Raw genomic sequence first — 72,089 nt, 5'->3', positions numbered from 1 at the left:
TTCCTCTACGGCAGGACCCAGAGCATCCACCACCCGCCCTTCCAATCCAAGGACACCAACATCATCTGTGACACCCCCAGGGCTCATCCCTCAGCCCGACGCTGGTCAACGTCTACATGGCCCCACACGAACAAGTGGCCCGCCAACACAACCTCAAATTCATCTCCTACGCTGATGACACCCAGCTCATCCTCTCCCTCACCAAGGACCCGCACCCCGACAAAACCTACCTGCATGAGAGAATGTAGGCCATCGCCGACTGGATGAGGAACACCCGTCTGTAGCTGAACTCGGACAAGACACAGGTACTCATCCTCAGAGCCACCCCATCAGCCTGGGACAACTCCTGGTGTCCGACCACACTGGGAACAGCAACGACACCCAACAACCATGCACGCAACCTAGGATTCATCCTCAACTCCTCCCTCTCCATGTCTACACAGGTCAACGCCATCTCCTCCTCATGCTCAACACCCTCCGCATGCTCCTCAAAATCTACAAGTGTATCCCGAGCTAAACAAGTAGAACGGTGACACAGACACTCGTCAGCAGCAGACTGGACTACGGCAACGCCCTCTAGGCAGGAATCCCAGACATACACCTATGGCATCTACAACACATACAAATTGCCTCCGCAGGACAGATCGTCCACATCACCACCCACCTGAGAGACCTACACTGGCTCCCCGTCGACAAGAGGATCACCTTGGGGCTCCTCACACACACACATAAAACACTCCACAACACCAGACCTGCCTACCTGAACAGCCGAATCAGCGTCTACACCCTCACCCGCCAGCTCTGCTCCACCAGTCTCCCCCTCGCCGCTGACCCCCCGCATCCAAATGACAACCTCAGGCAGCAGAAGCTTCTCCTACGTCACTGCCATGACCTGGAACACCCTCCCTACCCACCTATGGCAGACCCAAGACCTACTTGCCTTCAGGAGACTCCTCAAGGCCTGGCTCTTTGGCAGTAGTGGCACCCCCTCCCCTCAGCACCCTGAGACCCTCACGGGTAAGTAGTGCGCTTTACAAGTACTCTGATTGATTGATTGATTGGGGTGCTCTGGCATTGTGATTTGACTATGTTTGCCTAGCTTTTTGGTGCACATTTGGGGTTCTGTCTGGCTTGCACAATGGTCCATGATATGACATGTGTTCACTGACATTGAAGTAGCTTTTTCATGAGGGAGATGCTGCTTCTACAACACAACAGTGCTTGCTGATATGCACTATTGTGTTCAAGTAGCAAAAGAGGCTTCTGGTGTGCACCTGGCCTACTATTTACATTCAATTATTCATATTGGCATGCCCCTCCTCAGTGCTTTGTGAGCTGTTACTTCCGCTAATGCATCAAATACACTGCCGTCATTCCTGTTACTGTGGCCCTATGGGGAATATTATCAACAAAGTGGGGAAGTAAGGCGGTAGCCATCTTCGCTTGACGGCTCTCTTCGCAAATTCGGAAACGCTAGCCTGCGGCATATTACCAAGGATATGGTGCAGCCTAGCATTTCCCCCGGCCATGGTGGTAATTTTTGCTACATGTCGCCAGCACAGGCAGCCTTGCACCAGAGTGCAAGGGTGTCTGTGAGCAGGGAGGATTGTTTATGTTCAGGCAGGAGTTCCTTCATGCACATAATCAAAGAGTAAATGCCATTTTGTAACTTACATGTGTGATGCTTAATACAGCACACATGTAACTAACAAAATTGCTATTTTCTAATGTTGTTTGTTAATGTACAGGAAGGGACACCTTCCAGGACATGAACAGGCTGTGGCATTTTTTTTCCATGTGTGCTGCACGAGGCAGCACACATGGTAGAAATAAAAACTAGGAAATATGAAGCATTTCTCCTCGATTCATCACCTTCAGGACAGGACTTGCCACCTGTCGTCACCAAGCTTGATAATAGTTGGCAGCGTCAAAGTGAATGGGTGTTGCAGTGGAACGCAGAACACAACACCCACTGCACAGCCCCTTTCAGGATGAGTTTATTGTGATAGTGGCCCTATCACAAAGGCAGCGTTAAAAAAACTTAACATGGCTTTGAGCACAGTTAATTGACTTAATGCTGCCTTGATAATAGTGTGATGCACATATTTCCACGTTATCGGCAGAAAAGTGCCAATGACGCAGCAATGAGGGGCTTGATAATATGCCCCTGTGTGTTGTGTGAGTTGCTGTTTGCAATTGGTGATATGTCCCTATGCCAACATGCACAGGGGTAGCCAGGACTGATTGTACAGTTCATGAGGGTAGGCAATACGATGACTTTCAGAGTACATGTGGGCCACTGTACCCATCCAGCCCCTTCCCCCGTCCCTGGTTGCCGCTCACCCTGGTGTTGTTGTGTGCGTTCCAAATCAACACTATCCTGGCCTGCGACTCCAACTACAGTCTCCTCGCTGATGACATGCGACACCTGCTCCTCCAGCTCATCCAGCTCCTCCTGTGGAGCTGGTCCGCCACCTCCGGTCTCCCTCGCTGCCCTAAGGTTGGCTCCCAGTTTCTTCTTTGTCTTGCTCTAAGTATCGTGCCACCGCTTCTTGCACTCGTCCACTGTCCTCCTTCTCTCCCCCACCGCATTGACTTTGGTCATGATGTCCTGCAGTATCTCCTTCTTCCTTGCCATGGTGACGGTGGAACTCACAAAGAGTTCCTGCTGGTGTTGCGTCACCTCTTCAACCAGTACCTGGTTCTCCATTGGACTGAACTTGGGGTTCCTCTTCCGCTTGGCCTTTCCTTGGGTCTCTGCCTGGCTTTCCTGGGTGTTGTTTCTGCCCTCTGCACTTGTCCCTGCTTGATCACCATCATCTACAATGTTAGGCATTTTGCTTGGTAAATTTTTGGGCTTAGCGGGTGTTTTTCGGGTCGTTAACGCGTTTTATGTAAGCCTGGGGCCTATTGGTTTGTGATATTTATCGCTGATTGGCCCAAAGTCCTTTTTTTCACGCTAGCATGCATCGCGTTAGCGACGTCATGCTAAATCTATCACCTTCTTTTATCGCATTGGATGGGAAATATCGTCGGCTAGCGACGTATTGATAATACGTCGCTGCAGCGGCGATAAATACAGGCGATGCGCGGTGATAAAAAAAATGCGCTAAGTGAGTTTAGCGATAATTTTCGCCTCTTGTTGGTAATATCCCCCAAAGTCCCTCACCCTCAAAATTTAATTTAATCAAGCTTCAAAGGCTAGAAGCATCAGTGTTGAGGTCATTTTGATCTCTTTATTCAATACTTGGAGCCAGAATTTCTCAATACCCTCTATTAACAGATTCAGCTTTTCACATGAAAAAAATGTGTGTATGCTATCTGCTGGGCCCATCTGGTAACTTGGGCATTTTTCAGTTTGTTTCTCCCCCCACCCAAATAATTTGGCCGGCATATAATAAAGGTCATATACAGTTTTATATTGCTGAGCTGTGAGGTTGGCTGCCATAAGAACTTTGGTCCCGATCTCTAATACCATATCTATATCTATTTCCTCATCCTCAAGCTTACAAGCCCACTTAGATTCTATTTTACCTATGTCATCCGGTATCTTTGCCATTAGTTCTTGGTAAAAAGTACTTTATTTTACTATGTGGGTTTTTCATAATTTTTAATATAGGGAGTGGATCCATATTGATGAGGCCTATAGAAAGCCTTTTAATTCAATTTTGAAATTGTAAATATTTAAAGCATGAATTTTCATGTATGCCAAATCCTTGAACTAATTCTAAAAAGGACTTTCTTTCTGCATTAGAATATAGATCTGCCAATAGTGTGATCCCCACCTGTTCCCATTTCCTGGCCATTCCATCATACAATGCTGGTGTCGAGAAATCATAATGCCAGAGTGAAGTATATTTATTGCACCAACTAATTTGGCAGCTTTTTTCTACTTTTCTCGAACACTTTAGCATGATCTGAACGCATTTATATCAAGGATTTATATGTCCTGGGTCTGTTAGTCGCTGCAGCTGTTTTTTATTCCATTGGCGCCAAAACACGGATGTCAAGCTGGGCATTCCGAAAACAGCAAAGCACCAGTATCCATTTCTACAGAGATCGGCTTGCAGTACCTTACATCTATATGGCGCACATGTCGCATACTAATTGATAAGACTTTAACCACTATACAATTTACCGATAAGGTGGACTACACCTTCGAAGAGAATTTACCATATGGGAAGGGTATTCTTAGGAAGAGACTTCTTCCAAGAGGTTATATCTGGATCCCCAGCACTTTGATCTTCCTTCTGGAGTTTAATCTCGTCACCCTTAAGAACTTCATCTGTTATTTTAAACAGTTGCCAAATTGAAATTATACAGAATTTCCTGAGGAAGGCAATGCTGAAACGCGTTGATTTGGAAATATTTGGTTCTGTATATAATCATGTTCATTCATCAATTTTGTAGACTGTATTTTCATTTGGGTGTTGAATAGGAAGATTTATGTGAAGAAATTTGTACAAATATTATTGTGTTGAATGTACAACTTTTGATTGTTTCTGACAAAAGTATCATAAGAAAAAGTATTGATAATATATTTAAAAAAATGAACTAATAAAAAATTATATCAATCACATGAACCACTACTAGACAAATTATTTAAATTGGATTAACTGTTAGCTTTATGATAAAAATATGCGTATAACCCGGTGCTCATTCTGTTTTTTCTAAAAGTCCCAGGGCATCATCACCCAGAGCCAGTTGGTATATAGTGGGTACTTAAGATCCCTCCATCTCATCCGTTGGAAGATGATAAAGGGTTCCATATTGTTACAGGGCTGTAGCCCAATAATACATCTATACACTAGGGGCTCCCCACCCTCCCCGGTCGCTGGGTAATGTCAGATATTTACAGGCTCGACGTACCTTTTGGTACCCCCAGATAAATTTAGAGAACATTGCCTTAGTTCTGTGTATTTTAGTAGCAATGAGCTCTAGTGATATTGCCCGTATTATATACAGAGTTTCAGGGAAAGTCTTTATCTTGATTACATTTATTCTGTCGATTATTGTAAGATGTAGATTGTTAATACATCTCAAATTGTTATTTATTAGTTACAGTATTGGGTCAATATTAATTGCCCAAAGTTTGTTAATCTCTGCTGTTATTTTGACCCCTCAATCACTTTCCTATGTGTGTCTAGGGTGTGTGAGTGTATATAGCCAAGAATCCCCCCATGGGATGATCCAACCCCATTACCTGGCGGGACAGAATGTAGGACCTGGTCTTAGTCATGAACTACACACGTCCATCAGCCATCTCTATTGCTTCCAGGAACTGGGAGAAATGCAGGTTAAATTGATGTCACTTCCAATGAGGAGTAGGCCTCCTGCAGCCCCACTATCCAGCCCCTTAGTTTGTCCAGCCCAACCAACTACAAAGCCGGGGGAGGGGAAAATAACACTTCATGAACACCAGAGCCTCCTAGATAGAATTTGCACTTGTTAGGTTTTATTGGCTAAGTGCAGGGGAGGGGGAAATAACACTTCATGAACACCAGAGCCTCCTTGTTCCACTGCCCCTGCGTTACAAATAACATCCTAGTACATCGACCCACAATTGGATGACTTGCAAAGGCCCGGATTTCCACTCCTCTGGACTCTCTAGCAAACAATGCATGAGCCAACAGTTTATACATGCCACGGTTCAAGTACCCACAGCAGGTACCCACCAGAAGGGATTCATGAAGCAGGACAATATCTGGATCTGGCCTAGATCAGTATTTCCACACAATCACCTTCTTAAGGTTTCTACTCAGGCCGGTATTTTCAGGCTTAGCACCAGAATTACCTAATACGGTTTTTTTCCTGCCATCCCTGAGGTTTTCTGGACCCAAGCTGTGTCTGTCAGACCAAACAGATTTGTTTCCTAAACCAGTATACCTTAGCCAACCTCCCAAACCCCCTGACCCACCACCCCACTATCTTGGGCTGCTGTGCTGATTCAGAACTACACATACCTTGATGCCCCTAGGAGTCTGTTGCCCAAACATTATGAACCTATGCATCTAAATAGCATATTTGTGATACACAGAAGTATCCCCCATCAGTAGAGGGGGTGTGGTGTCATGGAGTAGTAACAATCATCTGTAGCAGATATCCTGTCACTATAAACTCGGGTGTGACCCTTGGCCTCAGTGCAGTAAGAGCCCTTCCATAGGTTTTCAACCCTTCAACCCAACATGTACACCGTCATTGGAGTGACAACCAGGAGTGCCACCTCTTCCAAGTCCCCATTAGAGTCCTGGGATTCTCCCAGGACATTCAAGAGTCTGGCCACTACTGTTCAGGGCGGCACCCCAGGTATTGATAGTTCACCTGGTTTCCCATGGGCACTTTCAGCAACATCTCCATTCTTGGGCTCTCATCGTGTTACAGAAGCATTTATTGCACCGGGACAGTCTTCGGCATCAGTTGCATGATCTAGGACTGGTAAACAGTGTTTTGCATAGCGGCTAGCTTGGCATTGGTTTCTGAGATCACGGGGTCAGTTGGGCTAGTGAGGACTCTTCTGCTCATTGCACTAGTTTTTTGTGATCCTCCTTTAGGAGCCCTAAATCGAGGCCAACATTTTAATTCTGCTTTCCAGTACCTATGAGCACCGGACTCATTGCAGAATGGGCCACCATCCCCTTGTTATTCTCTACCTGGACATGTGATTCTACTCAAGGAAGATGAACTGCAAGACCCATTTTCTGAGTCTTCAACCGCACTATTGCAGCCTGGGTTCGAGTAACCACTTGCTACCTTCTTGCTTCACTCTAGGGACTATCTGTGTACCTTTCTCAAAGTAGTTCACTAAGGCAGTTTCTCTGTCACCCCTCAAACGCTGTGTGGGCTACCTTACCTGCGGTTTTCCACTGTCCCCCCCCTGGGAGCCAATAACTGGTGCCTCACATTTGTGTTACCTGCTCCATTTGAAGCTATCCAGGCCCCTACAGGTGTATAACTCTTGAGGTTGCAATCCTGAAAGACTAGGCATTTGGCACAGTAATTTCTGGTAGCACTTTGGCAATTTTAGGCATTCAGGGAATCACCGGGGGTAAAGAATAGAAAGACAATCCCTTCAAATTTACATTTAATAGAAGTATGTTTAGATCGGGAATTGAAGACCCTTGATCTAGATAGAATTTGCACTTGTTAAGTTTTATTGGCTAAATGCTGGACTTGATTACATTTTTTATTTTATTTTTTTCTTGAAAAGGCAACAGAATATCCCCCCCAAAAAATGTAGTCTCACCAGCCATCCTCAACCCAGATTTTGAGAACATCTTCACGTATCTTGATTTCCTCTAAATGCCACATACTTAGGAATAGTTTACCTCTCCAACTCATTGTAGTGTTAGGCAATGGCAGAAAGGTGAGTTACCAAAATACCGTTACCTAAATTTTGTTTCCAAAATACATCACCTCATTGGAGTTAATAGAAGGTCTGCATCAACTGAAGTGATATTTAAGTATGCAACATGTAGGCCACAGAATTCATGTAAAAAACACTTGTTACGAATGTTCTGATGTACAACTTCGAGAAAACACATTTTCATTCTTACATCCCGCCATTCAGGGTTCACACAAGCCATCCAAAACAGCACTGTATTTTAAACAATGCTCTCTAAAAGAAGGCACACCTCAACAAATCTCTGCCCAGCAGCATGTACTCCTGGTCTTCAAGAAGCCTAGCAATGAACAATACAATGAATGAAATTCTACATTATTCCTACATACCAAACATGAACATTTGGTAAACACCACATTTAAAATGCCGCAATCAGCATTATTTGTATACACGACAAGTCCCGAATGTGACTGTTTGCGGGAAGTTTGAGATAAGCTTGGAAGCAGCTACAGGAATTGTGTTCTTCTCTCTGGTGGTTTCTAATTGTGTTGCTCATGATAACCATTAAAGTTGTTTTTAATCTATACTATAGATGTATTTATCAACCTCCTTACGCAGTAAGCTGCATAACATCTGTGCAAAGACAAAACAGGTTGAAAAAAACCATCACCAACAGGCACCCATTGTCCCATCCTATTTCAAATGTTACTAACAAATGATAAATATGTACCATAGATTGTATGAAATGTAAAAAACCCATTATAAATCATTTTGGGAACTACTTAGGTACTCAAATAAAGCTTTGGGTACCTACATCAAGGATTATGGAGTAGCGAATTAATCACTGGTGGAATGTGCCCTGCTCCTGTCATTCCTGATACTACATAACTTGGCATCAATCGACAGTTCTAATCATGAGTGTGTGAACTGCTGCAGAGCAAAGGTATGCACCTGATTTTCAGACATCTAAACTGTGAGCACTTAACTTGGAAATTTTTTAAAGTTAAAAATGGGAAGGGGAGACCATTGATTTCTGTTCAAACAAGCACTTTTTGAAACGATAATCTGAGTGATACTCCCACTGATGCATAATTTCAATTCATAGTCATGTGTTATTCTGTAGCTGATTGTATAGAGTACATGCAGATCAGTGCTAATGTAGTATTGTACAACCTGCTACCAATATGGGGTAGTATTGGTTGTAACTCAGATTAGGTGTTAATCAAAACAATTAACACACAATGATACCAGAGCACAAATCAAACAGGCAACATAGTGAATATAAATTGTTAGGACAGATTAACAAAATCTTCTGCCTGCGGAGTGCTTAAAAATACTTCCAAACCCTTACGGAGTTAGTTCAGAGACCCATCCAACTTAGGGTGGAAACCCTGGTATTCCTGATAGGGAGAAGCTCTGCTGATTCTGAAGCTCCCCCACACTTTTACTGCATTTTGGTGGTGAACCCATTCTCCTATCAACAGGGTGAAATATCAATTTCAACTGATAGAAAATGCCAATTTTGCAGACATCAACTGTAAAACAACAGCTAATTCTGTTGTTTGGATTCTGTTTATGTTTGCAGATATTACAGCCACAAACTTTGCTTTAATACTTACTCAGAAATAAGAAAAATCCTGTTGGAGAAATACTTGCTTTCTATTTGAGTGATGAGTATCAAGCAAGATGAGCATCAAACATTCATATGCTTTTGTGGATTAAAGAAGATGCACCTAAGGTTTGGATAAGACTCTGAAGAACCTGCTCTAGATTTTATTTAACGTTATTTTACTTGCAACATCCCTAATAAAGAACAAAGCAATAATCTATTTGAGCAAGTTTTATACCTTCAATCAAATAAATGTGGTAAATGTTTCTTCAAAAATATCAGAAAACATCAAAACATTGCTATAAATGTAGTGTTGGATTTTCAGGACTAATTTTACAGAAAAGAAGTCAAAAATGTAATCTCATCTGTAAGACATGTACTTACCAGACAATACAGTGGCTTGATTTAGGATTTTTATCAGCACAGAGAAGAGTTCTCAAAAATCTACCTGCATTTGAATAGCTTGCACACTTTGGTCCAACTAACAAAGACATTTTGAAAAACAATTATTGGACTCATATTACTCTAAGAGAAGTCCTTTGTTAGAAAACCTATCTCTCTATGAAACTGCTCAGTTCAACACATATCAAAATAATGTAGCAGAAGATTTGAACACTGGAATATATTCAGTTCAACGCACGTATGGATGTTTGATATGTGATTACAAACTCACTCTTCTTAATCATCAAAAACTCAGTTGTAGCACAAGAGGAAACTTCCACTATTCATCACTTCTACAAATATTTAAAGCACTGCAGAGAGAAGAAGATATTATAGGACATTATTAATCCTATGAAAATGCATTTTATGTATACCATAATGATATTGCACCTCAATCACAGACACACTTAGAATTTTTGGATCAAGAAATAACTGAAGAGAATAACATTAATGCCAAAATACAACACAATACTGCAGCGACTACTAACACTTCCATTTCTAAGATTGCAGATCCACTTGGACAACCAATAATTGATAATGAAGCCATGGTTGCAATGGACAAGTTTCAACATGCACTGCACTTACATAAAGAGGGTAAAAGGAAGGATCCAATAAACTATAGATTAATCAATCTGCTGGACATTGGAGAAAAGTTATTTTCAAAAATAATCCTTGGTAAATTAAAGGAATGGGTGGAGCTGCGGTCGATAGTCCCATTAGAACAGGGTGGTTTTAAGGAAGGACATTCTAATATTGACCACTGCTTTGCCTTGTGGGCTGTGGCGCGGAAGTCCATAGAGCTGCAGGGTAAGTTGTACTGTTGCTTTGTGGACTTTCGAGCAGCTTTTGATTTGGTAGACAGGGACTGTCTGTGGGAGACCATGATAAAGTATGAGATTCCCGACAATCTATTGTTGGTAATCCAGGAGTTGCACAGGTAAAACTGGGTGCAGGTAATCAAAGATACATCAGGCGGGCTAACACCAGAAATAGCAATAAACAATGGACTCAGGCACGGGTGTGTTCTGGCCCCGCTTCTTTTTGCAATATTCCTTGCTGATCTGCCCCTTACTTTGGGGTCAGCTAGAGGCGCAAGCCCAAAATTAAATGGAAGGCATCTGTCCTGTTTACTGTGTGCCGATGACCTAGTAATCCTGGATCAAACCGAGGTGGGTCTTCAAAGAAATCTGAACATATTTAATGCATACTGCTCAGCAAAACGACTAACAGTAGACATGGACAAAATAAAAATCTTGTGCTTCAGGAAAAGGAATACGAAGTTTAACTGGTACTTGCACCAAACAAAACTTGATATAGTAAATGAATACAAATACCTTGGAATATGGTTCACACACTCTTTGAAGTGGGGGTTGCATTTGGAGGCACAGAAAATAAAAGCCCATATGGCGGTATGTGGGCTGAAAAGATTTAACCAAAGTTATGGTGATATGTCCCATAAACCATTATTGACAGCCTATAAAGCAATGATCCCCCCCCGCAACTCCAATATGGGTCAGAAAGTTTTTGCATCGATGGTAAAGACTCCAGGGATAGGGAGGAAGGGAAATGTTTTAAATCTTTACTGTCCCTCCCTAGCTCGGCAAAGGTCCAGGCAATTAGATTGGAGCTAGGACTGACTGCGTGAAATGTTCAGGTGCAATTAAGTCTTCTCAGATTTTGGAATCGCTTGGGCCTTGAGGAGGTCCCAAAGGTGTCGCAATGGTGTATGAAAGAAATTCAAGCTAGTGAGTTAAAATGGGCGAAAGCCACAAGGAGTAAAATTCAGCCCATTTGCAACCACATAAATGTGAAAATAGAATCGAAGACATTGCAATTTAAAATAACAAAGAGTGTTCTTAAAAGGCAGGGAAAAGAGTTGTCTACAGCATTAGACCAGGAGTATTTAAGTAAAAAAGATTCTGTAAAATGGATGTGCAGTAGCTGGGAGAAAGATATAAGTTACCCTTACCTAGACACATTAGAGAATCGTTGGCTAAGAATGGAAGTGCTTAGGATAAGAATTGGTATTAACCCGGCTGTGATAAATAGTGCTATAAACTCTGGATTATTGCATCAAGATGATAAATGTATATGTAAGATAGGGATGAAATGCAATATTTTACACATTTTATTGGATTGGGGACCTTTTTTAGAGTTACGTAAATTTATCCTTCGTACGATCTTTTAAAAGTATTATGTAAGGGCACCTCTAGAAGTATGGGAGCTTCTTGCGGAAATGGAAAATTTAGACATTGTGATAGCCATTGGGACACTTATGCAGGGTGTATATAAGTTCCCTGCTGCATTAGAGGTTTAAGTGCAGAAAGGTGTGTCATAATCTAAAACAACATTTTATTAATGTTTAAATTGTTAGGAATGAATTTTTAATGTTAACATGATTTTATGACTATAATGTTTTATGTGTAGATTCTTTTAAATATTAATGTATGAGCTGTTGTTTAAAGACCGAATGGTCTAAATAAACTTATTTTTTAACTGAACTGAGTTAAATTGGATGTTGGGAATTTGGATTACTTTGCATCACAATTAAATCCCAAACAATTGCAAATATACAATTACCTTAAGAACTCAGTTCGTCATGGACTTAAACATGAACATGGATTATGTCATTGTAGTAAATTTGATCCTATATTACAATTTGTTAATGACCAAGCAACAATGGTAAAAGACTTCCGTTACAAAGTATCTACTGTGCATGTGCATAAAGCTGCAAATTCAAATGTATGTTGTGTAGTTACTGCTCCTGCTGGATGAGCACCACATAACATAAAATAAATTAAATTACATTACATCATCTACTGTCATTGCCTCTGGAACATGATAACAAATTGGAATACTTGAGATTAAATACTGATATATGTCAAGAATTTAGGAGAGTTCTAAAAATATTAAATATTTTGTTCATAGATGAAGTCAGCAATGTTTACCATTTAGAGCCCGATTCCGATGTCATTCGGAAAGCCTCTGAATTGGATTTGGCTTCACCGAATCCAATTGGTAGCCGTTGTTTATGACTGAATCATACACAGGACCAAACGACCAAGTATGATGGAAAGATCGCGTACGCACCGAACAAATTGTTTCCGAACGCGATCATGCCCGTACGAATTTTTGTAGCCAAATCGTGCCATGCAATGGAGCCGGATTCCAACCCAGCGAGTACGATGCACGATTCAGACAGCCACTTCACCTTGGTCTCAGCAAAATGAAACAGCTGTCGGAAGCATATTTCGAGAGGCATAGCAGGCCCACCTTCACCCGGGGCCCTTCTAATCTGTCACGGGGTGCCCATGGGTCCCCCGGATCCAAGCATGCCCAGTGTGGTGGTCACCATGGGGTGTCTGCCACAGGGTGTATGCTTTTTGACACCCACCCCTTTTTTGCTATGGAAGCCTGTGTACGCGTCTGTACGCGGGGTCCAATTGACTTCAACGGAAATCCAAGCAAATTGTGTCTGTATGCATACGGAAGCATTGTACTCGCTCGCTCGGACTACCAGAGCACGTTTCATCTAGAAAGACCGCTGGATCCGAGCTGTATGGAGGGCTTTCCGAACAACATCGGAATCTGGCCCTTAATGTTTGTTTTTTGTTCATTTGTGGATGAAATAAGTATTGAGAACAACTTATGAAATCCTGTTTGGAGGGAAACATGCCATTATTTTTAGAGACTAATTCCAACCTACACCAGTAAAAGGGTAACCGATTAAAAAAACTTTTGCTAGAAAAGCCTCGGAATTCATTGGGAGGTATAGAGAATGTCAACATTTGCTTGAAGTTTGCATACAGACAACTAACATAGAGTAGGAGACAAACTAAGGATGAAGAATTTACTGAAATATTACAAGACATTCACCTTGGCATTCTCACAGAAGGTTATCCTAAAACAGAGAAGTATAAATACATTGGTTTCAGACATCCATTCACTTGCTAAAGTAAATCATTATCTTTTTTTACAGTAACAACATGAGGTTTGTTTAATGTCACTTCTTGAAGAATATGTTTAAATGAATAACAAAATGCTCATCTGGAAATACAAGAAATTTTACTTACCCTTGTAAAGACAAAGTTAAGAATCATGGCGTAAAAATACATATTAGCAAAACATAAACTACAAAAAATTGAATAATTTGTCTCCCGTACTGCAGGATTGAGAAACATTTTCATCTTACATCTGTATAAGAAGTTTCTTGTAATTTTAATTTACATGTAGAAGAAGGCCTTGTAAATGGAGCTGTGGGATTTTTTGTAGACTTTTTGACATCTGCAGGAAATGAAGAGATTCGATGTTGTCAAATTTGACTACATTAAACAGACAAAAAAGCTTGCAGTTTACAGAAAGAATCTTACTGATCAAAGATTCATATATTCAAAGGCTCACGTGGTTTCAATACACAAATCTAAAGGCCAGAGCTTAGAATATGCAATAAATACCATTGGGTCTACAGTAATCAAGGAGGGAATGGCACATGTTTCTCAGTTTCATGTTAAAAACAATAACAACACTATATAATATTGATTTGGGTGACTCAGAGATTAATGCGGACAGTAACTGTGTCCATGAATATAATTGTTTGCACGAGACTTATGCTTCTCATATGGGTGAACTTTCCAACTTTGAGTAAAACTAAAATACAGTACAAAAGCAAAACTATATGTGACTTCAATTACAAAGAAGATGTGGAAAAACCTAAAAAGAGAAAAAGTTAACACCCAAATTACAGGATATCGATTTACTAATCATACTGGCATGAGTTGCTATAGCGATGTCATTGTTATTCTACTTTTATGCGTAACAAACTAATACAGCAACATCAACAGCAACAGTTCTGCCAGGCCTCCACAAATCTTCATGAGAAATTTGTGTCTGACAACCACATATGCCCCTCTACAGGTGGAATTAGAGATATAGTAGATATGTGTAAAGACTCTGTTCATTTTTCTATCAATGAACAGCAAGATGCTCAATGATTCTGTGTGGTTGTTGTACAAATAATAGTGAATGAGACTCAGCCTATTTCTGACCTCTTCACTGATAGCTACTTTTGGGAACATGAATGTGTGTATTGTTCACATTCAAGATCCGCTGTTACTGATTTTGAAAGATTGTATTTTTATTTATACCAATACCACATTGCAAACAAATTTAATTTAAAAATGTAATATATAAGTTAGTGCATTCAAGCTTCGGTCCACACTGTAATCCGAAACATGTGTCAAGCCTTTGGTTAAAAATAGTAATGAAATTGTCAGATCCCGTTTTTACCCTCACAAGATTCCATTCGAGCATTATAAATGTACCACCCCCTCTCTGTCTAGCTGGAGCTGGCGGGAGAGAGTTGCTCAACAGAGATCAATAGGGGTGTAGAGAGTTCCTGGTTGTGCCACCTGAGTTCGTTGGTCAGCGTTCTAGCGTTCAGCTGACAGTCCGCCATTTCGTGCGCGAGAGCCCTCCGCTCTGCGCACTTCAACTGTAATTTTGAAACGGAAGGTCGCGTCTCTTCAGCGCTTCCGTATCTTGAGTTTAAATCAGCGTTTTGAAGCCTAACTTCTGTTCAGGGCTTTCTAGTTTGTTGGGACCTTTCCCTAGCACCCTCGGCAAGTTTGTAGTTAATTCTGTTGCCGTTGGGTAAGTTCGTCACAGTCCGTTCCTGGAGGCTTCTTCCCTGCCTCGCCTCTACCTTAAGGCTGTTTCCTATCTGACTCCGTGTACATTCAGCAATTCTTGTTCTGGACATTCAAGGGCGTCTGGCCCCTGGCAGCAACCCCGTCGTCAGAGGAATTCATGGGCATGAGGTTCCTGACAGCAGTCCTGAATAACCGGCAATGCAGTAGGATTGCTCCTTGTTATTTCATTTTTTGATAGAACTGTTCTGTGATATTCTGCCTGCATTTGCCTCTGTGAATTCTGCTTTTTGCATCGTTCTGTGGGCTTTCCAGTATATCATTGAACTTTGAAGAGAATCATCTTCTGGAACATTATTCAGTATTCTTCACAGTGTTCAGCATTCTCCAGTCATCTTAGTGGTTGAAAACTGTAAATGGGGGTATTAATTGTATGCATATGATTTATACTACTGTCTACCTACATTTCATAATCCAACAACTGTCAACCACAGAACTCAAATCTGAATGCATGGATTATAAGAAGAAGCTAATTCTATTAAATGAAGAATCATAGAGAGGGGCAAACTCCACACACAAGCAAGGTAAAGATAGAAGTCAGTGGACAACTAGTAGTGTAGGAAGGCAATCTCTGTGGGAACTGTATTAATGATGTTCTTAATATTTTAGGTGCAGTTGGGCCAGAGTAGAAGAGTCCTTAGGCACCCGTGTGGCAGTCTCTCTTGTCTTTCCACTTCCCCTTTCCCTTCCGTTCCTGGCCTTGGAGAAATCCGGGTCCAGGGAGGTGAGGGAATTAGGAAATATTCAGCAGGGCACCTCCCTCAAGACATCTGCTTCCACGGAAAAGCCAAGAATTCAGGTACACTTCTGACAGATTGAAGTGCCTAAATTTTCTTCCGTCTGAGCGAGATGGCTGAGGGGTTAGATGTAAAAGCGCTAGCCTCTATTTTGGAAGGGTTGCAGAAACAACTTAGCGAGACTAGAGAAGAGGTTAGAAAATCAAATCAAGAGGCGAGTTTTCTTCGGCAAAGAATAGATCAGATGTCCACAAGTCCTAGTCCGAATTTTGGGGGTTTAAGGGCCCAAAGTTTTGATCCTTCCCCTACTGCTTCATCGTCCCTTACCACTCAAGTAGTGCATGCCATGTCCCCCACCATTCCTTTGGCAGCCCCAGAGAGGTTTCAGGGGGACCCCAATAAGGCGCAGATATTCATGACTCAGTGTTCGCTTCATTTTTTATGTAAGCCCATTCTGTTTAAGGAGGATCAATCCAAAGTGGCTTTCGTGCTCTCTTACCTGAGTGGTGACGCAGCTTCGTGGTCCATGCCATTGGTCACCTCTAATGATCCGGTCCTGTACAAGTTTGAAGAATTTAAGAAGGAGTTCTTAAGAATTTTTGATCGAAGAGCCATCTCCCAGGCTACAGATAATGAACTCTTGGATTTGAAACAGGGCAATCGTGAACTGGTGGCATACCTTGCTCAGTTCAACAAATTAATTGTGGAAACAAATTGGCCTAATGAAAAGAGAGCTGCAATATTTTATAGAGGCCTCAAGGATGAGTTGAAGGATGGGTTGTCCCAAATTCCTCAGAGACCTACAAATGTTTCATAGCTCATCGATCTTGTGCTTCAAATTGATCAGCGTCAGTCAGAACGTCGAAGTGAAAAGAGAAAGGACTTCAAGCTAGTTCCCCCTAGGTTTGATCGTGCTAGAGCGGAACCGGTTAAGAACTCAGAAGTCGTCGTCCCGGAAGAACCCATGCAAATTGGCACAGTTCGTGGTCCGTTGACTAAGGAAGAAAGGGAGAAACGTCAAATGGGAAGACTCTGTATGTATTGTGGACAATCTGGTCACTTTGTTCGTGAGTGTCCCAAGAAACCAAAATCTAAGCAATGGGTAAAAGACAGGCTCCACCAGTAGACGGAGTTGCTCTGGTGGGAGCTCCTTTAGAGTCAACTCCCAAACCTCAATCCTTAGCGAATACTCTTCAGTCGGCCGCCCCACATCTGATCTTGTTTTGCAAAATTCGCTTTGGGGAAAAAAGAGAAGAAGAGGTCGACATCATGTTGGATTCAGGTGCCACGGGAAATTTCTGCGATATCCAGTTTGCAAAAACTATGGGCATAAAATTTGAGCGGAAAATTAGGCCGGAGCCTGTTAGAGCTGTGGATGGTACCAATTTATCGTCTGGTTCTATAATCTTTGACACTGAAGCTATTGTGGTACTTGGTCCTGGTGAACATCGAAGCAATATTAGCTTTAACTTAATTGATGCGCCACAATTTCAGATGATTTTGGGATTGCCTTGGCTCACGGAACACAATCCACTGATCGATTGGTCAAGGCGTACTGTGGAAATGAATTCAACCTTCTGTCATGAGCATTGTTTCAGTGAGCAAATTAAAGAAGTACAGACCTCGTTGTCATCCAGTTTGGCTGATCAAGCACAGATGATCTGTGCGGTGGAAATTCCTGAGATTCCTCCGGAATACCAAGACTTGGCAGAGGTGTTTAATGAACAAGAAGCCAGAAAATTACCACCTCATCGGGATTACGATTGTCGTATTGAGCTGGAGCCCGGAGCAACCTTGCCCTGCAGTCGTATTTATGCGTTGTCTGAGCCCGAGAATTTGCACTTGAAAGAATATATTGAGCAAAGTCTTGAGTGTGGATTTATACGACCCTCCCAGTCTCCAGTGTCTTCGCCTCTTTTCTTCATTCCCAAGAAGGATGGTTCCTTGAGAACCTGTATAGACTACAGAGCCTTAAATCTAGTGACAAAAAAAAATCGCTATCCTTTACCACTCATTTCAGAACTCCTAGATCAGGTCAAGGATGCGAGCATCTATACCAAGTTGGACCTTCGAGGAGCGTATCATCTGGTTCGAATGGCCGAAGGAGAGGAATGGAAGACAGCCTTTCGAACGCGGTTGGGGTTGTTTGAATACCAAGTTATGCCCTTTGGGCTTTGTAACGCCCCAGCTGCCTTCCAGCATTTTGTGAATGATGTGCTTCGAGAATTTTTGGATAGATTTGCTGTGGTCTACATCGATGATATCCTCATTTTTTCGAATAATTTGGAGGAGCACATCGGACATGTTAGAGTGATTCTGGAGCGTTTATTGGAGCATCACCTGTTCGTGAAATTGGAGAAGTGTGTCTTCCATTCTTCTAAGGTGGAGTTTTTAGGATTTATCCTGTCTCCTAGGGGGGTTTATATGGATGACTCCAAACTTCAGGCAATCAAAGACTGGCCAGCTCCCCGATCTGTGAAAGAGATACAAAGTTTTTTGGGATTTGCCAATTTCTATCGGAGGTTCATCCAAAATTTTTCGGAAAAAGTGGGCCCCATTACCCGCCTTTTGAAGAAGGACGTGCGATTTGTTTGGGGTCAAGATTCAGAAGACTCTTTTCAATTGCTAAAGGAAGCGTTTGTCTCAGCCCCAGTGTTACAACACCCGGATTTAAAAGAACCCTTTTTCATTGAAGCAGATGCCTCTAATCTGGCCATCGGAGGAATCCTTTCCCAACGTCATAAACAGACAGGCCAGTTACATCCAGTGGCGTATCATTCGCGGAAATTATCTCCTGCGGAAATCAACTACTCCATTGCGGACAAGGAACTATTGGCCGTTAAGGATGCTTTCCAGGTTTGGAGGCATTATTTGCTTGGGGCAAGACATGTGATAACTGTTTTTACAGATCACCGCAATTTGCAATTTTTGAAATCTGCTCGCACCCTCACCCCTCGTCAACTGCGATGGTCGCTCTTCTTTGCGGATTATGACTTTGTGTTAACCTACAAGCCTGGATCTGCCAATGGAAAGGCAGACGCTTTATCCCGCCTCAGTTCGGAAGGACAGAGTGAAAAGGTTCCTGAAGGGCATATCATTCCTCAAGATAGAGTCATTGCAACGGTGGCTGAAGATGATCTGGGAAATCTTATCAGAGAAGAATTTCAAAAAGAGAAATTTCACAATTGGCTGACAGAAGGAGAGGATCGTGAAGTTCGAGAAGGAGAACCTTATATCCAAGGAAAGATGTTTGTGCCTAGTGAAGAACTTCAAGAAAAGGTCATTCGGCTCTTACATGATCATCCACTTGCGGGACACAAGGGAGACGTCAAAACTTTGGAATTGGTGAAGAGGACCTTTTACTGGCCTGGAATGGAAGCTCAGGTGAGACAGCATGTAGCCACTTGCGAGCAGTGTGTCAAGGGGAAAAGTTCTAGGCAGGCCCCACAGGGTTTACTCATGCCTTTGCCATCAGCCCCGTCCCCGTGGCATACTATCCTAATGGATTTTATAGTGGATTTGCCCTCCAGTCAGGGATTTTCTGTGATTTGGGTGGTGGTTGACCAATTCTCTAAAATGAGTCATTTTATTTCACTAAAGACCTTACCTACAGCACCACAACTAGCCTCTTTATTCATTCAACACATTGTCAGATTGCATGGGATCCCCAAGGTTGTCATTTCTGACCGGGGACCCCAGTTTGTTTCTAGATTTTGGAGGTCCTTCTTAAAGGGGCTGGGGGTGGATTCTCGTTTGTCCACCAGTTTTCATCCAGAAACGGATGGACAGACGGAACGAGTAAATCAAGATTTGGAGCAATATCTTCGTCTGTATTTGATGGATCAGGAAGGAGAGTGGCCTTCTTTATTAAGTACAGCGGATTTCGTATGCCGACCCGGAGTGAAGGGGATTTCGTTGCCGACCTGGAGTGAAGCTCCTTTTACCCGCGTGTGGAAACCAGTGACTTTACTGCAGCCGCCACGCATCGCGGCGTGCGGCACTTTCTTCATCTGCTAAGGGGCATTGTTTCTGACCAACCGGCAGGGCTGCGAGCACAGCGGTGGACTCCGAGGACCAGGAGTCCCCGCGAGCCCCCACTCCAGCTGGGCTGCTCTCCCTGCCGGACACGCCCCCACCTTCCAACGGTTTAAATCGCTGTCTCACCTGGTCCTCTGTGGATTTCGTTGCCGACCCGGAGTGAAGGGGATTTCGTTGCCGACCTGGAGTGAAGCTCCTTTTACCCGCGTGTGGAAACCAGTGACTTTACTGCAGCCGCCACGCCTCGCCGGACCCGCTGCGCGGGTCCCGCATCGCGGCGTGCGGCACTTTCTTCATCTGCTAAGGGGCATTGTTTCTGACCAACCGGCAGGGCTGCGAGCACAGCGGTGGACTCCGAGGACCAGGAGTCCCCGCGAGCCCCCACTCCAGCTGGGCTGCTCTCCCTGCCGGCCCCGCCCCCACCTTCCAACGGTTTAAATCGCTGTCTCACCTGGTCCTCTGTGGATTTCGTTGCCGACCCGGAGTGAAGGGGATTTCGTTGCCGACCTGGAGTGAAGCTCCTTTTACCCGCGTGTGGAAACCAGTGACTTTACTGCAGCCGCCACGCCTCGCCGGACCCGCTGCGCGGGTCCCGCATCGCGGCGTGCGGCACTTTCTTCATCTGCTAAGGGGCATTGTTTCTGACCAACCGGCAGGGCTGCGAGCACAGCGGTGGACTCCGAGGACCAGGAGTCCCCGCGAGCCCCCACTCCAGCTGGGCTGCTCTCCCTGCCGGCCACGCCCTCCTGGTAGCCAATTGGTCGGCTATATTAAGGGTCCATCACTCCCGCGGCGCGGGAGCGCGCGGGAGGGCGCCGGGAGAAGCCCGGGACAAGGGCGGGACCGTCTGTGGCCGTCCGTGGTCGGACAAGGTTGGGTTGGGCCAGGGGTCCTGGTTTGTTTTATATCCTTCATATCCCTTCCCCACCTAGTTTCACCTAGAGGTCCATTCTTTAGTATTAACTTCATCCCTTTTTTAAATATGCCTTTAAGATCGGGGAAACAGCGCCTTGTGCACATACAAACTTCTAAGGGTGTTGTTTCAGGTCCCCTAGATGCATTTATTTCTAGAGCGACGGGAATTTTAGAAAAGGAAATTGAACAGGTAGAACACAGACTGTCCCTGGACTTAGTTACAGGGAAACGCTCCTCTATAGGCGCCCTGGCCCATGTAAAAAGCCCCATAACGAACGCAGCGTTCAACTGTATTACAACTTTAGAAACAGAAGCAATTGTACATGCAGACGGGGATGGTGTCAGAACACATACGGCTAATGTAACTGTGGACTCGAACACTGATTCTATCCTGTCTAGCCTTGAAGTTGATAGTAATGACTCCGAGGACGACGTGAGTAGCACGGGCGGTTCTCCCCCACCAAAGGCCCCTATTTCAATCATTGTGCCAGCCCCGCAACCAGTCATTATTAAACAGACCTCTCGGAAAAGAAAACACGCCTCAAGCCCACAGAGTGTCAAGGAACAAAAACATCTTAAAATAGATCTTGCGAATAGCGCTAGTCCTTCCCCCTCACAGACCACCCCCGAACCACCCTTAGTATACTGCCCCTCACTGGTTCACCCCGGGTCCTCTAATTCATGTCCTACATGCCTTAGCAGTGACGAGGTCCTGCTAGCCAAATTGGAAACTATGTTTCAATCTTTATTGCTCCCGGTCTTAGATTTAACAAGGATATTGTCCGCTAAAATTGATGTCCTGGAAGCGGCAGCTAACATTAATATGGACCTTCTGAATAAACTTACATCTTCTAGTTCTAGGATGGGGGGTCCCAATACCGGAGGGAGGGCAAACCAAAAAGGTGGGACAGACACTATACCAACCGTAGGGTCACCAAATAATCATATCAACAAGAAGTCAAACCCGGGGGTAAAGCCTGCAGCTTCGACATTGCTTACTACAAGTAGAGCTAGCGGTCAAGCAATGTCGAAAGCCAACCACCTTCTGGTACCCAACAACGCGCCGGTAAAACAACATATAGCGAATGGTCAGTTACAACAAACCAATAACATCACAGCGCCAACCCCTTTATTAGGTAAAAAGAAGAAAACCCCCGACCCTAACAGACATTATAGGCCAGTTAACAAGAAAACACTACACCCTCCGAGAGCTAACTTACCCCCAGAAGCGGCACAATACACCATCGTCCTAACCGGGGTAACACCGCTAAGAGAGGGCACTAAAGAGTCACATGAGGAACTACGGAACAAGGTCACCTTTTGGCTAAATAAACATCGCCCACTCCCCCCATCCTCTCCCACCGAAATCCTCTACGTAAGGAGAGTTGATTGGGTAGGAAAGGGGGATAAAGATCTAGAAGGGGATTGTATTCTGATCTCTTTTAGAGACCCATGGGTGGTGGAAAAAATCCAGAGGAAAGTTAGATTTGCCCGTGTAGGTGACATTCAGACCTTGAATTTAGATTATTTCTACCCTCACTCACGTCATAATTATCCAATGGATTCCAATCATTGGAACCTTCGTGGGGGGAGGCCACGAGAGCACCTAATCCCTCACCGCCCGTATTACCCCCCACTCTCTAACCATTTCGAGGCACTGTCAGACTTGGAATGGGTTGACTGACTACATACACCGCCATTGTCGCCAACCGTAGCTAGAAGGAACGGGGAAGTAATGCCCATTACACCTAGCCCCACCCTGGATATCTTAAGAGAGCGGGAGTCTTCGCCACAGGGGGAACAAATGGGGGAGAAGATCCCCGCTCCTATCGAAGAAGAAACCAGGCTAGAAAGGGATATTCCATCGAGTCCCCTTCCCACCCCGACAGTTAGTGATGTCCCAGAGGTCCGGGACATGTTAACTTCTCGTATGGTGTCCTGGAATGTAGCTGGAGTCAAGACACGTCTGGTATCCGAGGACTGGCTGGAGTTCATAGGCAACTATCAGGTCGTCCTCCTGCAAGAAACATGGGCTACTGCCCCGTTTTTTAAGGTTGGCTTCGTAAACTTTTTTAAACCTGCTATTAAAGGTCCTAAAGGACGGGCGTCAGGGGGGTTATCAATATGGGTTAAACAGGCCTGGTCATATTTCGTCTCTGAAATTTCAGTGGACAATCCAGACATACTGGCCATACGGTTGAGTAAAGCAGGGGGGCAGGATATGCTGATTATCAATATATATTCTAGAGGTCTTCCAGGTGGCCGTCGTCCCAAGCTGATAGGGGCTTTAGATACTTTACTTTCGGGTTGGAACAAAGGGTCTTTTATAATGTTAGCAGGAGACATTAATTGTACCTTTGAGCCACTGTATCAGCCTGAGGATAACTGGGGGTCCGCAGAAGATGCGACCTGGAAAATTCCGGATCTCTCAAATAAAAATCTAGCCAAAGCAACGGAGGCCGCCTTGAATTGGTCCGCTTTTTGCCTCTCTTGGGGTTTAAGGGCGGTAAATGGTCGCACCAAATCAGACCAAGGAGCCAATTTCACCTTTGATAATGGCGTTAGAAAGAGTCGTATCGACTATATTTTCCTAAATCTGGAACACTGGTGTCTAATCCTTGATTTGGAAATTGTTACGCGTCCTGAAAGTGACCACAACCCACTGTCCCTAACAATTAAAATGCAGGACTTATTAAGCCCAGCGGAACTTGTTCCAAGGGGCCAGGGGGTCGTAACCATTTCTAATGACCGGAGGAGACTGAAATGGACATCTATAACCAATGATGTATTATTACAGGCTAAATTAGAAAAGGTGGTGTTGAACGCACTTAATAACCTGAGGTCCCTTGATGGTGACATGGGTAACACTCACTTAGATATGACTATGGACATACACGATAAATGCTTCGTAGAGCTCAACACTCTCCTCTCTAAACCTTGTAAGTCAAACGCTGTGATCCAACCTGCTCCTAGAGCCAAGTGGTATAATAGAGAGTGTAGAGAGGCCCACGGCCATTTAATTAAGACAGTCAAATCTAGAGATCTGAGTGCAGTAAAGGCGGCCAGGCAAAGGTACAAAAGAGTCCAATGGGAAGCGAAGAGAGAATGGGAGGATGATTTCTGGGCGGACCTCTTGGCCGCCAGTAAATCAAACAACCAGACCAAATTCTGGGACATCATTAGATGTGGAAAGGATGGTGACTTCCGCATACCATCTAATCATGTACCCCCCGAAGTTTGGATAAATCACTACTCCACTCAATTTTGCCAAGATGTGGCTGATCCAACGGATTCATTTAACCTGCAACAAACCATTTTTTCTAGCAATCTGATTATGACCTTTTCCGAAAGGGAAACTGAGATTGCATTAGGGTTAACGAAGCGGGGGAAGGCCCCAGGACTGGATGAAATTCCAGCAGACCTTTTTAAAGCAAATATAGGCCTTTGGGTACCCTACTTAACCCGCATTGCAAATGCTATAGCCAGAGGTGCACGCATCCCACAGACTTGGAAGGGGGCGGAGATCCTCCCAATACATAAAAAGGGTGATAAATCTAACCCAGGGAACTACCGCCCGATCAGCTTAATTGATTGTTTCCAGAAGGTATTTGCTCGCATTCTTCTGGCAAGGGTACATGGGTGGATGGAATCGGAGGGAATACTGTCTCCACTACAGGCGGGATTCAGATATGGCACAAGTACTATTGACCAGGTTTTACGGCTTTGCATGATTTTCTGGAAAGTCGTCTTACTTGGTGGGGGCACCATCTATGCCGCTTTCATAGATTTGAAATCGGCTTTTGATCTAGTGCCAAGGGGGAAACTATGGCAGGTATTGAGGGACCTTGGTATGCCGGGGGACTTGGTCGAAATGATCATCAGACTACACCAAGACAATTTTGCGAGGGTGAGATGGGGGGCCAAGGGGCAAACCACAGATGCATTTCCGGTTTCACGAGGAGTGCGCCAGGGGTGTGTTCTTGCCCCTACCCTTTTCCTACTCTATATAGACCAGGTAGTCAAATTTTTTAAGTTGATCAACACCGATGCACCATCCCTGGCGGGAACGAAATTCCCAATGTTGATTTTCGCCGATGATACCCTCCTCTTGTCTAAGACCAGGGGAGGGTTACAGCATGCCTTAAATCATTTTGAGGAATTTTGTAATAAAAATGGTCTCCAAATCAATGTGGGGAAAACCAAGTTCATGGTTTTTTCCAGGAAAAAACCTATACGTAGTAGTGTTCAACTAAACGGGGCCAACCTGGAACAAGTCGACAAAATGACGTACTTGGGGGTCACCTTGGATTCTCGCCTGTCTTGGGACCCACAAATAGAGACCCAACAATTAAAACTCGCCCAAATGACTGGCTGCCTTTTGCGCGAGCAAAAGAAAACCATCACAAAAAGGGTAGCCCCTGCCCTTCAAATTTATGATGTCAAAATCAACACAGCTACACTTTACGGGGCAGAGCTCTGGGGCCACAAGGACCTCACTAGTCTATACAGAATACAGTGTAGGTTCCTACGTAATCTGGTGGGGCTGCCCCAATCAACCCCACTGATCCCACTCTGTCACGACATGGGCTGTCCACCAATAACTGACACGGCCAGATTCAGAGTAGTGTCACTGTGGAGGCGCCTATGGACATCCGAGGATTTGGAGTTTTTCGCAAAGGAGCTAGCCGAGGTGAAAGCTATGGGGGGCTCGGAACGCATTCCTTGGCTTCGCTCAGTGAAAACTAGTCTGTGTGAAATGGGGCTTAGTCATTTATGGGTTTCCCCAGGTATCAACAACTTTCCATCAAAAAAGGAATTTAAGTGTTTATTTTGGGCCTCAATCCGTATGTCCCTGGTCCAAGCTTCCAGTTTGGTGAACTTGACGGGTCGTTTTCTAAGTTTTAAACAGGACTCTGCCCGTGAAACATACTGGGACCTTATCACCAGACCAATGGACAAAAAGCTTTATCATCAATTTCGGGTGGGGTCCCTACCCCTGAATTCCTTTACTACATCCTGGGATAAATCCTTTTCTAACCTATGTACATTTTGTCCAGGTTGTAGGGAAACTGAGGGTCATTTTTTGTTTGCTTGTCCCCAATATCGTGTACCCCGTTCAAAATGGTTAAAACCCATCTTTAAACATCTGTCCTGTAGGAAAGCCTCGGAAGCTATATGGGCCCTAAAAACAAACACTTCCAACTTGATTGTGATATGTCTTGCCAAGTTTTTAGGGTGGGCTTGGGCAATAAGAGCTAGAAGGATCGCAACTGTCCCCCGTCTATAATATATTATGTGTAAATTGTTTTCCCAATGTATTAGTTGTTTCTATCTTGCTGATGAATTTTTAATAATGTCTGGTTTTTCGAAAACATTGTTTAATAATGTCTTAACCGAGGGATATCTTGCTCTATTTTAACATATTCTCTTTAATATATAGATATACCCCGTTCTTAATGATTTTGTAAAACTGTGGAGATTTTTATGAATTGTTTTGTTATTATGTTTAATTTGTCTTTTATGATTTTATTATCGAAATAAAGACATTAAAATCTGAATCTGAATCTGAAGTACAGCGGAGTTTGCCTATAATAACTCAATTCATTCAGCAACAGGTTTCTCCCCGTTTTTTCTAAACTCAGGTCGTCATCCCAACATGCTAGTGGGTCGGGAGGAAGTGGATTGGAAGGGTTTCGGCCCTGAGGATCGTTCTTGGGAGCCCAGTTCTAATGTTCACGCTCCCAGATTGGTATCTGAATTCCACAAGACTTACCCACAGAAGCCTAGAGAGGGGGTTTTAGTGGGGGGTACTGTCAGATCCCGTTTTTACCCTCACAAGATTCCATTCGAGCATTATAAATGTACCACCCCCTCTCTGTCTAGCTGGAGCTGGCGGGAGAGAGTTGCTCAACAGAGATCAATAGGGGTGTAGAGAGTTCCTGGTTGTGCCACCTGAGTTCGTTGGTCAGCGTTCTAGCGTTCAGCTGACAGTCCGCCATTTCGTGCGCGAGAGCCCTCCGCTCTGCGCACTTCAACTGTAATTTTGAAACGGAAGGTCGCGTCTCTTCAGCGCTTCCGTATCTTGAGTTTAAATCAGCGTTTTGAAGCCTAACTTCTGTTCAGGGCTTTCTAGTTTGTTGGGACCTTTCCCTAGCACCCTCGGCAAGTTTGTAGTTAATTCTGTTGCCGTTGGGTAAGTTCGTCACAGTCCGTTCCTGGAGGCTTCTTCCCTGCCTCGCCTCTACCTTAAGGCTGTTTCCTATCTGACTCCGTGTACATTCAGCAATTCTTGTTCTGGACATTCAAGGGCGTCTGGCCCCTGGCAGCAACCCCGTCGTCAGAGGAATTCATGGGCATGAGGTTCCTGACAGCAGTCCTGAATAACCGGCAATGCAGTAGGATTGCTCCTTGTTATTTCATTTTTTGATAGAACTGTTCTGTGATATTCTGCCTGCATTTGCCTCTGTGAATTCTGCTTTTTGCATCGTTCTGTGGGCTTTCCAGTATATCATTGAACTTTGAAGAGAATCATCTTCTGGAACATTATTCAGTATTCTTCACAGTGTTCAGCATTCTCCAGTCATCTTAGTGGTTGAAAACTGTAAATGGGGGTATTAATTGTATGCATATGATTTATACTACTGTCTACCTACATTTCATAATCCAACAACTGTCAACCACAGAACTCAAATCTGAATGCATGGATTATAAGAAGAAGCTAATTCTATTAAATGAAGAATCATAGAGAGGGGCAAACTCCACACACAAGCAAGGTAAAGATAGAAGTCAGTGGACAACTAGTAGTGTAGGAAGGCAATCTCTGTGGGAACTGTATTAATGATGTTCTTAATATTTTAGGTGCAGTTGGGCCAGAGTAGAAGAGTCCTTAGGCACCCGTGTGGCAGTCTCTCTTGTCTTTCCACTTCCCCTTTCCCTTCCGTTCCTGGCCTTGGAGAAATCCGGGTCCAGGGAGGTGAGGGAATTAGGAAATATTCAGCAGGGCACCTCCCTCAAGTCATCTGCTTCCACGGAAAAGCCAAGAATTCAGGTACACTTCTGACAGAAATATGAAATTTTGTTAGTTAAAAGGTGCAATGCGAATAAGAGACAAACCAGTTTTTTTTATTCCTAACTTTACTGCTGACCTCAAAGATCAATGTGGAGGGAAGGAAGGAATGTGTGATCCGACCAATTTCCTATAGTTATATACTCTGATCAAAAGGGGAAGGATCACTTGTCCTGCATAACATCGGGTATGCCGGAACGGTTCTGACTAGTCCCAATAAAAAACCCTCATGCTCGTGTTCTGAGTTTTGCAATGTTAAGCGGTATGTCTTGGTTCTCCGCTGTCCCTCACACGTGTCTGCATAATCATTGGGTTTAGTTGTTTATGCAACCTCCATCCAGGAGGTGATACCCTCAGTTAAAATCAGTAGTGATCAGTGATAGTGACTGTGACGTGATACAGTGAAGGAGATAAAAAATGTCTCTCTCATCCAGAAAAATTCCTTTTATTCATTCCGGTTTTGGAGGCAAAAATTAAAATTAAATGCTGGTGAATAAGAGCGATTATGACTCTTTCACACTATAATTGTGGTGTAGGTCGACATGTTTCAGCCCTTGGGTTGCCAGAAGGTCATGGGGGCTTTCATCAGGACCACGGTGCAAAGTGTGTAGAGACCTCTCACGTCTCTGTGAAAAGAAAATTGAATTTGATTCTAAAGGAACATGTCGTTATGCTGCTCCTAATAAGGTATATAGTGTATCTGTAGAGAAAAAAGGGACATACTAGACAAAGGTAAGGGTATGGGAATATATTGAAAGACTAATCAACTGGTAAAAATTACCAGGAACATATACACCGCACATTGGCGTTGCAACTAAAAAATGGCAATACTTCACACTGACTGCCCTCATCCCAGATTAGGGTTGACTCTCTCATTATTGGTGTGGCAAATGAATGGATCATTATTTGGTAGATTGGAACTTAGTAAAGATTGAGGTTTAAATTCTGTTCACAAAAGGATTATATATTGGTAAACAATTCACTCTTCTAAATGTTTTGAAAGTCTAACATATGTGGAATAGCCAAATTGTGCGTTGTTTTTATGTCTATAATTGAATTTGTTTAGCTTGGCGAGTAGTAGTCTTTTGGTAATTTATCTCTGCGCTCAGTGCACCACGCATTCATCAGTGTCATTCGTCAAGGTACTTTCATTAGTGAATACATAGTGCCCCATAGGTATAGAAACGTGGCGTTTTAAGAGGAAGTTTCCCTTACAAGCAGCATACTCATTCGGTGTGCCCCATAGGTATAGAAACGTGGCGTATATGGAGGAAGTTTCCCTTACACGCAGCGTACTCATAGAACTGTCTCACTCACACACGTACCTTCGTTAATGGCTATATTGTGCCGCTTCAGGATCCAGGTGGGTCAGGGAGGCATACTACAACAACGAATAGGGCATCAATTTGGAGGTCAAAGAAATAACAGATACATTACGGTTTTCGTCGTGTAGGCGGCATTCGCGCTACCTCTGCTGCTCCGTCAGTAACTTGTTCTGACACTGCCAACACTGATCCCGGAAACAAGGTGTTGTTCCGGGATTGCGTTTACGATGTCCTGAGCAAAAAATGAATGGAAAAAAGACTCCCACGTGTTTCATTTCATAGTTTTTTCTGTTCTTATTCCTTTTAAAATACATGTAGGAAAACATTTAACTGTGTTGTTATTAATGCGCACGATATTGCCGCATTGGTCCTAATAAATTAGCAAAGTTGATAGTGGTGGTCTAAGTTGACTTTGCACAAAAATGTGGAGAACAGACTGTTAGTTAAAATTGCCTAAGGTCATATTGCCAGTCTGGTTCATCCAAATGTCAACAGTTCATTGTTTCTCATTTGTTGTGCTTATGTCTTCAATTCATCTTTACTAGGAATTGTTGCAGAACGTTCCAGGAAAAATAGAGGTTTAACCTTTTGGGGTGTGGAATGCGGATGAGTCACTTGTAAGATCTCCTGGATCGGTGGTTAATTTCTAGATTCAGTCTTATGGTACTGATTGTGGGCAAATACAAAGTCAAGGCTGGATGACATACTTCTGGTATAGGTCTCTGTAAGTTGCAGACATTTTTCTCCTGTGTTTTACTTCTTGCTGCTTTATATTCAGATGTATTGCCGTTATCTGTAAACATTTACTGCTGGCCAAACTTCTATTTCAGGGCAGACATATACTGGTCCTGCTATCATTTTCAATCATGGACAGACTGTACCTTCAACACACTATACCATCTACTTAAAAACAACACAGACTGGACAGCGTGGGCCAGATGTAGGTAAATACCATTGTTGTAGTTCTATCTAGGACCCTAAATTCGATAGTCCTGATTCATGCCCTTATGTGGTTATAATAAATAATATCCTTATGAAGGCATAAGAATCATATCCATATTTAGTCATAGCCCATGCTGTCCAAATTAAGCAAGGCTACTTCCCTAGGCTCCTAGAAAGTACAACGAGTTCTGTAAACAAACCAAACCTCCAGCAACCTGGGAATTCCCCATTGCTTCTGTTTTGATTTCGTCCTAGAACTCCTGTGAGCACTCTAAGAACGGCCAGTTCTTAGTGACATCTTCATTGACGTCTTATGTCCAACCTTACGTCAAAACCCGGCACCTTTCAGGTATAAATATACCAACGTTGCCTTAAGCAAACACACAGTGGTGGTTTTGGAGCAGAGCGGCTCTCTACTTGCCCGTGAGCCCAGCTGATGCGAGAGCCCGCGGACGCCGCCCCTCCTCTTTGACACACTGAGAGATACCCTGTCTTTTCTCCTGCCGAGAAATCCAGCTACGGTGTTTCCAGATACCCTCGCGGGTTGCTGGGATATCGAGTCCTGAGAGAGATACCAGACCTCCTGCTTTCTATATCCAGGTACGGAGCTGACTAAACCCTTAAAGAGAATTCTTGATTCAGATTCCTTGGCAAAACCAACTTAACTTAAACTGCTACTTACTTACTCCTTCCCTCGTATTAGGCTTAGGTCAGGTACACCGGGGTAGGCGTATTTAGAAGCACCAGTTGAGTACGTTAGTCAATGTATATAAGTATGTATATATTTGATCTATTTTAAAGAAACATATGGCTAAGAAACCATATCAATGCTTTTACAGTATTATTTCATAATACTCCTTTTACTGTACGCACTTTACTTCATGCTAAGTATTGCAATTGTGGCAATTCATTTCTGTTGTATGAGAAAGAAGACTGCTCAATAAATAACAACCTTTTATTGAAAACGCCCGTCTCTCTTTTCTCTGCACTCTGGTGAAACTAAGTATGCACACTTGACTGAGTGAAATAGCTGTCTATTGTTTTCACACGACTCTAGAGATACACTCTTATTCTGAGGGAGCAAAGTTGTCATGTTATATGGTTGTCAGAAGCTAATCCCTTCTTGTCTATCCAGGGAAGTTAAACTCCTCCTTGTTTATTCGAGAAAGTTTCTAGTGACCTCTGAGCTAGCTGGCAAACCTTCAGTCTAATATAATAAGTAGAGACCTAGTCGATCTCAGTCCTACGTCTACACTGCTGTTTATATTATTCCGATGAGCAGAGCCTATTGGGAATATAGGAACTACACTACATGGCGCCCAACGTTTGGTAAGGCGATAAATCTAACGCAAGCCGTTAGAGTAACTCAGTCGTGCTTTTTCACACAGAACCCTTTTCCCGTAAATACTCCAAAAGACGTCTGGAGTGGGTAAAAGGTTAAAATCCGTCGGAACTTAGTAGGAAGAGATTCCTATGTAAAGTTTTTGGTTTAGTCAACGTTGAAGGATACAGTGTTCCAAAATATTGTGCACCTAATCTTTGTTTCCTTGAAACCTGATCTGCAACCAAAAAACCTTCTGTCAGTAAAATGCCTGACAGAGACGAAGAAAGAGATGCTACAGCGTCTCAATTGTTGTTGGATGACACAACTATCCAACAGAATGACCCGAATGTTATACTCATTCCGGTCAACGTAAGAAGAACTATAACTATTAAACTTATAGAAAATGGACTGACATCACGAGGTGGTATAGTCATATTCGTGATAGAGGCCCATGAATATCGGCAGACAGAGGTATTCTATTCATGGATAAACTTTCCAGCAGCAAACCAGGCGAGGTCGCCCCCACACACCCCTGCTACTGCCTCCATCAGCCCTCTGGTTCCCTTGGTGCCCCTGCTGCCTTAGTTTTACTGCCTTAGTCTTTTTTTACTCGTTTTTTTCCCATTTTTTATCGTTTTTTCATCGTTTTTTTCACTCCACGTTTTGCCTCCTCCTTCTCTCCTGTCATCTGGTGCCCTTGGTGCCCTCTGCCCTCTGTTGCCTTCATTTCTGCTGCCTTAGTTTGTTTTTCTCGTTCTCACTTGCATTTGTCCCACAGGGCGACCCAGCCGCCGCTGAGCCGCCCTCTGCCCTCCTTTCCCGCCGCTGCCTCCCTGCGGTCCCGCCCCCCTCCTGCCCATTCGCCGCCCTGCTCCCGCCACCCAGTTGCTCCTCCCTCCCGGCTCCTTCTTATGTCGCTCCCACGAACGCGCAGCGTTGATGCGCTCGTCCGCGTCTAACCCGCGCCCAGTGCCAGGACCCCTGGCCCCCGCCGATGCAAGACGATGCCGCCAGCCTCAACGCACTCAACGCCGGACGGAACCCCGCCTGCTACCGAGCCACCCCGAAACGCAACCACGGACCCTTCACCTGCAAAAGCTGCAAGTTCACCTGCCTCCGAACCTGCACTGCACCCGCCAAGCCAAACACCAGCAGCAACCACCTGAAGTGCATCCTGCTCAACACCCGCTCCGTCCACAGACACGCCGTGAAACTCTGGGACCTCCTCGACGTAACATCACCCGATATCGCCTTCCTCACGGAAACCTGGATGAACGTCTCCTCAGCCCCCGACATCGCCATCGCCATCCCGGACAGGTACAAGATCATCAGGAGGGACCGCGTCAACCAGACCGGAGGAGGCATCGCCATCGTACACAAGAACACCATCCGCAACACAATCGACTCCGACGACACCTTCGCCACCGCGGAACACCTCCACTTCCAGATACACACCGACCCCAAGACCACCCTCAGAGGCACCCTCATCTACAGACCCCCAGGACCACGCACGTAACTCAGTGAAGACATCGCCGACTTCATCAGCCTGCACGCCCTCCCCTCCGCTGACTACGTCCTACTAGGAGACCTCAACTTCCACCTGGAGAACAACAAGGACCGCAACACCACTGCCCTGCTGAAAAACCTCGCCAACCTCGGACCCAAGCAACCACTACGCCGGCCAGACGCTTGATCCCGTCTTCTCTTCCAGCAAGCACATCACCTTCAGCCATGCCACCGGACTCCACTGGAACGACCACAGCTGCGTCCACTTCAGCTTCAAAAGAACCGCGACCCACCACCACCCGCAACAGGTACCTCACAGGAGCTGGAGCAAGATCACCGCCGACCAGCTCACCACCTCCCTCATCCAGAGCCCACCCGCCAGCACAACGGACCCCAACGAAGCAGCCCGCAACTTCACACAGTGGCTGACCGCCTGCGCCGACGACCTCGCATGACTGAAGAACCCTCCCAGCAGACCGAGAAGCAAGAAGGCCTCCTGGTTCACCGACGAACTCAAGGACTCCAAGAAGAACTGCCGCACCCTCGAGAAAGCCTGGCTCCTCGACCAGACCACAGACAACATGACCGCCCTCAAACAAGCCACCCACAAACACCACCAGTTCATCCGCACCACCAAGAAGAAATCACTAAAGGATCGACTAGACAACAACGCCCACAATAGCAAGGAACTCTTCAGCATCATCAAGGAGTTCTCCAAAAGGCTATGACATCCTGGTAACTGAGAAAGACTGGCCACCAGAGTTTGTCAGGGAGTGCCCTCATGGCGAAGAAATTATTATGCCTGCCTTCTCAAATCATATTCCAATTCATAGAAAATATACATATGCAAGAAAATGGGCAGTAGCCCAAGCTCCTGCATTATATAAAAATCATGTAGGATGGGATGAGGACTCTCCTCACAAAATCCAGTTAAAATGTCAACCCACTGCACAAAGGCAGTACCCAATTAAACAAGAAGCTAAAAAGCAAGTCAGGGAGATCTTAGATCAACTTGAATACCAAGGGGTGATTGAAACATGCACCTCACAAATGAACAATCCTTTGTTTCCTGTCTCCAAGCCAGACGATTCATATCATCTAGTTTTGGACTACAGACACCTTAACTCATGTTGCAAAACATTTGCAGTACAAAACTCACACAGTGCACACACAGTGCAGCACTAATGAATAACATCGTGCGGAAAAAATACAAAACGACATTAGACATCTCTAATGGATTCTTTTGTCAAAACATTGCACCTGAAAGCAGGTATTTGACCGCTTTCTCAATAATGGGGTCACAGGACATTTCTGTCGACTCCCACAGGGATTTAAGAATAGCCCAGGATTATTCTCAGCAAGAGTAACAGAGTTAATACAAATATATGATGATGAAGTATTATCTTATGTCGATGACATCTATCTCACAGATGATGACCTGGATACTCACTTGAAAAGAGTGAACACCATAATACTTGGGTTCGCAGCTGAGGGTTACAAATTCAACTTTAAAAAGTCACGAATTGCCCATCTAACTGTCCTATTTTTAGGATGTGAATTATCAAGTGAAGGCAAAAGCCTAGCGGACAACTTCTTAGGGAAATGCGCTGTACTCCAAGCACCTAAAACGCTGAAGAACTTACAATCAATACTAGGTTTCCTGAATTTCGGAAGAACATACATTCTAAGTTATGCAAAGAGGGTCAAACCTCTCTATGAATTAATAAAACCTGATTTCAAACCAATCAATTGGACTCAGAAACACACAGAAATTTTAAGATCATTGCAAACAGACATGTTAGCTAAAACTAAATTACAAAGTCGCGAAAACATACGCAACCTTGTAATCCGACTCATCCCAGGAAGATGCGGATTCACGTACCTGACCTCTAATGAGGGAGAAACGGTACCACTAGCTTGCAAATCACACTTGTACACATAAGCTGAAAAAACATTAGGTCTTACAGAAAATATTGTAAATGCGGTTCAAACTGCTGTAGCAAAAGAAAGAGCCCAAGCACAAGGCAAAAGGATAACTGTTTTAACAGCAGAATCAGCCTTTGAGGCATTAACAAGCCCACTCAATATGACTAAGGTGGCATTAGATCCAAAATGGATACAATGGGAAAATTCTCTTGCTGCAGTAGACGTGAAATACTATTTTGACCCGGAAATGAAAAAAATTCAAAGATCTAAAATATGAATTAGAATATCCTCTGCCAATCTAAATTCTTCCTCTACAACTTTACGCCTGTGTAATATATACAGACGGATCAGCACAACCCGCAGTTGGTGGTAAGCAAGCTTACAGTGCTGCGTGCGCGGTTGTTAAATGCCGGTGGCACGAAGGTAAATTGAGACCACTGGTAACTATGTCTCAATCTGTAAAAGATAATTCAGCACAACGAACTGAACTACTAGCTTTAAAGATGGCGCTCGATATTGCCGATCGCGAATTCCCCGCACTAATAGTGTGCGATTCGCATTACTGCGTCAAATCTTACAACAACGACTTGCAGAACTGGGTTCAAAACGATTACAAAGATGACACAGGTGCCACGATAAAGCATAAAAAGCTTTGGGAACAGGTAGTTCTTATGCAGAAAGAACTACAAAAGACTCACGTGATACATACACGTTGCAGGGAATTCATTAGCTCACAGAGCCACAGCAGAAGCAGCTCAACCGGCTTCCATAGCCACAAAAAAGCGTTCAGAAAAATACATAGACGGGGAAACCATGCTGGCGGTGAAAACGTCTTCGAAAGGCGACTGTGCAGCACTACCCGTGAACTATCCACTCAATTATACGTACGTAATAGATGCAAACTCCGTTCCTTTTGCTCAAATCCCTGGAGTGGGGGATAGAGTAATTCCAAACACGAACAGGAGAGTCTTCTTGATTCAAGAAGCACATATGGGATTGGGTCTAAGGCACCAAGAGATCAAGAAATCTCTGAAAGAATTACAATCAGAATACTGGTGGCCGGGGATGAGCCTGCAAAATTACAAATTTGCAATGGGCCGTCCAAACTGCTACAGAGATCGCAGTGGCGAACCGACCGGAGTATTGCCAGGACCCTTCTTTTAGAAAGCATAAGGCTATCTATACGCAGAAATCCAATAGGAGAAATGCGTCCCATTAAAGTTTAAGACTAGATTCACTTAAAATGCAGACACCAGCACTCGGCTGACGCCAGAAATGTTATACAAAGATTTGCGAGTCCATATCGGCACACACGCAATTGGCATGCTACATTCTGACCAGGGTCCTGCTTTTAGCTCTCGAGCTTATAAGGAGGCCATAACCAGCATGGGCATTGCATTGCGGTACTCTTGTCCCTTCCATCCTGAGGGAAATGGGATTGTGGAAAGAAAAAACCGGGACATAAAGCAATCTATGACATGGAGGGTATTAGGTTCGGGTGATGGGTGGGTCCAACATTTAACAAGTGTCCAACGTAGTCTTAATAATCTGCCAAGAAATTCTCTGAAAGGTTTCAGTCCGTACGAACTATTGTTCGGGACTAGAATGCATATTCAGGACCTCGATAGTCAGACTTCAGTGGTAGAATTTTTTTTTATATCAAAGATCGTTTGGCTATTTTACAGGACTTGAATGAAACAAGAAAATGCCTGAGCAATGTAAAGTTAAAACAGCAGCCAACAGCCACTGAAGATAAACCACCTGTCCCAGCAAGGCCTGTCTGGATTCCAAAGATTGGGGATCTGGTCAGAGAGAAGATTGCGGTGAAGAAGGAATTTGGGCCCTCTTACAGAAAAGCAGTGCCTGTCTTAGCTATCAGCGGAACAAGATCAGTTGTACTACCGCCGCTTGCTGGTAAAAAGGAGAACCGAGTTGTATCCATCGACCTGGTAAAACCACAATCATGTGGCCAATAATAAGTAGTAGGCCCAGTGGACTCCCAAGAAATAGCAGAGTACCAAAACTTGCTACAATACAAGAGGTTCAAACTGAGAGACTAATCACATTTGATAAACCTGCAGTGAATAAAAAAGGAATATGCAACAATGCCATGGAACTTGTGCCTCTTGAAACCCAAATTGCAACAGTTCGTCAAGAAATACCTGTCTACAACGATGTAACCTCAGACTATGCTAATGAAACATAAAATGCAAAAGAAACTGAAAATCCGGAAGCAATTCCAACAATTGACAGAACTGCATCTGGCTACTTCATCAATTTCGAGAACTTTTCTGAAGATCCAAGCCAGCCTGAAGAAACGCCAGCAACAAAAACTTTTAAAGACAAAATAACTGAACTTCTACATCAACTCAAAGAAACCTATCTGATTTCACCATGGATTGAATTTTGGATTGTGTTAGGCGTACTTTTCCTCCTGCTTTGGCTCATCATGGTTCTTTGTTTGGGAAAACTCATTGAAGGAAAATACAGTACAATGGACACAGCAAGTCAGAACATCAACTTGGTCCTAAAGCCTCACAAGTCATCTCACATCGAGAAAAGAGAACTATCATCAGTGAATGTCACAGCCAATCCAATACCCGGTGGGGTAGCATGGGACAAAACGGATTATGAAATCTATGGCCCGGTTGAGCTCTTGAAATATCCACATCAGTTCAAGATTTCATTAAGTGACTTTGTAAAACCAAGTACATTCTCTGATGATTGGGACTTTGAAAGTATTAATGATATGATGTCAGATTTAGTAATGTCAGCAAAATTTACAGAACATGATTACTTACAGGGTTCATCAAATTGAGAAGAAATGTATTGTTATAATCACTTTGCACATCACTATTTGCATAAATCTGCTCAACCTAGAAATGTATTTTTATTATAATCAATGGGAACATTGTGCAACTCCACCTAAAAGCAGTTCGAAAACATTTTACGAGAAATTCCCATACTTCTCAGGGTTTAACACAAGTGATGCAGAAACGTTTTAACGTAAGTATACCCAGATTGATGTAGGGGGGTATTTGTCGTATCGAAGGTGTACCCAAACCAAGACACTAGTCTGATACATGACCTCAGAAGAAAACCTGAGGTAGATACACATATAGATACATTGTGAGAAACCGTCCTGAAGAAGGTTTTTAACCGAAATGCCGCGTCGACTTTTGTTCTCATAAACAATTTTTAACCGTTGTGAAGCATTGAATTTATTTATAATTATGTTGTATGTACAATAATTGTATGTTTTTAAATACCTATGAAGTGCAATAAATTCATGTTTAATTTTATACTACAGTTTTGTAAAAACGTATTTGCCGTAGAAACTTTTTTATACTGTCACTGGTCCAAATACTATAGTACGCTGTTATCTGTTTGAGGTTTCCTCTGTATAAATATACAGGTGGTGGCTGTGCCATTAGATACTGGTAGTGGGTACCAATTCCCTTTACACTACTTTCACGTTAGGAATAGACATTGGGGACGTTAATTTTTTCTAACTTCATTCCCCTGGTACCAGACTTTTAAATTAGGGGGCCTCCTATATTTTCTTTGAAACTGTCAAATAAGACGGGGGTAAAAACAATGCTGACTAATACTAAATTGATCTATTCGGAAACATTTTATGAAAAAATGATTACACTTGGTTTTGATTTCTGGAAAAACAACATTGAAACAAAAACCATCTGGGGTACCAAAAATTGGCAGGTCCAAGGTTTAGAAGCAGTATTTAGAGCCTGCATGATCCCAGAACAAATAATATTCTTGAATGATACCATTCAACAGACTACTTGTCTTGGCCTAGCCAAGATAAAAGTTTTAAACAAACCGTCTATTCCAAAGCCAACACCTGACAGTAATAGCACTACAGATGTTGAGATAGACGTATCCCATATTTTTAACCAAAACAGAACACATCCTGATTGGAAAAAATGGTTGATCTGGCCCACAGACACAAATAACTGTCAACATAGATTCCTGAACAAATTACAGGGGTTAAAAATGACCAGACCAGACCCTAGATACTCCCAGAGACAACATCCAGGGATAGTCACAACATACAGTGTAGGGAAACTCTGCCTCGAATGGCTACAGAAATCCACACTGGCTGAAATTAAGCAACACTTGACTTTACTTAAAGACGGTGCTGACTTCCATGATTTCATAATGGGACCACGCAAACAGCGTCAAAAACGTTTCATAGCGGCCGGTACATACACTGCGTACAACGAGGCTTGGAAAGTAATGCAAATTGGAACACAGAAAAAATACGAGAAATTGATCGTATTAATTTGGAAAAATCACTTTCTGTTGTGGACAATGGGTTAATGACTCTGTCCTCCAGAATATATTCACTGGACAGTATTGTATCATCTGCTATTAATATAATAGAGCAGGACTTACTAATGTTACAACACGGTCAGTCCCAATTACGTTCTATTGTACAGCTTGGCTGGACGTTGCAAAATCTGCGTTCAGGCTACGTGCCCTGGCGTTTAATCAACACAACGTCATTATTCTCTATCTTTAACCTTACTGATACACAAATCAGTTTGGCACAAAAAGGAGCAGACTATATGATTCTGAGCATTGAAAAACTTGAGAGATTACCATTGACAATGTCAGAAAGACCTATCATTGAATGGATAATACACGGAATAATCACAATTCCGATAACAACTTTCCAATTTAAATACTGCCAAGAGTATATACCAGCGGGCCAGTATGAAAGGTTGGGTAAAGGGTACATCAAGTCATCATGGAAATTGCCTTACACACACACATGTTACAGTGAAAAGAAACAGAATGTATTTCTTAGTGGTAACAATTGTAAACGATCACTAAGCTGTATACTTCTGTGTCAAGGTATTAACCTGCATGGGGCCTGTGAGGGGACTTCAAATAACCTTTCATGTCACCAGCACGGCACACCTGCAACACGAATAGAGCCATTCTTTAGACGGCTTTCTAACGGGAGCTATATTCTAATAGTGGACCACAGCTGTTGTGGCATGGTGCCAGGGAAAGCCTATCTCGTCAGCGTGAGTTCCATGGTCACTTGCTGTATGCAAGTATTGTATCCAAACAGCACTACAGATACGGAGGCAACAATTTGGCCTTCTTTGAATATCTCTTCTATTCGAATTGATACTTTAAGCAGAATAAAGTCTGTTCTTTTACAGACAACTGTGCCCTTAACGTCATCAAAAGAAAAGTATGATCTGCAAGTCGCAAGGACAACGGCAGAGATACATAGCCTTTTATCAACAAATTGCCCCGTGCATTTCGCAGAAATGCTAAGCCAAATCCTAAATAGGTCAGATACCAGTGGCATCCTACATGTATTTAAGACAATTTTTTCGGGACTGTTAACACCCTTCGAAACAGTTCTGGGCATTTTTCCTAATTTTGTCCATTCTGTCTTTGGCGGCCTACCACTTCCTTTGGGACTCGTAGCAGGAATTTTATTTTTGATCCTTCTGCTCCGATATGGCAAGCCAAATCGCAGACAAGACTCCAGCAACTATCCTAGCTATACGCTATCGGGACCGCATAACTAAAGTCCTTGGATTAGCCCGGCTAAGACATCTGAATATGACCTGGTTTCTTTCATTCAGACCCATCTGGCAGAATTGCATCTTACCTGTGCTTCGATGTATGCTATGCGGAGAAGAATGCGTGTTGGACGTCTGTCTTACACTACCATCAGCAGTACCATTGGATACAGATACTTTGCTAAGTCCAGTAACGGCTCATGCATCGTGTTGTCCCCAGCGGCTACCCATTCTGATTACGGCATTCGTTGAGACTTCACCACTACGATTAGGGGGTAGTGAAGTACGAGGTGAGAGCAGCATCACCCAGGTACGACCTTCTGTGAGCATTGCTGATCCTGACATCGATGATAGTAATCATTCTCATGACTGTACTGTTGGGGCATTTTCAAACTTGGTCAAACTTTCACCTGAAGCCGTAGACCAATTTTTTGAGAGTCTGTCTGAAATGATGGTCTCCCCTGAATAGAAAAAATAACTTTTTTAAGCAATGAGCACACAGCGTTCCCTGAACTCTGAATTCGGCCTTCAGCTTTGATAAACAAAAGCTACTGAAAACATTTGGAACTATTTTTTTTCCCCTGAAAGCGAAATTATTTTTTTTCCACTTCCAAAATAGTTACCTTTTTCTGGCACATGTACTCTGCTTAAAGTAGAACTATTCTTAGAGAACAGAGCTTCTACTTTAGGAACTCTAGAGACAATATATTACCTCAGCCTCTAGCACATGTACAAGCATTTGTATTATTATGTGATGGAATGGTCTCGACCTTCTCTTCAGTATTAAGAGCCATTTCATGTGTAAATTTTCGCAATTCATTCAGCTGATATATATATGCATTTTTTTTATCTGAATGATAACACTGCTTGATAAGCGTAATGTACCATTACTCATTTTGGTGTATTACCATATACCATTTCAAATATGTAAATTTATGTATTTTGGGGTGGGTTGGAAAACACATGCATCATTATATGTTTGCTATTGCTTAGTTTTAAGTAATGAGGGACATTAGATCGTGGAGTTGGTGTTGTAGTTCTATCTAGGACCCTAAATTCGATAGTCCTGATTCATGCCCTTATGTGGTTATATTAAATAATATCCTTATGTAGCCATAAGAATCATATCCATATTTAGTCATAGCCCGTGCTGTCCAAATTAAGCAAGGCTACTTCCCCAGGCTCCTAGAAAGTACAACGAGTTCTGTAAACAAACCAAACCTCCAGCAACCTGGGAATTCCCCATTGCTTCTGTTTTGATTTCGTCCTTGAACTCCTGTGAGCACTCTAAGAACGGCTAGTTCTTAGTGACATCTTCATTGACGTCTTATGTCCAACCTTACGTCAAAACCCGGCACCTTTCAGGTATAAATATACCAACGTTGCCTTATGCAAACACACAGTGGTGGTTTTGGAGCAGAGCGGCTATCTACTTGCCCGAGAGCCCAGCTGACGCGAGAGCCCACGGACGCCGCCCCTCCTCTTTGACGCACTGAGAGAGACGCTGTCTTTTCTCCTGCCGAGAAATCCAGCTCCGGTGTTTCTAGATACCCTCGCGGGTTACTGGGATATTGAGTCCTGAGAGAGAGATACCAGACCTTCTGCTTTCTAATATCCAGGTACGGAGCTGACTAAACCCTTAAAGAGAATTCTTGATTCAGATTCCTTGGTAAAACCAACTTAACTTAAACTGCTACTTACTTACTCCTTCCCACGTATTAGGCTTAGGTCAGGTACACCGGGGTAGGCGTATTTAGAAGCACCATTTAGTACGTTAGTCAATGTATATAAGTATGTATATATTTTATCTATTTTAAAGAAACATATTTATAAAAAAAACATATCAATGCTTTTACAGTATTATTTCATAATACTCCTTTTACTGTACGCACTTTACTTCATGCTAAGTATTGCAATTGTGGCAATTCATTTCTCTTGTATGAGAAAGAAGACTGCTCAATAAATAACAACCTTTTATTGAAAACGCCCGTCTCTCTTTTCTCTGCATTCTGGTGAAACTAAGTATGCACACTTGACTGAGTGAAATAGCTGTCTATTGTTTTCACACGACTCTAGAGATACACTCTTATTCTGAGGGAGCAAAGTTGTCATGTTATATGGTTGACAGAAGCTAATCCCTTCTTGTCTATCCAGGGAAGTTAAACTCCTCCTTGTTTATTCGAGAAAGCTTCTAGTGACCTCTGAGCTAGCTGGCAAACCTTAAGTCTAATATAATCAGTAGAGACCTAGTCGACCTCAGTCCTACGTCTACACTGCTGTTTATATTATTCCAATGCGCAGAGCCTATTGGGAATATAGGAACTACACTACACCATTTACCGATTCTAAAATACCGAATTTTACCGATTCGGTATTTTAGAATGGGTAAATGATATGTAGGTATTAATTTGGTAATTTTTACTGAATCTGTAAAATTCGGTAAATACCGGTTCGGTATTTACCGAATCAGTATTCCCCATTCAATCCTATGGGCCTCCAGGCCCATAGGAATGAATAGGGAATATCGATTCGGTAAATACCGAATCGTTAAGGGGGGATGACCTACAAGGGTGGCAGGGTGTAACATTGACACCCTGATGCACCCCTGAATAGTGCATGGGTGCACATGTGGCACACATACATGCCCTAAGGGCATGTATGTCTGCCACATAGCACTGTTAAAAAAGCACAAAATTGCTTTTTTATTAGTTTTCGTTATTTACCACCAACTTGTAGTTGGTGGTAAATAACAAATCCTTACAGGTGAAAAGCACTCACTTGAGTACTTCGTACATTTCAGATTCGGTAATTTACCGAATCGGTATTTAAGAATTCGGTATTTAACGAATTCTTAAATACCGATTCGGTAAATTACCGAATCTGAAATGTAGCCACCTACATCCCAAATGCCTAATACCGGTCGGTAACGGACGAAATTCTGTAATTTCGGCCATTACCAACCAGTATTAGGGTTCCTTCATCTGGCCCCATGTGATGATAACATACTTTCGTTTAAGCCCTGGCTGCCCAAAAATATACAAGACAGTTACCTGTTAATCTTGTATCCTAAATTCTGAATCGTAATGTTACCATTTCAGCAAAGCTACAAATACATTTTCAGGTAAAAGTCTTATAGTTCATTAGATATGTCATTCTGTGCCTTGCATGGTTGATGACATTTGAAAACATCTACTGTAAGTAATATTCTGTTTATTGCTTTCCCGTATATTAGATGAATTTCATAGTATGGAAACATTTGAACATGTGCAGTATCTATGGGGGTTGGGGGGGAGTTCTCAATCCAATTGATTTGTTTTTCCCCAGTGTTTCATGATAACTACAACAAGTAGATCCACTTTACCTGTTATGTGGCAACAGACTTATTTAACAATGTTATCTAAGCCTGTGAAACTGTAGTATATAAATAAATAATACCGGATCTAGGTTTGACTGGACATAGTAATAACAGATAGCTCAATAAATAAGAGTCAAGATTCGAGGTAGTAGGAGTTTGCAGGTTTAATACAGCATAAGGACAGGAACAGGACAACCTGCACAGGAATAGGATGGCAGCGCTGCCGGGGGCAGGATCAAGTAAAAGGATAACTTTTAATAACAATGCACAAGCATATATACTAAAACAGTTGCATTACAAGACATACGATAGGCGGAGCAGTGGGTGTGGTCAATAGCAGTCGCGAAAGATAAGGGTGAAAGTAGGTGTAACAAGAGGCGTATACATGGACATGTGATGTAAACGTAACAGAATATGTCATAAATGGGGCGGAAACATGGAGGGGGCTACCTAAGGAGCCGGGACCTCTGACCTAGAGGTGCGCGCAAACTGACAATGACGTGTTACTAGGAGAAGCTGGGGGCTATGAACTCTGCGCTAGGAGCAGAGACTGAAGTCTGGAGAGTCAGGGCGACATGTACCTAAACCCTATCTAGTATCTAATGTTTAGAGGACATGTTGATATAAACTAAGAGTCAGGAGGGGAGAGGCTAACAGACTCTAAGACTGGAGCATGCATTATTCTACATGTAGTGCGTGCTGAGGAATATTAAATGACCATTGAATACAGTATTTCTCTTACATGGAGACGTAAAGGCTAGACAATGACGGAAACTATTGATGCGATTCAGTAGCTTAGGAATGCAGAGAAGGAGGGCTGAACTGATAACTAGAATCATAACATACTCTTGGCAGACTCGTAGGCAGAGCCAGGCCGAGCCGGGCACTGTGAGGCAGGAAGTAAGTGAAGGGTCGAGGATACAGGTGGGGGCTGTATCGCTCCTCAGCGAGGGTTCAGGAGACAGGAGCTGAATCTGGTGTCCGGGCCCTTTTGAGGCCTAGAAACGGGGACTTTACAATGAAATAACGTGCACACTGAGAAACGTGGCAACGTAACTTTACATAGGCCTGATATTCGTAGTATTCACGAGAACTGGGAACTGGCATACTAGGGATGGACACAACTGTAAGTGCGTCTTTAATCAAACATGGGGGATACATATGCATATTAATCATGCACACATAACATAAGATGGGGAACACGTAGGGACATAGAACATGGCAAAATTTACTTTTCCACAAAACACTTACAAAAGAAAAGTAAATGTGGATTTAGCTATACTTCTCTTAAAAATGTGTTCTTTTTTCAACATAGTTCTATGTAAAACATTTTACAATTACATGTCAATATCTGATGTAAGTTGTGAAGAAAAAAACAGGATGAGTCTGTCACATATACCACTGTACTCTAAGACACATTACTTCTTCTCTTACAATTGTTGACATTTTTCTAAAAGACGCTCAAGTAAATAACCCTTGAGGCAACAAAGCAGAATGGAACATCACTCATTTAAAGACCAATTATCAATATGTGACTTTAGTGTACTTTGTGCCATACCATTCAACTCAACACACACATGTGTACCTTACCTTACACTTACCTATACTTGCTATATACCATGGGATTATATTTTTAAGTTACCTGTGAAAAATATGGATATTATTAGCACAAGCTCTTTATTATTGGAGATATTTGAGTAGTTCTAAAAAGAACCATTTGTCTTCTTTTTATATATTTGGTATTCTCACTATCTGGAAAACTTACTGTTGGGATCTGTGGAGGATTTGGAGTCTTGCTGTCACTGCTGCTGGGGCTTCTAACGGACGTTCACAAGCGCCGCACCCGCTCCACGGGAGTGCCGCTGATTGTTCATCTACCGCTGCGGGACTGCGAGGAATTGGATACACCTGCTGCCTCTTCCCGCAGCGGCCACGCCCCTCGCCTGCCGCGAGCATAACCTTTCGCGGCACCCGCTTCGCGGGTGCCACTCACAATCTGGAAAACTCACTGTTGGGATCTGTGGAGGATTTGGAGTCTTGCTGTCACTGCTGCTGGGGCTTCTAACGGATGTTCACAAGCGCCGCATCCGCTCCACGGGAGTGCAGCTGATTGTTCCTCTACCGCTGCGGGACTGCGAGGCATTGGATACACCTGCAGCCTCTTCCCGCAGCGGCCACGCCCCTCGCCTGCCGCGAGCATAACCTTTTGCGGCACCCGCTTCGCGGGTGCCACTCACTATCTGGAAAACTCACTGTTGGGATCTGTGGAGGATTTGGAGTCTTGCTGTCACTGCTACTGGGGCTTCTAACGGACGTTCACAAGCGCCGCACCCGCTCCACGGGAGTGCCGCTGATTGTTCCTCTACCGCTGCGGGACTGCGAGGCATTGGATACACCTGCAGCCTCTTCCCGCAGCGGCCACGCCCCTCGCCTGCCGAGAGCATAACCTTTTGCGGCACCCGCTTCGCAGGTGCCACTCACTATGTGGAAAACTCACTGTTGGGATCTGTGGAGGATTTGGAGTCTTGCTGTCACTGCTGCTGGGGCTTCTAACGGACGTTCACAAGCGCCGCACCCGCTCCACGGGAGTGCCGCTGATTGTTCCTCTACCGCTGCGGGATTGCGAGGCATTGGATACACCTGCAGCCTCTTACCGCAGCGGCCACGCCCCTCGCCTGCCGCGAGCATAACCTTTCATGGCACCCGCTTCGCGGCTGCCACTCACTATCAGGAAAACTCACTGTTGGGATCTGTGGAGGTTTTGGAGTCTTGCTGTCACTGCTGCTGGGGCTTCTAACGGACGTTCACAAGCGCCGCACCCGCTCCACGGGAGTGCCGCTGATTGTTCCTCTAACGCTGCGGGACTGCGAGGAATTGGATACACCTGCAGCCTCTTCCCGCAGCGGTCACACCCCTCGCCTGCCGCGAGCATGACCTTTCGCGGCACCCGCTTCGCGGGTGCCACTCATTATCTGGAAAACTCACTGTTGGGATCTGTTGAGGATTTGGAGTCTTGCTGTCACTGCTGCAGGGGCTTCTAACGGACTTTCACAAGCACCGCACCCGCTCCACGGGAGTGCCGCTGATTGTTCCTCTACTGCTGCGGGACTGCGGGGCATTGGATACACCTGCAGCCTCTTCCCGCAGCGGCCACGCCCCTCGCCTGCCGCGGGCTACAAGAGCAGTCCAGGCTCTCCGCGAAGCGGGACTCACGCGGGACGGAGCACGGGGCGAAGCCCGGGCAAAGGGCGGGCCATTTGAGGCCGATCGAGACCGAGTGAGACCGGACCTGGCCACCCCTCTTGGTTCCAGCTCTGTCCCATTGACATTGTTCCTTGCTTATTAGTTCCTGGTGGGAACCTAGGAATAATGTGTACGCGAGAAAGTCGCAGCAGGGCTGCTAAAGGAGGGAAGCAGTTAAATGGGACTCTCGACGATTTTATAACTAGGACCAATACTGCTATAGATGTGGAAATTACTAAAATGCAACAGAGAGTTTCTATAGAATTAGATGCAGCTAGAAGATTGTCCCAGGATCTTGCTATGTCTAAGAAATCATCCTTAGGGCACATTGCATCTGCTAAAACCCCCGAGCGTTTGACTGGCCCAGTATCAATTATGACGCTGGCAGACGTGCACCATACCTTGGACATATTTCCACCCTCGCCAGTTACTAACCCAGGGTCACTCCATCCACCATCCAACCAGAGTTTATCCTTGGATGTAACGGATCTAGAATTGGGGGCACCCATTGAGAAAATTTCTAAAGTTAAAGGGGTGTGTGTGAGCAATTTGTGTGCCAGTAATGAGGGTGCAGTCCAAAAAAGGAAGCGTAATACCACATCTGCCTATACAAGGAAGAAGGCTAAAGTTGCAAAGGCACAGTATTTTAATGGTGGGAAGCCTATTGTAGGAGGTGGGGGTGGTGCGCCATTCCAGGCACACCCAATTGTCGAAAAACAGCTTGAATGCAGATGAGGCTAATTTGGATGCACGACTCACAACTTGGTGCTGTGAATGGTGGGGCATCTGTATGTGAGGTAGAGGGAAGAGATGAGGATTTTTGGGAAATTGTATGGGAAACGTTAAAAAAACTCCTAATCCCCCTAGAAATCAGATTATCTCGTATAGAGAATCACCTGCTTGAGGTGGAAAAGAGCATTTAATTAGTTTAGAGGAAATTAAATTAAATAACCCACCCGGTGATGATAATACCACACCAGCACCTACTGTTATTCCACCAACATTACCTCTAGTTAAACCTATACCCAAACCTCGCTCAAAGGCTTACGAACTCAAAGTTAATAATCCTTTAGCTAAAGCACCTAAACAATTGCCTGCACAATCTTTACCACCCCAGAAAGATGCCGCTGCCCCGAGGGTGAAAGAAGCTAAGGCTCATCAAACTAACCTACAGGGGACCCAAATTATAGAGAAATATCGTGAGGGCTTTATAGATCTTCCTCCAGATGCAAGGCCGTACGTAGTAGTGCTAGCAGGGGTACCTGATATTGGCAACCATTACCAGGAAAATGTTTGGTCACTGAGAAACAGGGTAACTCACTGGCTGGATGAAAACAGGCCGTTACCCAATCACCTGAGAAGTAAAATCTTAATGGTGCAAAGGGTGCCATGGATAGGCCCCTCATATAAATCTATTCCAGGCGATTGTATTGTTGTCTCATTTGAAGATCCTAACACGGTACACCACATATGCTCATGGAACACCTATGGCGGAAACTCGCCCATTGTAGTTAGACCACTCACTTTCTTTTATCCTCCGCGGACACGTTCCAATCACGGGGGGAATTGGTCACTGGCTAGACACCATGTTCAGGGAGGGGCTGGAAATGGTTGGCAAGGCAACCACAGTTGGTGGAGTGGGGCAACAACTTTCAACAGGTTTAGTTGCCTTGAAGAAGTGGATTGACTTAACCCGAAGATAGCTTGTCTAACTAGCTCTGTAGGTACATCCCCTATATTTGGCACTGAACCCAGGCTGACTAGGTGTAACCCAGGAAAAAGTAATCTACCTGTAAGCACAGAAATGGGTACGGGGGGGGGAGCGACCAGCTGTTTAGTTTTTGATTCAGTCCCGAAGTTCACTAGTGATAAGATAGGCCTGGCAGTATCAGTTGAACAGGGTGCGACAAGCAATCCGTTACAAAGGGTGGTTCACGAATCATGCAGTTTGCCCCAAGATGTGACGACTCCTCCGGGGCCATCGCCGTCGTATGTAGTAAGTCCAAATGAAGGTACTTCCGGTAGTAGTTCCAACTCACCACTGACGCTAATCTCGGGGGGGAGCCAGCCCGGCCCCCCCCCCGGAGGTCCCCGGGGGGAATCTCTATCTTTGTTCATGGATAAGGCTCCTAGCATTACTCTTGACCCTCTCGTGAGTGATCCTATGTCAGGGATGGGAGGAGCTGGTGGCGCAGCCCTGAAGGTGGTCAGTTGGAATATAGCGGGCCTTGCACGGAATATTGACATACCTGATTGGAATTCATTTGTTGAATCCTTCAGGATCTGCTTATTCCAGGAAACTTGGTGCTTGGAACCACGCCACAAGGTGGGTTATACCACCTACTTTGTGCCCGCGCTACAATCGCCTGGAGGGAAAGGCCGACCGTCTGGCGGCCTATTAATTTGGGCTAGTGTCTCCCTGGGTTTTAACATCAGGTCTATAGCAACCAAATCATCTGTCCTGCAGAGAATTTCAGTTAGAGGGCCATGTGGGGGGAGGAAGCTCGAAGTCTTTAACATCTATGTCAGAGGGTTAAGGGGTGGTACATCTATGCTGTCCCTTACGGGCATTGAGGAGGGACTCGGATCTTGTGGTGCTGACTCCCTTGTCATACTAGCTGGGGATTTCAATTGTACATTTGAACCCCTTGCTAGGGAGGATATATTGGGCACCAGGGAAGATGATGTCAGGAGAGGCATCTCCCCCCTCACTTTACCACCCATTAGAAGCTGGACCCAAAGTGCCATTGACCTAATGCCCTTTGCCTGGAATATGGCCTTAGGGCAACCAAATATCTAGTAAGTGCAACAGGTGTAAATATCCCGTTTCTTGTGATTCGCATTATTTGTAGCCAATCACATTCTTTTAAAAAATCTAAATCAAAAATGAAGTTACCGCAGTACTAAAACAACATTATCTAGTAAGTTCCACGGTACAAAATATTAAAAGAATTATAGTGGTTTCTATTTTTCACAAACACTTGGTATAGGAACAGTACAACAACAATACTTTTTTTATACTCTTCATACATACTTTTGTGAAATATATGAAAGTGGAAGGAAATAAATCAAATGCCGACATACATAGCCAAAAGGCAGTCCAATGTATAATATGCACACTGGAGTAGAAGCATAGAGACTATTTTGTGCTTTAGATTTTTCATGATTGGGATCTACACAGTACAATAACATTATATTACAGCACAAACCATTCAGATGGTGTTAGCAGCACGACACAGTACTATGTACTGAGCAATTTAGAAAAAAAGAAATAATTAACGATGGATACCTTTAAATACGTATGCACATATGTGCATATATTACACGTATTGGTCTCTACAATTGGATTTGGTTTCACTTTTTTCAAAGAAGTGTATTCTTTTATGTTTTACATATAAAAAAATGAAATTCAATAAAAAAACAAAGCTTACAGCTTACATAGAGTGAGGAAAACATTTGTTTTTTTAATTTCAATAAAACCCAAACATTTAAACTACACACACAATTGAAATGTAATAATCATAGTTATGGCATCCAGTTACAATTGATAACATTCCAATTCCAGATTTGTAAAGTGCGACTTATCACTCCTAAGGGTATCCAGGCACTGGGGGTCGTCGGTAATATTAAGTGAGCTATTACCCAGAGGCACATGATACTGAGCTGAGCTGCAGCAGGTGACTGAACCATGAGCCCTCCGCTCTGGAGTCAGTCGCACTGGCCACTGCGCCACACCTCACCCACAATATTATAACTTTTGAAACTCCATCCTAACGTCTTTTTTACTCTGGAACCACATAACCTTAGCCATAATTTGCCACTGTACCATAATCTATGTTTTCAATTATGATGTAATTTCAAATATAATAAGACTTATGGATTATTTTTTAGAATCAGTCAGGGCTTCATTTAATACCTGCTGACATAATGGAATTCATAAATCTATTTTCCAAATAATCTACTGCTCTCATTCTTTTTGAATAGTAGTCAGAGAACTTCTGTTATACTAACTAACTGAGCTAACAAACCTTTAGGATGGCAACTTGTAAAAAATAACGCTTTTTAATGGTAAAATGACACATTTTATTTAATACGATTTTAAGGACACATCTGTACTTCCGAGCTACAACAAAACCTACCTGCAAGGGAAATTAGAGGCTTCCAGGTGGTCTTGAACCTGAAAAACACAACATCTCTGAGTATGAAAAAATTGCTGTTCCAAGAAAATGGCACTGCTAAAGACAGCAAGACGTATATGAAAAGACAACAATTGCCGACGGCCTTGTACAACACATAGGTGAAAGGGTACTACTGTACAAACAGATTGAACAGACAAGTGTTGCTACAAGAAGCTGTCAGAACTGCTATGCTATTCTTTGAACAAAGCATGTAACAGATTGCATGAATTTAGATTTTTCAAAGACATATTTGTTGACGGTTTAATGATCCGTCGTGCTGAGTGAACCTTGGAGGTTTTTGCTTCCTGTTAGGAAATTGGATATTGGATGCAAATACTAAGAAATTCATTTAATTAAATTAAAAGCAAAGATAAATTAACCGAACACTCGTGTTGAAAATGAAAGTTGTTCTTACATTTACTGCAAGCAACGAACAGTAACATATCACCAAAGAAAGAAATCATGTTGTCTATTGTGCTGCCAAGAACAACTGAATTACCCAGTAAATTCACGTTCTCATTTCGTGCAAGCAAGCACCTGCCAATTCGGGCCTGCAGTCCAGATGTCACGTAAAATTTTGGATTGACGAGTACATTTGTTATTGTAGTTGACCTTTGATTTGACAAGTATAGCCCAGAACACCATAGTGCTGCAATGCACCAAATTCACTTACCTTTTGAATAAGATATATTATTTTAAGCTTAATGTGGCTATGTGTGTGCCGAAATTTCAGTGCAATAATTGTATTTAATCCAAGATAGACAATATACGTAGTTTGCATAAAATCTATAATATAGGCTTGATCTAAATTTCAATTACATTGCCGATATTTGCGAACATTCACAAACTTCACATCAAGCGAAATTCGCAAATTCTCCCTTATGCAAAATTTATATAATACATTGACATTTCGCATTATTCATTGTGTGATTTTTGCTTTTCTGGAGACTAGTTCGAACAGAAAAAAACTTATCAAGAGACATTTTGTGCTTGAACTAGCCTACTCTTGATGTCTCACCTGATTTTTTTTATTAGAAGTATGCCCTTGATTAGAAAGTGTCATGCAAGATTACAAAATATAACACTCCATTCTAAAATTATAATTTCTCATGAATCGTGAAATTTTCATGAAAAATCACACGTTTCTGAAACATATATGCTTTTAACACCTTTAAATCATTCACATAATACCTAATATAGTATTATTCATTATTAAAGTCTCAAGCACATATTTTTTGCAAGCGATTTTCTTTTTCAATATGTGTTACGAAAGGAGACTCTGAAAAACGTGCTGATTAATACCATTAATTTGCTTTATAATGCCATCGTATTAAAACGTTGCATTGATGCAGCACAATCTGAATTATGCCTCATTTTCACAAGTAAAGAATAAAGGGCTTATTTATGAGTGAACTGTTCCACATTTGCGCCAACATTTTTGGCACGCCGGTGGCACAGGCAGTAGTCAATATTTATCAGTAGACACAGATAACCAAATGCATCAGTTCTTGTAGGGCTGTATCCGCATATACCTGCTCCAGAAATTCAAATATGCAGAGTAGGCATTCCCCCGTAAAATCCAATGCAAAACCCACACAGTGATATCTATGGTTCACAAAAAATGTGACGCATCGTCGACAATGGGAGCACAGAGGCTAAAATGCTTAAATATTCCTTTGCCTCATTAACCCAGGCATAGGAATTGACGCATTGGCTGTGGAAATTTTGGCCCACTTCAAGGAACTAACTTAAGACAAAATCCTAAACTTACTACCATTTTGGTATTCACAGAAGGAAAAATAACAACCCTGCCTCAAATACACATGTGGGTCCTATCAAAGGATCCCTAAATATACAAATGGGTGACAATAGATAGCATTAGTGCCAAAAACACATAAGGACAATTTAGACATAGCTTTATTGATCATTTCATCATTTTATCATAGAATTTTTTTTCCAAAATATCAAAGTTATTCAGTTAGGGTGAATAAGACATTATGTAGGTTTAAAATATATACAATGACATAAGAATGTACAAGGAGTCCCAAAAACACACGGCTCATACCAACACTCACTTTCCACTATCACACATACCGGGTATCTACTCGCATTCATCCATCACATTCAAAAACAAAGGGGTACGTCAATGCCTGAACGTGCAATCAGTATGGACAATATTGCACTGGTAAGAAGGATTGGTTTGGGCAGGGCAGAGATGGAATAGGTCATCAAGACCAGATGGAATTCTGTCGCCAGCAGGAAATACGCCAACACGCGTTTCGGTGTAAGGCCCGAATAAGGCCGCACCTTCGTTAGGGCGATGGGGTACCACGGCGTGAGAGACAACACAACTGTAAATGTAAAAATAAATGCATATAAAAATACACAGGCGAGTAGATATCCAGTATATGTGATAGTGGAAAGTGAGTGTTGGTATGAGCAGTGTGTTTTTGGGACTCCTTGTATATTCTTATGTCATTGTATATATTTTAAACCTACATAATGTCTTATTCACCCTAACTGAATAACTTTGATATTGTGGAAAAAAAACTTTTCTGTGATAAAATGATGAAATGATCAATAAAGCTATGTCTAAATAGTCCTTATGTGTTTTTGGCTCTAATGCTATCTATTGTCACCAATTTGTATATTTAGGGATCCTTTGTTAGGACCCAAGTGTATTTGAGGCAGGGTTGTTATTTTTTGTTTTGTGCTGATTTACCCCGTATGACCTGCCCTCATCCTAAAACCCCTACGGGGAACCCCCTACTATATAGTAGTTTCTTGACAGCCCTGAGCTGTGGGGGTGTCGTGGGTGCTCTCGTGGGTGCAGGAACGAGTGTATGAGACACCTTTCTGTGTTTGAAAGCTGAGAACGAGTGTTTGCTGTTTCTAGATCCCAGAGTCTGTTTTCATTGATACCTTGGGCATATCTCCTCTCTTCTTATCTTTATCTTTCCTTAGGTGACCATGGAAAGCATTAAAACATTCGGATTTACGGATGACGACTATGCAAAAATGATTGGCAGCACCACAAACGGCAATCCCCGATTCACCCTCACCATGGGGCTAGATGGGGAATGGACCAAACTCCTGAATCTCAGAAAAAAATCAAAGAGAACAGAACTACATGCCCAATTTTTGTTGGATTACCTTAGGGCAGGGACCATCCCCATCGGACTTAGGGTATGTAACATACCGGGTCTCTTTGTTGGGATCAGACAGTTCCTGGAGCGATGGGCGCTTATTTCGAACCGTTGCTCCAGGGACTGGATGATGCTCATCATAGAGACCGCCTGGGAAGTGATTGCCATCCTCAATAAAGAAATTCAATAACTTGAGGACAAACTAAGGGAGGGCAACGCGGTGGACCTTGGAAAAAAGAAGTTGGAAGAAATCCACTTGGAGCTTGACTCAATTAGTTGTTGTTTGGGGGGAGCGAGGGACGCAGCAGGACTACCTGTCCCAGGAGGCTGCGAGCAGCGGACCGGCAGCCCCACCCCTGGACACCGGGGACCTGGAGATGCATCGACCCTGCCAGCAGTTGTTGTTTGGGGAGAGCGGGGGACGCAGCAGGACTACCTGTCCCAGGAGGCTGCGAGCAGTGGACCGGCAGCCCCACCCCAGGATACCGTGGAGGATATATTCAATACCTCATTTCCGGACCGCGGGATACGCGCGGGCGGCGCCGGGCTAAGCCCGGGCAAAGGGCGGGCTGTCTGTGGCCGTCCGGGGCCGGAGGAGGCCGTGCTGGGCCCCCCCTCTTTAAGCTGAAAACTTCAGAATGGGTAAGCGAAAACTCCACTCTTCACAAGACCACGGGGGAGTTAACCTTTTCCATGCTAATGACAAGGTGAACTCGTCATGAGGCACACTGGAGCTGTGCTCATGACAAGGTCAACTCGTCATGTATAATGGGAAACATCAAAGCTCAGCGCAGGAGGAGAAAACCCTGTAGCAGCCAAGGTGTTTTAAAGCTAAAGTCCCGAGAAAGTCCGCATCCATAATATCCTATCTAACCTCAGCCGTTGGCGTCCTGACAACTGAAATTGCTATGGCAGAGAGGGAACTTGGGTTGGATGTAAATGTCGTACAATTAGTCGGCTCCTCACCTCTGGGTACGAAAAACCCAGTCCCCCTGGAACCCACTATACTCATGAATAACCTACCCTGTGCTCTGGAGTTACATCCTGCTGTATGTGAGGAGAAGGTCACGGTATCTCCAAACAAAACCTTGTATGAATTGCCCAGTAAGGATCCAGTCAATAAAGGGCAATTAATTACTCAGAACAAGGCGTCAAAGAGAACTATAAAGAGGCTGAACAAGCGGGGACAAAATCACTAAATGTGCCTCCTCGGACCTTGTCCCCGACATTACTAAACAAATCCAGTCTACAGTACGGGACATGGTGGAGGATATCTTTACTAACCGGCTTGAGAAGGCTCTAACAAGCGTGGCAAAGGACATTGTCGATATGCTGAACATGTGTGTTGCTAGCCTGCTTGCGAAATGTGACCGTATTAATACTATTTTATCTATACCAAATCATGTTCCCAGCTCTGCCCAAACACCTGTATCCCCTTGTGGAGTTGCGCAAACAGGAGCTGGGTCTACTAGGAGGGATGGGGAAAGGCCCATGATCTTGAGTCCAGTCACGGATGTGATCCCTGTATCTGGTTCTCGCCTCACAACTATATGTGACGGGGTTACTGAGAGGACTGTAAGTAGGAAGCCCAAACCACATAGTATTCCAGTCCCATTTAGGCCCAATGGTAATAGTGTGGCTCCTCAGCACAGGAGCAACACAGTCACTCAACCTTACATTAATGTCCCTCCTGAAGCTGCACCACTGGTGGCCATTCTCGTTAGAGTCCCCCCACTGGCGAAGGGAGAGGTGGAATCAACAGAAGCGCTGTTAACAGCAACTAGAAATTGGTGTGATCTTAACTGCTCAGGTGACTCCGAAATCTCTCCAAACATCATAATGGCCAGGTGGGTGGGGTGGATAGGAGGTACCCTGAAAGGAGTAATTGGGGACTGCGTGGTCGTGAATTTTAATAAACCCCACGTAGCTGCCCGTATGCTGTGGGATGCCTCAGAACTAAAGGGGGAGGAAGGAAATATCAGGGCTCTATCACTGGGATACTTCTACCCCCCACCACCCAGAAGCCTAAAAGTAGCAAGGAGTTGCGGCTTAAAACAGCCACTCGGGAGCGCAGCCTGGACCCCTCACAGTGCTCCAAATAGGGTCGAATCGACTAGCTGGAGCACCCCCAGAGTTACATCTCAGCCTAACTTAAAAGGTATCCAGGCGAACAGTAACATTATGGCAATACCCCCATTAAACAGATTCATGCCCCTTTCCCGGTTAGATGAGAATGATTGACTAGATCAAACTGCTATTTCCCCTTGTACTCCCGTAAACGAACCAGGTATCCTTGTTAATGTGGGGGTTACAATGAGGCTATTGAGTTGGAATATAGCAGGGTTACGTTCCAAAAAGGAAGATCAAAACTGGCTAAGATTTGTTTGTGATTATGATATCATAGCTCTACAAGAGACGTGGGATATGGATAACGAACTGTGGGTTGGTGGATATAGATCCTACTGCCAGCCTGCTCGACCATCAGCAGCAGGTAGAGCTAAGGGAGGGTTGTTGTTCCTCATTTCAGTTAACCTTAAGGCCTCTGTTAGAATGTTAGATTTGGCTTCTCCCAACTGTTTAATACCAGAGCTCACTTCTACGAACTACCCGAAAACGCTGTTAATACATTTTTATAACTCAGGGGAAAGTGAGTTTCTGAATGAGTACCTCTGCTATTTGTCACAGTTTTTAGAATCATATAAAGTGCAGCAAACCACTCTAGTTTACATCATTCTTATGGGTGATTTTAATATTCACTTATGTCATTTTAATTGTCGAATTGATGAACTCCATGGTCCCCCTCATTCAGACCCACCCCATTTTGAACATACCTTAAAAGGAGAGGCCCTAGAAGAACTCCTTTTACTTGCTGATCTTTGTGAGCCAGGTTTTTTCGATCAGAGTGAGAGGGTTGCAACATTTGAAGCAAGGGACAGTGAAACAATTATTGACTATATAATTATATCCCCTGCACTTCTAGGGAGTGTTCTTAAGTACCAAATAGATATAATACTTTATTGATTGATTATTTAAAATCTTACAATATTGCAAATGTATAAAATTTACTATGATAAATAAAACCAATAAAAAGTTCGATGCAGCATAAAATTCATTTAAATTTCATTAAAACTAGTTCATTTTAAAAGTATTACTCTCCTAATTTTGTTTTCACTATCAGAAGGAATCTTACAAAGGTAGCGGTCATAGTTATATCATTTGCATGTAGGCAGCATTTCAGTGCATGCCTACATGTCCTTATTCCCCGTACGTTAAAGGCTGATTTAAGTAAAGATCTTCTTTCATTTTGGAGTTCTCCTCTCCATTATTACAGAGTTTGCATAGTGTGCTAGTTTCCATATTTTTCCAAGTGGGGAGGTGACAAAGTCCCGGCAGAATTCCAAATCTTGCTTTAAGAAGAATTTGTTTATTTTTTTCTGTTCAGGGTGTTTCCAAGTATTCTTGAACCTTCTTTTTGTTGTATCCATTAATAACTGTCCAAGCGTGTTTTCGTTTGTCATATTTTCTTTGTCTTTTACAAGGGACAATTGATTTGCAGTTCTATCATTATTTTTTTAAAAGATGCGTTACTTATCATGTTGTTCCAAATTGTAATAGCTGCAAACTCATTTATCGCTTCCTTAAGATAGTTCCATGCCATTGACTTTACGTTATTATTTATTTCTTGCCATAATAACTGCAATATCTGGTTATCGTGATCATTTTTTATCCGGTTCCAGGTCTTAATAAATTGAGCCTTTCTCACATAGTATTGGTTGCTTAGACTGAACTCCAGTCTTATTTGGGCGGGTGAGGCATTAGTTGGGAAGGCAAAATAAATACTTGTATGCTTTAGATATAGCCTTATTTATTGTTTCATCATCCTTTCCCATTAGTGCTTCACTGCCATATGTAATGGTTGGTAACAATCTTGCCCCTATAATCTTTTTTTTTTTTTTTTACCTTTATTGTGCAGTAAGAAATATACAAATACGGGCCTACAACCAGTCAGGCCGGCCACGACACAATATGAGCAGCCGATGACTCCGGAAGGATGGTCACCGGAATCAGCCAACAATACAAAAGCAACTAAGTCAGACTAGAAAGGATAAGTACGGCCATCGAGCAGGAGCAAAGAAGGTTAATTTTTTAAATAAGGAGTATCGCAGGATCAATTGCAGTGTATGAATATCCGAGTTCCCTGAGTGGGCCACGAAGCAACAGCAAAGCATAAGGGCATCAATGCGGATAATTATCAGCAACAGTGTACACCATACAAGAAATAGACGCCACATGGCAAAGCAGCACCCACCGTGGCTCATCGCGTGTCTACTTATCACCCAGTTACACTTTTTAGACAGAACAGAGGAACCGGAATAGCGACAGTGAGGATAATCACCCGCCATACTACCTAAAAGAAAAAAAAGAGGGGAAAAGGGGAGGGAGAAAGGTAAGAAATAATGTAAACAAGAAAGAGAGAACGCCGCGCTGGAGCAAGCACCCCACAGTAATAAGCACGCAAAGAAGTAAGGATATCACCAGCAAGGTGGGCATGCGAATCGTAATCGAAACGCGCGAAGCGCAAGAAAGAGAACAACGCACCTCCAGTACCCACCCTCAAGCATACCAAGGGAGACAGGAACAGACGCGGCGCTCCGATAAAGGGATACAAAAGGGCCATAGGACTAAGGAAAAGAAAAGAAAGAAGTCCCAACCCACCCAACCCACCCTGCACCCCTGCAGAAGGCTACGGCCTACCCCCCTACCAGCGTGCCTGTCGCCCTAAATCAGAACCCGAAATATAGAGAAGTCAGGAAGAAGAAAAGAGTAAAGAGGCAAAAAAAGGGGAGGGGGGGAAGAAATCAAGAGGGAGAGGGAGGGGACCAGAAAACGAAACGTTTGGCCCCAGCCCCCCGCCCGCCCACGGACTTACACAGCATCTAAACGAGATCGACACAGTCTCAGGTATCGTAAACCCACACGGGGATCGTCCATATTATCATGAGTGAGGGTCGACCACAGCACAATCCGTTCACCAGTAGGTCTCAGGGTTATGTTTGGCTCACCCCTGGCCCTTCTTAGACATCATTATCACATATGAGGTAGCAGTGGGTAGCAAACACCGCAAGATGGAGAGGTCATCCACTCGGAACAAAACAAAGCAAGGATACAGACCAGGGGGCCCCGGTAACCAGCAACAAAACAAGAATCGTTCTCTGCAGGCCAGGTCTCTCAACAATGACAACAAGAGCAACAAAAACCAGGAGTTCAGTCTAGCCGGATAGGAAAGCAGAGGTTCCCCTGAAGAACAACAGTACGACCTCACCAAAGTAGATCGGAACAGCAGTCCGCAACGCTCCTCGGACGTTCGGGCAGGAACGGGCCCCAACTTGGAACCCACGTCCCCACACTCCACACTCCAATCTGTCAGAAGAGTCAGGGCCATAGACTTGCAGACTGGTTGATGGACAGCGGCAGCACTCCTCGCAGCAATCGAGGGGGACGAAGCAGCGTCACCACGAAGTCGATTCACGGCCATGAAGAACGGGCCATCAAAGATGGCGGCGGACCGCACACCCTTCACTGGGTCACTGGGGGCCAAGGCCGCATGCAGGGACTGCAGGGCGTCAAGAACATCACCAATCGTGGGCTCATGCTCATGCGACCAGGCCCCCACGCAATCCAGCCACACAAGTCCGCCGTCTCGAGGAAAGCCGTATCCCAAGTCGTCGGCCGCCATCTTGAGGGTTCAGCAGCGTCACCACCCTCCGCAACTCCTGGAGCGGGCCCCCAAGCGAGGACCCCCCTGGAGTTCACACAGGCCCCACTAATGGCAGTCTTGGTGCAGAAAGATGTGCCACCAAATCAGGGGGTCCGCCTGCACCACCACTCGCGGGCATCACAAGCCGATTCCGGGCGCAGGGCTTCAGGATGACCGGACGAGGCAGCAACGGGGGGGACACCCCCTGCACAGTCGATCCCCGTCCACGGCGCACCGCACTCCACACGGGCCTCCCGGCCACCAGGACAGGCCCGGTCAGTATCCACCGGGACAATCGCACAATGGCTTCTCACCGTCGGCTCTCTCTCCCGTCAGGGGCCGCCGTCGACACCGCCACCTCAGCCGATCCAAGCAGGTGAGGTTCCGGTCTCCACACCTCGAAGGCCGGGCCGAGCAAGAGCACAGCCTCGGAACCACAGCACGCTGGAGCCCCCAGATCAGATGGTGAGTAAAAGCAACGCTTTACGTTTCCGTTTCTTCCCGAGTGTGTCGTCTCGGGGCAGGATATTTGACAGGATTTGCGTCTTGGGCAGGAAGGCTGACGGAGCCGAGCTACAGAGCGGCCATCGCGGTCGCGAGCTTGGCTCCTCCCCCCGCCCCTATAATCTTAAGAAGTGGCCCATACGTGTGGTTGCCAAGTGATTTTTGTAGGATTCTGAATGCTACTATCAAGGCATTTGTCTTCCTTTGAATATCCTTATTTTGTGTCTGATAGTTGCCCTTCTCATCAAAAATTACACCCAGATACTTATATATTTCAACTTGCTCTAGTTTGATGTTCTCCAAGTACCATTTGTTTTTATGTCTTAGGTTTCTGTTCTTGGTGACTACCATAATTTTGGTTTTTGTTTCGTTTATCACCATCCCATTTTCCTTTGTGTACATCAGAGTTCGATTAATCAGCCGCTGTAATCCGACTTTAGTGTGGCTAAAGAGAATAGCATCATCTGCATACAGTAGATTTGAAATTTGCTTTCCAGCTAAGAACACACCCTTGTTTAAGGCCTTCATTTGCTGGAATTTCTTTTGATAGTGTTTGCCCATTCCTCATCCTTACCCTAACCCAGGTTTTACTATACAAGAGCTGAATCAGTTTCAACAGGTTCATTGGAATATTTTTTTCCTGCAGCTTTTTCTATAATAAATTTCTTTGTACAGAATCAAAAGCTGCTTTGAAATCTACAAAGCATAGATACAAGGGTTGCTTGGCTCTGATTGACTTATCCATTAGATGCGATAATGCCAAGATATTTGTCGTTGTCCCCAGCACTTTAATAAAGCCAGTTTGATTGAGTGGCAGTATCTTCTTTTCCGTTGCCCATTCGTCTAAGGTCGTAAGTAAGATCCTAGCAAACAGCTTGGCATCTGTATCCTGTAGAGTAATGAACCTGTAATTTTCCGGAAGCGCCCAGTTTCCTTTTTTATGAATTGGAGTGATTAAAGACCCTCTCCAGGATTCGGGGATAACGCCTTTCTGTATAATTTCCTAGAATAGCTTTTGTAAGTATTCTGCCCATAGTTCTGCCAATAGTTCTGGTTTTTCTTTGTTTTTCTTTGTAGAGAGTAAACGGAATGCCATTAGGTTCAGAAGCTCCAGCTTTCTGTTTTTTAATTAATTTTATTAGTTCATCTTTTGTTATTACAATAGGTACTTTTGTATCACAGGCATAAGTGTCTGTACGTTGTATTTCAGTGTTTGTCTTTACTGTACCAATACGGTTTAGATGTTTTATAAGAAATGTGACCCATTCTTGTTCAGTTAGTGCAGAAGTAACCACTTTTTTATTTGGTCGAACCAATCCATTTATAATTGTTTAGAACTCTCTTGCATTTTTTTGTTTACTTGCATGGAATATTTTTGCCCATAGTTCTTGTTGTGCCTGATTTTTTTCGTTCCATATTAGTTTCCTCAAGTTTTGATTCAGAGTTTTCAATTTACCTACCATTTTGTCGTTAGCGACAGCTTTTTTGATTTGCCTTCTTATCCTATTTCGAGCTCTTTTTAATTTCATATTTGTATATGGAAGGTTTATATATGTTCCATTATCCTTTCTCTCCTCTTTTTGATTGCTTTTGTTTAATCTCACTTGAGGTTGGGATGGGAGTTTAGCCAGTTTTTTCGTGAACTGTACCCATTGTTCTACCGTTTTTTGCAGTGTTTCATCATTGAAGCTAGTCTCTATAATTCTCTCCACATGTTGATTCATTGAGTCCTTATTCTGGACGGTCCAATATAGTTTTTTTTATAATTTACAGTTCCAATGCACCCCTGGGCCGTTTGGTACACCTGATTTGTATTAGCTCTAATATTGATATTTATTATCTGCTGGGCATGATCACTATCCGTAACTTTCACTAGCTGATATGAGTTAATATTAGGAAAAATATTAAGTGATGTCATAGTGTAATCAATCCTCGACATTGATTTATGAGCGAAATACGTATATGCTGGTGGCATATCTGCTTTAAACCGGCCATTAGGGATTCTCAGGCCAATCACCTCCATATCTTTTACAAATTGTGTGCCGATTTTATTACGGAGAGAGTTAATCTCTTTTCCTAAGTCCTGAGGGGGTATTGACCATTGGTGATCTTGTGAGTGTGCCTTATCTGCGTTGACATTAAATTTAGATTGAAGTCCCCAGTCATCATATATTCTGCTAGAGGATCTTCCAGCATTCGTTCCAATAGAAAGTTACTGAGTGCTCATCCATCGTATGAAAGTACTTGTGCATTATCTTTGTGTGTCAAGGTAATTAGCCGCACTAACCTATAGTCAAAGCCAATAAGCTCTAGAAAGTGCAAATGCATTAATAAAAGGAAAGAAAAACACAGCATGGTTCCAATGAAAATCAGATTGAATACAGGGACCAAACAGTACTTAACAGAAAACAGAAAATCAATAAATCTGGTGGAATCAGTGCTGGTCAAAATATACATACAAAGAATTACACATATGGTATAAGAATAAAAGTAATTAATCCCCATGGTTAAAAACTAAAAAACAGTGTAAGAGGTTGAAACAAATGTTTCTCTCTTTTTTGCTAAAAACTCAGATCGGGTGTAATTATTTTTAATAGAGTCCAGCGCCTACACCCCATTGCATTTAGAAATCGAGAGACAGCAAAAACAATGGACTTAGAGGTGTCAAGCCTTAAAATTCTATGTGCCTCCTGGCAGTGCACATAACCTAGATACCTGTACAACTGTATAAGCCAGCGCTGTCTTGCAGATTTGTAGCTTGGACAAAAGAATAAAATATGGGGCTCTGACATCTCCTGGTGCTTGCAGGCAATGCACCCACATGGCGCAGTTTCAGACCATTTACAAGTAAAGACTCGTAGTGGAAGGGTACTAAATCTAAACTGGAGATATAATTTTCTTACCGGGAAAGGTAGAATGTCATCCAGGAAGGGTTCAAATTCATACTCATCTTTTATTGTGAGGAATTCGGCTGTCAGGTGACCTGGAGCTGGATTCCCATGGATGACTGATAGTTTATGTTTGATAAATTGTCACCAGTACAGCACGAGAAATTGCAGAACAAGCTTCCTCAGGGTTACTTCAGAGATTTGCTTTGGCTATCCTACTGCACTCTTCTCTTATATGTGCAAACCAAGCAATTTTGTCTACCCCTGGGAGACCCAGTATTTATTTATTTATGTATTTATATCATTTATAGAGCGCCGGAATCACCCCGGATGGGGTATCTCCGCGCTGTGTAGCTCTTTTGTTTCTGATTCTGCCAGTTTGGATCAGTTCCGGGGTCACCCACAATCTACACCAAAGGTCTTAGGCCAATCTCATCTCCAATCGGTCTAATACCTAAATCAAGCCACAGGGGGGTTAAGGGGTTACTAGAAGAGAGACCCAAAATCTGTCTTAAGAAGCTGTTCTCAACTTTCCTTACATGACTGCAAGAAAAATGACCCCAGAGTTCAGCCCCATACATTGTAGCACCCCTAGCTTCTAACTTTTATATTTCAATTTTAGGCCCAGTAGATTTAGAGGAGGAATCTCTAAGTAGTTTTGCAATTCCTCCAATAGTCTGGGCTGACTTAAGCTTGGCTTTGGTAATTTGTGGCCCCCACTCCGTACTTTCTGTGAGGGTGTCTCCCAAATAGTCAAATACAGAGATCCTTTCCAGAGCAGTGTTGTTTAAAAGAGGGTTAGGGTGTGTAGTCTTGGCTGGGTTAAAGACCATAAACTTGGTCTTCAGGGTATTTATCTCCAGCCCTCTGTTGTTGCAAAAGATGACAAAGCTGTCCAGGACCCTCGGTATTCCCATCGGCGAATTGGACATTAAAAGGGTGTCATCTGCAAATATCAGTACTGGGGCCTTTGTATTTACTAGCTTTGGGGCATCATTGTCCTTAACCTTGATTAGTTGGACAATCAATGCGTTGACAAAGAGGCAGAACAGGATAGGTGCACGCACGCACCCCTGCCTCACTCCTCTGTCAACTGGGAGTCGTGGAGATAGTTCTCCCCCTTTTCCACATCTTTCTTGAGCGTAGTTGGCATTGTGCAGCTTGATAAGCATACTTAGGAGATAAGAAGGGATCCCCATATCTCTTAATACCCCCCATAATTTATCTCTGGGGACCAAGTCAAAAGCTGTTTTCTGGTCAATAAAAATTAGGTAGAGGCTGCCACCCTCCATTCTCACGTTTTCCAAAATATAGGTTGGAGTCTATATATTTGATCAACAGTGGAAGTGTTCTTCCTAAATACGGCTTGGTATGGGCTCAAAATGTCATTATCTTCCATCCAGCCCTGAATGCGGTCTAGAAGTACCCGAGCAAACATTTTTTGCGGGACATCTATTGGACTCCATCTATAGTTTGCAGGGAGTAGTGGAGTGCCCATTTTAAAATCTGGGACAATTTCTGCCCCGCCCAGGTTTCGGGGATCGGCAAGCCTTTCACTATAGCATTAAATAGTACCCACAGATAAGGACCCCATATTATTGGTTTTCTTGGAAAAGATCCCCTGGAAGATTATCTAATGCCGGTGCTTTGTTGGCGGGAAGTTTTTTAATTGCATTTGAAACTTTGAGAAGAATGATCCCAGCAGCTTCTTCATAGGTGTACCTTGATAAGGAAGTAGTTACCTCAAGTACCAGACTGGTATCTGCACACAAGATCCTTTGGGGAGCAGCGCGGATGTCGTTATGATGGCTGGATGCTACCTTAATTGTACTTATGAACCCCTGTGTGGGGAGGATTTATTGGGCACTGGGGAACAGGACATCAAATTAGCAATTCCTCCCCTTAGTTTAGCCGCAATTAAGAAGTGGTCACAAAGGGCCATACAAATGAACGCCCTAACATTGGAGTATAATCTAAGAGCTGTAAATGGCAGGACATGCTCTGATCCGAGCGGAGCTAATACATATAATAGGCCCAGTTGCCCGTCACGGATCAACTACATCCTGCTAGATACACGGCTCTGGGGTGATTTATTGGATATGGAAGTTAAACCGACCCAGGATAGTGACCATAATCTCCTATGCATGCAACTGAGTAATAACTGGGCTGTTACTATGTCCCTCAACGTAGCACGAATGTCAACAAAAGAAGTAGTGTCCTCCAATTGCAACCCCAGCCTTAAATGGCACAAGGTTTTACATGAGGAGGATACATTGTGTAATATAAGAGAGCTCATAGAGCAGAAGTCAATAGAGCTTTAACTGCTCAGTGATACCGTTGAGGGAGTACAGAACTCTCCCCTTCCTAATTTCTATCAAGAAACAATAGAAAATCTGGGAACGTTCTTTACCATCATGGAGCCTAGTGTCCAGAAAAAATACCCAGACCATCTAATTTGTGGTACTCAGCTGCATGTAGGGAAAAGAGACGCAACCTATCCGTGGCCTTACAAAGCAATAATCCCTCATTAGTCAGAACAGCTGGGAAAGGGTACGCCAGGGACATTGAGCAAGCCAAGCGATCTTGGGAAGAAGCTCATTGGCAGGAACTTAAATCTGCCTCCCAATTGAAAGACGGCACTATGTTTTGGGGACTAATTGACAAAGGGAGTCGGAAGGGTGCTGACCCGATACCTAACCATATCACTCAACAGCAATGGCATGCACATTTTCTTTGCCTGTAGAGTGACGCTGGTAGTACTCCATCTTTTCATAGTGAGAAGCTCCAATTGCCTTTGGAGGGTCCCACATTAAATGAGTCGTTCGATGGTTTTAGACATCTGAACTTTTCACGATCAATGAGGTCTCCTTTGCTATAGCTGGGTTAGCTTCAGGAAAGGCGGCGGGCCCTGATGGCATTCCTGGCGATCTTCTGTTACATGATTTAAAACTGTGGGCTGATTTCATCTTGCTTTTAATGAATTTAATTGTGAGAGGCCATACTGTCCCGGATTCCTGGAAGGGCGCTGAGGTGGTAGCCATATACAAAAAGGGGAATAGGGAGGATCCTGCCAACTACAGGCCGATTAGTCTAATCGACGTAAATCAGAAGGTGGTTGGCAGGGTCCTCCTTATGAGGATAAGGTCGTGGATGGATGATGGCAGTGTGCTTTTGCATTTTCAGGCGGGCTTCAGGCAGAAAGTAGGCACGATGGATCAAGTCTTTAGATTTTATATGATTCACTGGAAATTAGTGGTCATTGGAAAAGGCAGTTTATACCTGGCCTTAATTGATCTTAAAAAGCGTTTGACTTGGTCCCTCGTACCAAGCTTTGGCAGGTGTTGTCTTATTTAGGTATCCCACCTTTGATTCTTGATTTTATTAAGCGCCTCCATGAGGGGAACTATGCCAGAGTCAGGTGGGGCAACCAGGGGCAGTTGACAGAAAGGGTGGCGGTAAATAGGGGGGGACGCCAGGGTTGTGTGCTGGCTCCAACTTTGTTCTCTCTCTTTGTCAATGGGGTGGTAGACCATTTGAGAGAGGACCCAACAGATGCCCCAACCCTGGCCGGGGAGAAATCCCCTACCCTCCTTTTCGCCGATGACACTCTCTTGATGTCAAAAAGTCCAAGTGGCCTACAAAAACTGCTTGATAGGTTCAGTCAGTTTTGCGACTCACGGGGTCTAGTGATTAACACTAGTAAAACAAAACTGATGACACTTTCCCCATCAAAACGCTTTAGGAACAGCCTTACACTCAATGGCACACCACTAGATATTGTAGAGTCCTTTGATTACTTGGGTATTCGGGCTTATTAATCATAAGAGGGTTGCAGGGGCAATCCTTAGAGAGCAGCAGCTCTCCATCAGTAGACCAGTAGCCCCGGCTCTCGTGGTCTATGATGGGAAAGCACTACCTTTAGCACTCTACGGGTCAGAATTATGGGGGTTTGAGAACATCTGTGACTTGGAGAAATCAGAAAACAAATGTTATAGAGGTTTGGTTTCTCTTCCGCCTTCTACTCCACTGACACCACTTTGTAAGGACTTGGGAAAGCGTCCCACCAAAGATATTGCAAGACTGCGCCCGTTACTTTTTTGGGTTCGTTTAAGAAGTACTCCGGAATTGGCCATTTATGCCGCTGCATTGAATGAGATCATGAATTTAGACATAGGCAATAAGATCAAATGGATCTGTAAATTAAAGCAGTTGGTTACAGAAATTGGACATGGGGAGGCATAGGCTAGCCAGATTCCACCTGCAAAGCAAATTATCAAAAAAGCATACTGGGACTGGGTGAAAGGTGAGGAAGCCCGCAAACCCAACCGAGGGATCCTTACTGAACAGTTTTTGGAGCATAAGCTTGATGACAAATTAGAGCAGTACCTCGACTTTATACAATCTCCATGAGATAGAATGCGTTATTTGAAGTTCTGGTTAGGTACCCTCCCGCTTAACGTAATGGTAGCAGGTTGGAAAACACAGAGCTTAACATCTGCTAACTGCCCTGGCTGCCAGGCTCCCATTGAATCCATTCCCCACTTCCTCTTTGCTTGCCCAGTTTATAGGGTTGCAAGGAAGAAATGGCTTAGACCAATTTGTAAAAACCTGGGTTTTGAGGACTACAGGGTGGCGTTACATACCTTTAGAACTGATGCCTCTTCCATCACCATGGTCTGTGGGGTAGCCACATTTTTGGGGTGCGCCTGGTTAACGCGTACCAATCTGCTAAGGCAGAATAAGAGTTAGGCCATCCAGAGTCCAATGCTGTATCAGTACTATTTTTTATAGGAGATATGTATTATATGGTTTTTATTGTAAATACTTTTTAATGTATATTTTTATATTGTCACTTGTTGTATGTAATGATGGTTTTTATTTTTATTGATGATCTAAGCTTGTTCAAACTTTTATGATATTTTATATCGAATAAAGTATATACAACAACAACATCAACAGTGGAAGTGTTCTTCCTAAATCCGACTTGGTATGGGCTCAAAATGTCATTATCTTACATCCAGCCCTGAATGCGGTCTAGAAGTACCTGTGCAAACATTTTTTGCGGTACATCTATCGGACTCCATTTATAGTTTGCAGGGAGTAGTGGAGTGCCCATTTTAAAATCTGGGACAATTTCTGCCCCTGCCCAGGTTTCGGGGATCGACAAGCCTTTCACTATAGCATTAAATAGTACCCACAGATAAGGACCCCATATTATTGTTTTTTCTTGGAAAAGATCCCCAGGAAGATTATCTAATCCCGGTGCTTTGTTGGCGGGAAGTTTTTAATTGCATTTGAAACTTTGAGAAGAATGATCCCAGCAGCTTCTTCATAGGTGGACCTTGATAAGGAAGTAGTTACCTCAAGTATCAGACTAGTATCTGCACACAAGATCCTTTGGGGAGTAGCGCGAATGTCGTTATGATGGCTGGATGCTACCTTCATTGTGTACAGTGCCTGAAAATAGTCTACCCACTTTTCTGCTGGTATATATGGCTCAATGGCTGAATTAACTTCCCTACTGCCTGTTCTGATTATGGCCCAGAATTCCTTCATATCCTTATTCAGTAGGGCGGTTATTATGTCCTCCCATTTATTTGATTCCCAGGACTGCTTTGCTCGGCAGATATTCTGAGCTATCAGGGCCTGTTCCGCCTTTCAGCAATTATCATTAAACCATGACGGAGTGACCCTTTTTTTGTCTTGAAGTGCGTTTTGGGTGGAATATGTCAGCCAGTTTGGATGCCAGGCTTGCATGGAGTTCTGCGACATTATTGATAGGGTTAGGTTGTGCACTTCAGCTGGAACACCACTGAATTCATGAGGACTGGGACTACAACTGCATAGAGTGCACTCAACTTCTCGGGTGACTGCTTTATTAACCCCCATTTTTTTCTTCTTCTATTATTTAAAAGTATTAGCCTGTTCTCAGAAGGGGGGCTACTGGCTGGGGCAATACCTGAATCCGGCACCTTCAATACCAAAGCCAAGGCGTTTTGGTTGCTATCGTGCCTCGAAACACCTGCAAAATTGAGAACCCTGGGCCATGATCTAGTCTCCACCAAGATGTACTCCAGGAGAGAAGCATGGCCAATTCTGTTAAATGTTGGTTTGCCAGGTGTGTCTGATAGTGTGAGGCCATTACACACTCTCAATGAGTGGGTTAGCGCGGTGGCATTCATTTAGAGTGCCAAAGAGGACCAGGCCTTGATCAGTGGGATTTGCGGATCAGGGATTGACCACTGGGAGTCCTCTTCATTGGAGATTGGATCAAGAATGCCAGGAAAGGGCTCACATTGACAATTAAAATCGCCCCCAATGATCAACCGCATGTCGGGGGGAACAGTAAGGAATAAAGGAGTTCAGTATATCAAGGGTTGGTGACTCCTTCCTCAAACTTACAAGTCGAGAGTAGACATTAATAAGAGCAAGGTTCAGCTTACTTGGGAAGCTAAGTATTACACATTGGATATCGCTGAATGTAATATTCAAGGGACTAGCTATACAGCCCACGTGTGAGCCAACCCAAATACTTAAACCCCCAGAGGTCTACCCCTCTCTCTTATAGTGGCTGGAATGTTAAATGATGCAAATCCCACCCTTGTGTAGTCATCTCATGCCCACGTTTCGTGGAACATTCAGATGTCATACTGGTCCACAAAAAGCCCCCATTCAGGGCAAGACAGTTTACTTTTGAGGCCAGCAACATTCCGGGACAGGATCTTTAACTTACTTCCTGTATATGGCATTTCTCTAGGGGCAACAGGGGGGTAAGCATCAGGGGAGAAGGTACCATCTGGTTGAGTCAAGGTTGGGCCATCAGATGTTGTGATAGGTTGGTTTGCCCTAGAAATATTAATATTGGGAGAAGCAGAAGGTATGGAAACTATGAGTCTGGGGAGATCTCTTGGACCTTCTGGCCCCTTAGTCACCTGTGAGGTAGTTGTGACCTGGTCCTTTATTTCTGTCCCTGTCCCAGAGTAGGGGGGCTGGCTTAAATACCGTGTCCAGGCTCCACTCGTCCTCCCGGGGGCATTGGGGTGGCCTTTCCCTGACCCAAACCCATTATCCCTGGTTGTCAGTCCACTTCTTCCAGAACCCCGCATATGTTGGTTACAGGTAGGTTAAAGAATAGAGGTCTGGTGGAAGGTTTCTGTAGCCAATGTGCTACCCATGCACTCTTCCATGCACCCAGGCATTACTCATGCACTCCTTCAATCACCCAGACACCATTACTGCACTCATGCAATCACACAGGCATTACCCATGCACTCCTTCAATCACTCAGGCACTACCCCTGCAGTCATGCAATCACCCAAGCACTGCCTATGCACTTTTCTAATCACTCAGGCGCTACCCATGCACTCCTCCATTCATCCAGACATTATCCCGCATTCATGCAATCACCCAGGCATTACCCCTGCACTCCTTCAATCACTCATGCAGTGCCCATGTGGCCATACATGCACTCAGGCACTTCATCGGCACTCATGCAATCACATATGCACTAACCATGCAGTTTTCTAATCGTCCAGGCACTACTCCTATACTCATGCAATCACCCTGGTACTACTCATGTACTACTCTAATCACCCAGGAACTACCCATGCAGTCCTATATGCACCCAGGCACTACCTTTACACTCTTCCTTGCACCCAGGTATTACCCATGCACTCCTTCTATCATCCAGACGTTAACCCTGCACTCGTGCAATCACACAGGCATTACCCATGCACTCCTTCAATCACTCAGGCACTACCCCTGCAGTCATACAATCTCCCAGGCAATACATATGCACCCATGGGATAACCCCCCACTACCCTTGCACTCCTTCAGTCATCCAGGCACTATCTATGCACTCCTCCAATCCAATCACCCACCACTACCCATTCACTTATAAAATCCCCCGGGCACTATCTATGCACTCGTCTAATCACTCAGGCACTACCCATGCACTCCTCCATTCACCCAGATACTACCCCTGCAGTCATGCAATCACACATGCATTACCTATGCACTCGCCTAATCACCCAGGCACTACGCATGCACTCTTCATGCTCCCAGGTATTACCCAAACATTCCTTCAACCAACCATACATTACCCCTGCACTCATGCAACCACACAGGCACTACCTATGCACTTGTATAATCACTCAGGCACTACCAATGCATTCCTCCATTCACCCAGATACTACCCCTGCATTCATCAATCACACAGACATTACCCATGCACTCATGCAATCACACAGGCATTACCTATGCACTCACCTAATCAGTCAGGCACTACCCATGCACTCTTCATGCACCCAGGTATTACCCATGCATTCCTTCAACCACCCATACACTACCCCTACACTCATGCAACCACACAGGCATTACGTATGCATTTGTTCAATCACTCAGGCACTAATCTTGCAGTAATGCAATCACACAGACACTATCTGTGCACTCATGGAATAACACAGGCACTACCCTTGCACTCCTCTAGTCATCCAGGGATATCCATGCACTCATGCGTTAAGCCAGGCACAACCCATGCACACATGCAATCAATCAATCAATCAGTCATTTGACGTG

This window comes from Lissotriton helveticus, chromosome 4_1, assembly GCF_964261635.1.
Source record: "Lissotriton helveticus chromosome 4_1, aLisHel1.1, whole genome shotgun sequence".
Classification (NCBI taxonomy): domain Eukaryota; kingdom Metazoa; phylum Chordata; class Amphibia; order Caudata; family Salamandridae; genus Lissotriton; species Lissotriton helveticus.
The sequence above is the reverse complement of the archived record's forward strand: the minus strand, read 5'-3'. Positions refer to the sequence as shown.